This window comes from Saccopteryx leptura, chromosome 2 (assembly GCF_036850995.1).
Source record: "Saccopteryx leptura isolate mSacLep1 chromosome 2, mSacLep1_pri_phased_curated, whole genome shotgun sequence".
Classification (NCBI taxonomy): domain Eukaryota; kingdom Metazoa; phylum Chordata; class Mammalia; order Chiroptera; family Emballonuridae; genus Saccopteryx; species Saccopteryx leptura.
In genome coordinates this window covers 20,127,318-20,199,406 of record NC_089504.1, presented here as the reverse complement: position 1 = coordinate 20,199,406, position 72,089 = coordinate 20,127,318, and the positions used below count along the sequence as shown (strand labels likewise).

At 44.0% G+C, this 72,089-nt stretch overlaps 1 protein-coding gene across 1 annotated transcript; it reads right to left on the bottom strand.

The window, feature by feature from the left end:
- Positions 1–20,887: 20,887 nt before the first annotated feature.
- TNFSF15 (TNF superfamily member 15) lies at positions 20,888–45,914 on the bottom strand. Its single transcript, XM_066367330.1, has 4 exons — positions 45,634–45,914; positions 32,390–32,432; positions 30,907–30,954; positions 20,888–26,254 (listed from the first exon to the last, which is right to left on the bottom strand). The coding sequence occupies exons 1-4, from the start codon at positions 45,910–45,912 to the stop codon at positions 25,800–25,802; spliced, it is 825 nt and encodes a 274-aa protein (XP_066223427.1). The 5' UTR covers positions 45,913–45,914; the 3' UTR covers positions 20,888–25,799.
- Positions 45,915–72,089: the final 26,175 nt, after the last annotated feature.

The window sequence follows — 72,089 nt, the reverse complement described above, 5'->3', positions numbered from 1 at the left end:
ATGCATCCTTATACCTTTAAGTGATGGCGCCCCCTTCAGCTCACGCTCTAAAGGAGGCCTAGTGGGAAGCCCCCAGGGTCCAGCAGCATCACACCCGTTCACATGGTGGAACGCCCGATCGGTTGAATTGGCGGATTTTTGTGTTCGCAGGCTGTAGTAACCATAGTGGTTTGGGGTTTTACCCATGGGACTGCCTCATTTTTAAAGCCTCTTACATTTTATTTCAATAAAGAGTGCTGCTTTTAACACGTTGAAACCACAGCTCTCTGTATGTTGTCTTTGGTACCTCATCAAATTGTTGCACTTGCATGATGCAATATGCATATGCAATATATCTTGGAAAGGATCTGAGGCCCACAGTGTAATTATGGCTTTGAAGTTTTAGGAGCAGGAAATTCATCACCTGTGCCATAAAATACAATCATGAGAGATGTGCAGCTGTACGATTACAGCAAGCTGTTTCGGCTAAAAAGAATGCTATCGAGGTGTTTTATCCCCCTTTTCATTCTAAGTCCTCAGAGTTTAAGGCTGTTCAATTAGCAAGGTCGAGAGAAGAAAGGTTTCTAATGGAATACATTGAAAGCGGCTTCATTAAGCATTGTATGAACTGAATAATTAGGATTTCTAATCCCTTGTTAAAATACTCCAGGGGATTTCAAGAGCAGAATTTTCCTGTGATTCACAGTGTATCAACAGAAAAGACCTGTGGGCTTATGTCATTTTAGGAGGCTGATGCCTTTAGTTCATCCATTTGGTCAGTATTTGCTGAGTGCTTGCCTTGTGGCGGGGAGTGTCCCACATGCATCGGGTGATGACCATTCACAACACAGGCAGGGGCTCTGCTCCCAAGGAGCTTAGTTCTGGTGGAGGTGGAGAGAGACAGGCAATGAGAATAAACAGGCAGGTTTGGGAGAGTGCTATGTGCTATGGATGGACCATAGGAGCAACAGTGAGGGTGATGAGAGCAGAGGGAGGGCGTTAGGCTTACTAGGGTTGGGGAAGACACCTCCAAGATGGGGACACTTGAGCCGAGATAAACTGATGTGAAGGAGGGAACCGCACCAAGTTTTGGGGAGAACAGTATGAGCAGGAGATCGGCTTGTGCAAAGTGCTGAGACTATCTGGAGGAGGATGGCAGGAACAGTGGTCACTGCAGGTGGGGTCCTGTTATGTGAGACCTGGTAGACCACAGTCAGCAAATCCCCAGAGTGGAGATTTGATTCTAATTGCAATGGGAAGCCATTGGAGGGTTTTATGTACTACTTATGCCTGTGAGAGAGCAGATCAAGTCCAAGGTGATTAGGACCGAAAATGTCTGGCTGAGCTGCCAGGTAAGAAGAGAATTGTTGCAGTCACGGGCATCAGACAGGACTGGGTGGTTCTTTATCTAACGTGGAGGGTCCATTGTTTTCCCATTGCACCTTGGATTTAAGATCTAGCTCACACATTCCTTAGCAATGATCCAATGGAAAAAGAGCCTTTCTTTTTTGTAGATGATCTGAACTGATACTGGTGCATGGTTTTAGAATTTCCGAGCCCTATACCCCATAGATTTCACTTCCAGGTGAGATGTCTTCATTGCCTCTAAGGAAAATCAGTGTGTTCACCCAAAAATCCATTAAAATTTTTAGCTTCTGTAGGTCACATCTTTAACCTTTTCAAGAGGGAGCAGGGGGAATATAGTGACTGAGCTTCAAAGCCACTCCAGGGGGTGAAATAAAGCTTGGCTTTTCCAGAGGAAAAGCCTGGTTCTTAAAGCTTTCATTGCTAACGGTGAGCCTCTTCTCTTGTGAACTAAATAAACAAGTGTTTGGAAGCCGTTTGTCAGAGCACCCTCTCCTTGATTTTTAAATTTTGCCCCTTTTAGAACCTCAGTTTTATACCAGTTTACATGGAAAGTTCTAGACCTGTTTTACCAGGCTGGACTTCTTGCTCCTTTACGGTTATTTTCAAAGATGAGCCATCAGGCTCATCTATCCCGAACTCCTTGCGGTGGCCCGTGAGGCCCCTGCCTGTTTTTCCTCCTCCTCCACTCTTCTCTCCTCCTCAACCCTCCAGCTCCCACTTCAACCATACTGTCCTCAAGTTCCTGGATGTGAAACTTCTTACCCCCTTAGGACATTTACACCTTCTGTTCTCTCTGTTTGGAATGCTCTCCCCCCAGATCTTTACATGGCTGGCTTCTTCCCTTTGTTCAGGTCCCAGCTCAAATGTCACCTTCTCAAAAAGGTTCTTTCCTGACTACCCAATCCAAATAATAACCTCATCAAAGGTGATTGAACAATGGTAATCGACTTTCTCTATCACATTCTCTTAATTCTTTTTTTAAATTTTTATTTCATGGACACACTATCTGAAAATTATTTTGGTTATTTCTTAATTGTATATCTTCCTACTCAAGAACATGAACTCCACGAGGGCTGGGGTTTCATCCCGCGTACCTCTCCAGTGCCCAAGGCAGCATTGGGCTGAACAAATGTTTATTGAATGAAAGACTCTAATCTCATTGTTTCCAGATTATTCCTCCTGCCCAGGAGTATAACCATGGTCTGTATCAAATATCAGAATGTGAAAATATAAAGCAGGTCAAAGTGAGGTGTCCCATCCATGGCAGAGGCAGAGCACCCAATGTCCAGTTAGTGTTAGCCACCCAGAGCTCCATGGAACTCGGTCTGAGAATTGGTATTCCAGGCCAACCCTTCCACTGTGCAGAAAGGAAGGCCAAGACAAGCAGGGGATGAGACTTGCTCACGGTCAAACAGTGGATCCATGATGCAGAGCAAACTGAAACCCTGAGTTCCTAATTTCTACAAGCCAGGACTTTCTTTAGTGTTCTTCACTTCCTGGCAGTGTTATTCACATCATCCGTGTAGCTAATCATTAGACAACTAGTTATTAAATACATTGTAGGTACTAGGCATCAAAAATGGGTTTAATTATTTAAGATTTAACCCAAAAGCATGCCCTCAGACAATACCATTTAAAGTCTCTAGCCTTGAGTCCTCGTGTTTTTCAGTCCAGCAAAACACATTGGAACAAAATTTACCAGAAAGTGGTCACGAACCAGTCACTTCTCTTTACTTCTATAAATAACAAGATGTATTCAATATATTCCAAAATATGCAGTGGGTTTCTGCCATGTGACAGACACTGGGGCACAGATAAAGCAAGCGTAGTCCTTGTCCTCACAGCTCAAGATCCAGTGAAAGAGGCCACTGTAATAACACAGCAAATGAATAAGTGATGCAAGTAGAGTCAGGGAAGGCTTCCTGGAAGAAGAGGCATTTCATCCGAATCCCAAACAATGAGTAAGAGTGAGTCAGAGGAGATTAAGGGAGGGATGGGGTTGAAGATGAAAAAGGGCTTTCCAGAAGCTTGGAACATCCCATGCAAAGGCACTGAGTAGTTGAAGAGCTTTTGCGGGAGCTCCAAGTGGCTCAGAGTGATCAAATGTTCCGGAAATGAAATACCAAAGCTCTGTGGGAAGAAGGAAGGTACACTTTTCTTCTGACTCTTGTTTCTGTTGTATCAGAATGGATGTGGTTGAGGACAAAGATCCTTAGATCCCACTTTCAAATTAGTTTTATTCCTCCACTTGGTTGGCACCCCCTAGAGTATCCTTTAAAGTTTAAACCTCCAAAACAAGAGCAAAAGCAGCTAGACTGGCAGGGTGGGGTCTTTCTGCTCCCTATACAAATGTATTGGACTGTGAAGACTCTCGTTTGTGGGATTGGTCCTCAGTGAGGAAGAACAAAATGAGATCTTCAGTCTGTGTGTGTGTGTGTGTGTGTTGTCTGCAGTTGAAATGGAACTAGAGGGAGGACTGGGAGCCAACACACTGAAATGATCATGAATACCTTTTCTGAAGTCCTACTTTGTTACAGAAGCTGAGGGGTTAACATTGATTTCATAAAACTAGTATTTTTGGCAGGAGAAGTACCTGGTAGCTTATCTCACTCTCTCCAGGATTCTTGTTTCACCCTTGTAGTAACATTTAAATTAATTTGCTTTGATGGTCTCGAGTCCGCATGGCAGGTTGCACAAGATAGAAATGTGCTCACATTAGCAGAAGAGAGAAAAAATATGCAGGCTTGCCTATAAAGGCTGACGCAAACCATTTTGTGAGCTGATAGATTTCCCCAAGAGAGTTTTGACTTTCTTTTCTTGAATATTTTGCACAAATGGGGAGAAGGGTATGAAAACAATAGATAGTGTTCAGGCAGCAGAAATAGAATTCTGATATAAAGGCAACAGTTAATAGATAACATCACGGAAAATGTAGAGGGAGCTAAGCAGTTTATATGTGGGGGTCCCATTTAACGCTCGTAATTGAACGAGGAATCATAACTGTCCTCATCCTCATTTTGCTTATGAAGAAGCCGTTGCTTAAGCCATTGCCCATGTCATGCATTCCCTGAGCTTCTAGCTCCTGAGTAGTTTACCTGCAGTAGTAACTCAGCGGGTGAAGAGTAGAGTGGAGAGCGGAATCCCAGCGGTTTAACCTCAGACGGTAAACGCTTAATCATGGCGAACACGACCTCGCAAGATTATTTCCTTGTTGAGCTTTTTCTAAGATTTACAATCACAGTGGGGCTTCGTTGGGAAAAATGCTCACTTCTTTGTTTCTTAATGGACTAGAAAAAGAAAAACTTTACAGAAAAAATCCTTAACGACCAACATTTTCTGGAGACCTTGGTTTTGGAATGGTCTTTGAAATCAAGCACTGAGAACGGTTCTGCAATTCAGCTGATGCTGATCTATGGACTGGCAGGAGACCATTAAAACATTGAGAGCAGAAGGAGCAATGTGGAAAATCAGAGATAAGGAACTGAAGCGGACCGTGAGGCAGTTTGCTGGGGGAGAGTGGTGGGAGGTAAGGAACAGGTGTACACGAGCTAGGTCACAGAGGACCACGTCTGGGAGGAGGTGGACTTCATCCTGGGGGCAATGCAGAGCCACACTGGAATATTTTGATCTCATACCAGTCACTGAGTGAGGTGCAGGGACTCCCTAGAGAGGTCAGACTGCGGCCCGAGCACCTGGTTCGAAGGCAGCTGGCAGTGGTAGAGCCTCAACTAGTGGGGAGAGATGCAACTGTAGTTGCAATGGATGGAATGGAAAGATGATAGGGAAGGTTTCCATGCATGCCCTGAAAGAATTTTCAGGTTAGAGTGTGACCCTCTTAAGGCAATGTCAAGGTCTTCTTTCTTTTCTTTTTAAATTAATGTGTAATTTACAGACAGTGAAATGTACAAATCTCAACTGTACAGTTTCTTGGAATTTTGATAAATTCATGAAACTATGTAACTGATATCCCTATCAAGGTATAGAATATTTATATCATTCCAGAAAGTTTCTTATTCTCTCTCTTCAGTCAATTCATGGCTCTCTGTTGCATAGAGGTGACCATTTTTCTGATTTCTGTCACGGTGGGTTAGTGAGGCCTGTTTTACAGCGGCTTCTAAAGGGAATTGTGCTGTACGTACACTTTCGTCTCTTGCTTTTTCACTCAGCAGCATCTTTTTGAGATCCATGCGTGTGGTCGCATGCTGAGTAGTACCCTATTATATGAATATACTGCAGTGTGTTTATCCATTCCTTATCGATGGACATTTGGGTTGTTCCCAGCTTTTGGCTATTATGGCTGTCTTCTCAATACATTTTTTAGGAGCATATATACTTTAACTGTTCTTGAAAATTTCACTAAGAGTGAAATTACTGGGTCACACACGGGTAGACATATGACGTAGCTCTAAGAAACTGCCATCAGCTGTCTAATGGGGTTGCACCATTTCCCACTCCCCCCACCAGTGTGTGAGGGTTACAATTAGTCCGTATCTTTGACAAAACTTGGTGTGCCCAGTGTTTTTAGTATTAACTATTCTCGTGGGAGTGTTGTGGTTTCTCACGGTGGTTTTATTTGTATTATCTTAATGACTAATGCTCTTAAGCACTTTTCCACATGTTTGTTGGTCACCCTTAGTGACATATACCTTTAAGTTTTAGCCTACATTTGTCTCGGGTTGTCTGACTTATTTTTATTAAGAGGTCCTTATATATTCTGAAGTCTAACTTATTGTTTTTTCCTTCACAGTTAGTGTTTCCTGTGTACTGTCTAAAAAAATCTTTGCCTGCTCAAGATTGGGAAGATATGCCTTTTTTACTTTTAGTTTTTCTATTTAGATCTATGACTCATCTCAGATAATTTTTTGATGCATGAAGCAAGTTATTATTTTTCATATGCATATCTAATTGTTTTGACATCATTTATAGAAGAGACTTTCCTTTCCCCTTTGAATTATGTGGTCTTTTATAAAAAAAATCAATGGAAAGTATAAATGTGGGGGTATTTTCACACTGTATTCTATTCCATGGGCCTATTTATCTATTCTTATGTTAGATTGTGTTGGATACTCTAAGTCCCTTGAAATTTCTCATGCATTAAAATTAATCTATTGATTTTTATCAAAGAATATGGGCTTTTGATTGGCTTATTATATTGACTTATCAATCAATAATAGAGAGAAATGACATCTTAACAATATCTGGTGGTCTGATCCAAGGAGCGGTAAGTTTCTTCCACTTCTTACAGTCTTCGAGTTAGCACTTTTCAGTGTAGAGTAGGAGTTGGAAAACTTTTTTGCTAAAAAGTCAGATTGTAAATAATTTACACCTTATGGGCCAAGAGGCAAAATCAGATATTTAGGTTCTCATAAAAACAAGAGAGAAAATAAATTTCCACAATTCTATAATACAGATCTACTCATGTGAGGAATAGAATTCTCTTTTCAAGGGATAACATTTTATATAAATAGAGTTCAGAGTTAGTTTACTCTATCATAAAATCCAATTGCTAATGTTCCTCTGTGAATGGTGATCTGTAATGAGATCTTCTGTATTTTCTTTTTTTTAAATATTTTTTTAACTTATTTTTTTATTCATTTTAGAGAGGGGGGAGAGAGAGAGAGAGAGAGAGAGAGAGAGAAGGGGGAGGAGCAGGAAGCATCAACTCCCATATGTGCCTTGACCAGGCAAGCCAGGGTTTTGAACCGGCAACCTCAGTGTTTCCAGGTTGACGCTTTATCCACTGCGCCACCACAGGTCAGGCTGTATTTTCTTTTAGAAAGAGAAATTTTTTCTTTCTTTTCTACCTGGATCGGTAGGAACTCAGAATCCTGATGCCAGACCATGAACATATGTCTGTAATCGAGCATAGTCACCATTTACCACTCAGAAGGCATTTAAAAAAATCTATTGGATTCTTCTCTTGGCACTTCTCTTCCAATAAGCCATTTCAAAACAGATATATCCCTTGTGACTGAAAATGAGGAAGAAGCTCCTCAATTGCCCAGCTGAATGGGTTTGGAAGTATAGACATTAGCTTTGCACTTACATCAGGTTTGAAAAACACTGCTGGAAACTGGAGTTTGAGCTAGGAAAACACACACAATGCACATTTGCATGGGAATGGAGCTTTCGCTTTTTGTTTTAACTTTTGACAGCTCAGTTAGCACATAAAAGCAGCTTGACGTTATTTGTGATTCAGACAATGCTAGTTGTAGCCAAATGACTTCATTGCCGTACGGGTTTTACGAGGTCAGACTGTGCTGCCTTGTAATTTCAGGTTGCACTGAACAAGAAATATTGTTGAGTCTGCAGCAAAAGCTAATTTCTGAAGCCATTTAAGTGTTTGGTAATACTGATTGAGGCAGGCTGTCTCAGAAAAGTTTCAATCTCATTGACGAGCTTACAAAAAATTTTGCAATAAATATTTAGCACTGCTAAAACATCCAACTGCTATGTGGCAGGGCAAGTCAAGATATTCACTTTTGGCCCTGGCCAATTGGCTTAGTGGTACAGCGTCAGCCCTGCGTGTGGCTGTCCTGGGTTCAATTCCTGGTCAGGGCACACAGGAGAAGCAACCATCTGCTTTTCCACCCCTCCTCCTCTCCCTTCTCTCTCTCCCTCAGCCATGGCTCGATTGGTTCGAGTGCATTGGCCTGGGCACTGAGGATGGCTCTGTGGAGCCTCCACTACAGGTGCTAAAAATAGCATGGTTGTGAGCATGGCCCCAGATGGGCAAAGCTGGGTGGATCCCGTTGGAGCACATGTGGGAATCTGTCTCTCTGTCTCCCCTCTTCTTACTTGGAAAAGAAGAAAAAAAAAAAGATAGTCACTTTTATATTTGAACCAACATGGAACTTCTTTCCCATAGGAGTAAATGAATTTCACCATTGATGATACTGATTTAATAACATACAATAAATGTAAGTATTTTCTACAAACTACCTACTGATGAATAATATAATGAATAAAACCTTACATTTTCATAAGATTTGTACATTTGTCCAACTAAGAATCCTGCTCCACACACATTTTTACCGCCATCAGTTACAACACATCTAGGCAGATTCCTCTTTAAAATGTACTTACGTAGTGTTTTCTCCACATCGTTGATAATATTCTTACCTGGAGTTGTTTCATAAAGTCTATTCATGGAGGCCAACTGTTCATTCATTTCAAATTTGGCAGCGACTTCTCGAATAAGCAACTAAACAGCATTGGTAACATCTTTCAACTCATCAATAGCCAAGAAACATTAATCATTTGCCTTGTTTTTTAATTGACTACTGATGTTCCTCCCAATGTCCCCAATTCTTCGAACAACTGTTCTTGCCAAAAGGTAAACAGCCTTAAGCAAGTTTATTTTCTGTGCTCTGAACACATTGCGTTAGCTGCTGCAAACATGATTTCATTCACTCACCATTGGTAAATGGCTCCCTTTCTTGGCTAATAAATGAGCCACTTGGAAACATATTTTGATTGCAGCTTCATTTCTGTTATTTACGTATTCTTGTGAAGAAATTACGCTGTGAGGAGGTATTTTATTTTCAATTTCTCGGTTTTTCTGACCATTGCTATCCCATGAATTGGAAATTCTGTGACGAATGCTTACTTGGTGATGTTGACATACAGTGTATTCTTTTAGCGCAGCTGTGGTACCATTGCGTAATCTACACTGCATTGCCATCTACAGATAAAATAATTCCTGCACCATGTGGCCCTAATGTGAGACATCTTCTCTTTTGTGAAATGAAAGTACACTTTTTCTCTTCTTATTTTTTATTTTATTTCAATGTTATGGATTTGTACTGGTAACAATAAAAAGAAGTATAGGCTCAAAATGCTGTTAAGTTATAACTGCATCACTGTGATCTGTGGCTTCCCACATGGCAGTGAGAGGTGGTAAGAGCCATGAATATGGTTTCTGCCACCGCTACTCAACTCGGCTCTTCTTGTGCAAAAGTGGCCGTAGATGCTACCTAGGCAAATGGGCCTATGTACTAATAAACAATTTTTATGGGCACCGAAATTTGAATTTCATATAATTTTTCACATGTTCTGGAAAATTCTTATTATAGCATTATATTATTTTTTTCCTTTTGATTTATTTTCAATCATTTAACATTACAAAATGTTGGAGCCATTCTTCTGACCTGGGGTGGTGCAGTGGGTGGAACGTTGGCCTGGAACGCTGAGGTTGCTGGCTTGAAACCCCGGGCTTGCCCAGTCAATACACGTAGGGCAAGCAATGAGCAGCTGGGATGAAGCAACTATGAGTGGATACTTCTTGCTCCTCCACCCTCCTTTAAAAAAACTGTTGAAGCCATTCTTCCCTTGTGCGCTGTACAAATATTGGTGGCAAGCCAGATTTGGTCTGCTGGTGGTAACTTGCCAACTTCTACTTAAAATAGTTCATTGTCTTTTAAAAGATTAGCAAATTAGGTAAGATTCCTTTTCTATTCCCTCTTATATTTGCCATTTCTGGTGCTTCTGCTCCTTTGTGTAGATCTTTGCTGTGAGTTCATTTCCCTTAAACCCAATTCTTCCAGTGCAGGTCAACTGCTGGTGAAGTCTGTTTTTGTGTATTTTAAACGGTTTATTTTGCCTTCATTATCCCCTTTTAAGTATTTTTATATTCCCAAACAGAAATGAGCAAAAATAGCACACGAAATAAAGACAATATTAATAGTGTTATAAGGAAATAAGAAGTTCCAGCAGGCATTATATAATTGCATGTTTATATTTTGTCTTGCCCATTAAAATACCCAGTGCTATCAACTTCCAATCAGCATTCTGATTGCTTATGAGAAACCTTTCCGATCTCCCTGCCTTCATTCCCAGATGATGCTTATAAGTTTGTTTATGTCAATCATAACATCACAAGAGGCCCTCATGGGAGAGTGTGTGTGTATTGTGTGCTGAGTGAATGCATGTTTTGGTCCTCTAATCAAACTGTTACAAATGTCAAGAAAACCTGGAGATCCTCTTTCCTGGGGCTCCTTCACTGTCACATGCTCTCGGTTCTCTGCATCTTTACCAAGGCTTTGCTTGAGTTAAGGTTTATTTTCATTCAAAACATTATATTCCTCTGCTCTCAGTTTCACTAACTATAGTTATTCCGTTAGCTACAATTAAAATTCTTAAGGTTACCAAAATAAAATTCAGCATGTAAGAACTCTCTATTAAGAAGGAGAAAATATAGCTATATCCTGGTTTTAAAGACTTTATTTTTGTTAAATTTTAAGCTACAATGTTTTTAAATGTTTCATAGTTTTAGCACATACATCTCAGGGCTAGAATTAACATCCTTTGTAGAATGCTTATATTTTTATGCCTCAATTTCAATTTAAAAGTCTTATAGGCTTGCTATAATTAAAAACTATAATGCTACCCAACACACTTATCTAAAGGTCTTCCTTTCAGTAAGCTACTTTCCCATTGAGTATTCCTTCATCCAACACATCTGCATTCTGCACCCACTGTCTTCAGGGCACTGTGCTAGGTGCTGGGATTCAGCAGGGAAAAGGCAGATGTTCTGCCTCATAAGCATAAAAATAAACTCTGCAAGGTGCTATGAGGAGATTCAGGGGTATCTGTAAAATGATCAGGGAAAGCTCCACTAAGGAGAGATCAATGAGTTGAACTACTTTGATTAGTTACTGATGAAAGTGTGGATGAGAGGGATAGTCTCAATGGGCCATCTGAGACCATGGTAAACTCATTGCAGATTGCTGGGGGCAGTGGGATCTAGTCCTTTCACTCATTCTTAGAAGAGTTCTTGTATGTGGCCGTGCAGAACTAGAGCTACTGTATATTGCTACAGCTGAGCTACATTAACTGAAGACTTTTTAGAGCATGAGTCCCAAGAAAGAGCTGCTGCTGAGACTTGTGGTCAAAAGCCTCATGGTAGCTTCTGAAGAGTCCACTGGTACCTGAGTACTAAGACTGTCAAGCTTGAAGGAATCGGCACCAACTTGTTCTAGACATCTAGATTCTGAGTTTCTGGATTTTAAAATCCTTCCACTACTGGTCCATTGGCTAGAGAATTAGGAAGAGGCTCTGATCCACCCAAGGGACCAGTCCTTAGATGCTCAACTCCATCAGTTGGGGATACTTGATGACTTCTAGCAGTACAATTAAAATCTTTGCAAGCAATACCCATCCTGCTTGATGCATCTTAAAAATTTATTTTAGAATTATCAGCATAATCTCCCTGTTTAGGATCTCTGTCCCCATCCCATCACCCTCTCCACTGCTCCTGTTGCTCTATATAGCATGTGCACTACCCAAAATCATGTTTTTAAGAAAGTCTCCCTCCCCACCCACTAGAACACAAGCTTCTCGAGAGCAGAGCCCCTGCCTATGTTGTTAATGCTACACAGGGTGGGGCTAAAGTAGGTTTACATTTGTGAATACCCAAAACAGAGTTTATTCTTCTTGTATTACTATTTATTAATTATTGTATTATTTTCCATACAAACAACTATAAACTTATCTTTGTCCCACCTGGGGCCCAATGCATATAGAATACTTCCTGCCACAAGGTTAAGTATTTAACAAATATTGATTGAATGGATAAGCTGAATGCATTGGCCACCTAAAATGACACTAAGCCCATAGTTCCTTTGTGTTGATACACAAGTCAGTCACAGGAAAATTCTTCTTGTGAATCTCTCTGGGTTATTTTAAGAAGGGAATCCTAATTACTCAGTATACACAAGATCCCTGATCATGGAAATAGTATGATATTGACTTCATTGTTTTCATGAACACCTTGTCGAGATTTTCTCTGTATTATAATAAGCCGGAACACTGACTGATAAGAAGTGTTTCATGCAATCTCTCTATATTTATCATCTCCCAGAAAATATGCTTTTTTTTTGTTTTGTTTTTTTCAGAGATACTTTTTGGTAGGCTAATGCTATTTCTGGATGGACAATGAGGAGAAATCATCCTTTGGATGGTGGGTGAGCAAAGTCATCACCATCTCTGTCTCATTGTCTGAGATTTTAATAGAAGGGCTGTAGGGTCTTGATTTAACCTCTATTGTCCTTTCATTTTTGAAGGAGAATTTCACTCAGTCTTAGAATTGTGTCAATATTTTTTTTTCCTTCAGCAATCTAGATGTTATTTGATTGCCTATGGAGAAGTTAGATGCCATGTCTATTATGGTTTCCATGTTAGGTGTATTTTTTTTCTCTGACTGCTTTTGAAAAGCTGAGTGAAAAAGATAAAGGGATTAAGCAAAAACCAAAAACAAAAACAAAAGAAGCTCATAGACACAGACAACAGTATGGTGATTACTGGAGGGAAAGGGGGTGGGAGAGATGGAAGAGGGTCAAGGGGGATAAGGAGACATGACTTTGGGTGATGAGCACACAATACCATATACAGAGGATGTGTTCTAGAATTGTGAACTTTAAAACCTATATAATTTTATTAACCGATGTCACCCCAATCAATTCAATAAAAATTAAAAAAATATTACCCAGACATAAAAAAGAAGATCTTTCTCTACTTCATTTATTTAAATATAATAAACCTTTGTTTGGTTTTCTCTTTCTTTTTAAAGACTTGTATCCTGTTAGTGGCTTATTGAGTTTCTTGGGTCTAAGGGTGATTGTTTTTTATAAAATTTGGAAATTTTGGCTATTATTTATTCATGTATATTTTTCTACTTCATTTTTTTTTCTCTCTTTCTGGGACTTTAATTAAGCATAAGCTGAACCTGATTTTGTCCCTCGGGTCACTGAGGTTCTATTAATATTTTTTAGTATTTTTTACCTGTATGTCTTTGTTTAAATAATTTCTGTTGACCTGTCTTCAAATTCACCAATAATTTTTTTTTCTGTAATGAATATGTGGTTAAACCCACCAGTGAATTTTAAAATTTCTGGTGTGATGTTTTTTATTGTTAGAATTTTTTTCTTTTTTAAATTAGAGATTTATTTTCCTTTTTAAAATTATTGATTTTTTTAAGAGAAAGAGAAGAAAGCAAAGACGCAGAGGGAAAAACACTGACTTGCTGTTAAATCTATTTATGCATTCCTTGGTTGATTCTTGTATGTGCTTTGACTGGGGATCACACCTACAACCTTGGCATATATTAAACGATGCTCTAACCATCTGAACTAACTGGCCAAGGTGCTAGAGTTTTCTTTCGATTATATTTCTAGTTACCCATTATTTTCTGAAAGTTCCTAGATGTTCACTTGTTATGTTCTGCTGTTCATTTAAAACTGTGAACATATTTATTATACTATAGCTACTTAAAAGTCCTTGTCCCCTAAATCCAATAACCCTGCTGTCTCTGGGTATGTTTCAATGATTTCTTTTTCTTCTTGGTTATGCATTTTATTTTTCTTGATTTTTTCAATGTGTAGTAATTTTTTATTGTATAATGGATATGGTGAATGCTATGTGTTATTGAGAGCTTGGATTTTTTTTCTCTCCCTTTGGAAGATATTGAGGTTTTTCCCTGGTATTTTTGATCCTGCCAAGGCTTGTTCTAGGGGCTTGTTAAGATGAGAATAATGTTTACCAATGTTTAGCCAATTCCTGAACATGTCCTCTCTAGAGTCTCGGCTGAATGCCTGGGCCTACAGTCATCTGCCTCTACTCTGGTCAGAAATCCAACTTATCCCAGTAGTGTGTGACCTGTGCAGTCTCCATTCAGCTCTTATCCCTCTTGGAGTTCCTAACTTTGATGCTACTGAACTTGCACAGTTTAATATTCAACCACAAGGACTGGCACGGAAGTTTTCTTCAGCTTCTGTGCCTAGCAGCCTTCATTTCTGTAGCCTTCCCCACAAATTCTAGCTGCTTCAGAAATCCCCAAAACTGACACGCATCTCCTCTTCCTTGTAAGACTCTTTCCTTTTGGGCTCCACTTTTCCGGGCCACTGTTTGGAAACTGTGTAGACAGAAGTCTAAGAGTATTGCGAGGTGAATGTGGAGGGCATCTCATACGCTTCCCTCCTCTCAAGGATCACAGCCCTCTGTTGTCTGTTGTTCGATGCCTCCAGGCAGTTGCTTTGTATATTTTGTCCTGTTGTATAGGTGTTATGACAAGAAGGCAAGTCCTTTGGCCATGACTCTGCATGGCTAGAACTGGAAGTTCCAATATCGTCTTTATCTTTGTTTTCCTCGAGCTTAAGGTAGTGCTTGGAACTAGATGCTGATGTTAGTTAAATGCATGCACAGTAATTTTGGGATGTGACCTGGCTGAGGGCACACGATAAAGCAATACATAGAATAGATCCTAAGTCTCTGGTCTGGGCCTTTGCAGGCTATAATTCATGGGCTTCATTTTCTTCTGTCTGTGGTTCTGAATGGGGTCCCAGAGTTCACTCAACATCCTTTGTGGAAAGAAGGCTTAAGTTCCCCAATAAATGACTTCTTCCCTCCTTTACGAAATTGACACCCACGCCTATGATAAAACCACATTTAACCTTTTGAGATTCACTTTGGAGGACTATGGGGGAAGCACAGAGAAATGTCCAGCGTTTTTCAGTACTCTCTTTTCAGCTTCCTTCTTCATTTTGCGAAGCCACAGAACATGCTTAGAGCATCTGTCTGATGCAATCGGGGGCTACCTTCTTGTCTTCTCGAATAATCCTGATGATTAGCCCGATCCTTCTGGGGCAATTGTCTACTGACTTACACTCTTTCAGGTTGATGATGCGATAGTGATTTCTATTTAACCCATTTCCTAGGAGTGGCTGGAAAGGGAAGTGGCGTTAGAAGATTTTGTTAGGTCAGAAATCTGGAACATGGAAGGAAGAAGGTCTCTGAAACGCAATTCTATTACTTATGAGATGTTCGTCAGTGGTCAGTTTCCTTAAGCTCTCTAAGTCTCAGTTTCTTTATACATCTATCTACTAGGTCAGGTTCAATGCGTTAACAAGGGTAAATATTTCTTCCCTTCCCTGCTCTCCTTTTCCCTTCATTTTCTCCTCCTCTCCTTCATTCTTTTCTTCCTGTCTTCCTGCCTGCTTTTATTTCTTTTTTTAAATTTTCTTTCTTCTTTCTTTTTCTCCCCAGGAGAGAAAGGAGCAGTATATTTTAGTAGTTAAGAGCACTTAAGAAAAAGACTCCCCCCTCTTTTTTTTGTATTTTTTTTGAAGTGAGAAGCAGGGAGGCAGAGAGGCAGACTCCAACATGCGGTGACCAGGATCCACCCGGCATGTCCACCAGGGGGCGATGCTCTGCCCTTCTGGGCTGTTGCTCTGTTGCAACCGGAGCCATTCTAGTGCCCGAGGCAGAGGCCATGGAGCCATCCTCAGTGCCTGGACCAACTTTGCTCCAATGCAGCCTTGGCTGTGGTAGGGGAAGAGAGAGATAGAGAGAAAGGAGAGAGGGAAGGGTGGAGAAGAAGATGGGTGCTTTTCCTGTGTGCCCTGGCCGGGAATTGAACCCAGGACTTCCACATGCTGGGCCAATGCTCTACCACTGAGCCAACTGGCCAGGGCCAAGAAAAAGACCCCTTTTTTGAGGCATATGATTAACTTACAAAAAACTATAGAGGAGCATGGTTTCAGCAATCTGCCAGACCTCTGTTCAAATCTTAAGCCTCCAGCTCATTACCTTCGGGACTTGGTGGAGTCACAGCCCCTCTTCACGCCTCGGTTTGTTCAGCTGTGAAACGGAGGTAACAAGTTCTGATTGATAAAATTATTGAGAGAATTGAATAAGATGAATCAATGAAAAGTGGCCACCTGATTCTGTTTTGTGGCCGAGGGGTTCTCTCTTCTAGTTAGTTCCAGATCAATTTCAAAACAAGCTCTGGGATTAGCTGTTTGGTTGGTCAAGTTTCTTCCCATTCTGACTTCCTCTCTTCTTCTTGCTAGGGAATGTTGGTTTAGAGTGGGGATGTGGGCGGTAGCTGAATTTATATTTCTATAAAAACATAAATGTTAAAAACCTATTTTGCAGATTTTGGTTGGAGCCTTCCCCTTTCACTGTTTCAACCTTCTTCCAGCCCTGACTAAAAGCCTGTTTTCGCTCTGGGCAGGATCCTTGGGGATAGATAAGGTTGGGTAAGTCCTATAATAATTAATTTTTTATCATAAATCATTGACAAACATAATTTTCAATTGGACATTGGGAGACAGATGCTAACAGGAACGGACTCTACATTTGAAATTCTGTTTAATAGCTCGCTCCATAAGCATGTATTAGCATCCACTGGATTCTAGTTCCCAAGAGTGAATCAGAAACCATCTAATGGAAGGAAGACAGACAAGCAGACAATGAATCTGAGGTAGGGGCCCGGGTGTTGGTGTGTGCGGCAGCTCCTGGATGGATCATTCAGGGAAGGCTCCATAGCGGAAGTGATACCAGAACCAAGTCTTGATGAACACATAGGAGTTTACCACAAAGTAGGGGGAGAGCAGGTGTTCTCCCCAGAGTAAAAAATAAACCAAAAACTGTGAAAAAGCACATTGCTTTAGCCAATGGTGCTGTGGGCAGTATGTACCAACCTTTAAGAGCTGAATGTTAACTTTTTAGGAATTTTATGAGCTGGTCATTAAATAGGCCATGATTAAACATTAAATTATATGAACTTACATTAAAATAAATTATATTAAAACAAAGGTAACACATACTCAAAATTTGCTGCTTCCTAATTATTAACTACATTTTACTTTTCTCTATCCTCTTGAGGTTATTTATTTTTATTGCATCTGTGTGATCAAAATATTATATAATGGGGTGCTACTACACACCTCCTTCCAACTCCCCATTCAGTGGCAACACATTGGCTGCTTGAAATTGGTCATGGTGGAAATATTTACACCACAGATATTGGCAAATGGTATAAATCAGAACTTTATGTTGGAGAGCTAGTTATTAAACATTTACCAGCACATGACTGCCTATCACATGTGGGGATTAGACACCTGTCGAGGGAGAAAGACTGATAAGGGCTGAATCAGGAAAGGTGTTGGTTGCCAAGTTCAGGAGCTTGGATTTTCCCTCAAAAGGGACAGGAAGCTACTTGGATTTTCCCTCAAAAGGGATAGGACCATTTTGAAGCAGAACTACAGGGTGAGGCAAAAGTAGGTTGACCTTTGTTTGTATGGGAAATAATGCAATAGTTAATAAATATTAATACAATAATAGCCTTATTTTCTTTGTGTGTGTGTGTGTGTGTGTGTGTGTGTGTACTCACAACTGCAGACCTACTCTTGCCCCATGCCGTATGTGGCCCAGTTTGTTATATAAGACCACTTAGGCTGCTGTGTGGCAGATGGGCTGGAGTGAGCTGCATGTGGGGCAATGGGCCCGGTGAGGAGGCTGTTGCAGTAAAAAGAGATGGGATCAGCTTTAGTGAATGATTCAATCTTGGTGATAATGGAGAGTGACCAGTTTAAGTTGGCCTTGGGTCCTGCCTTCGGACATTTGGTGGAAGATGGTGATGCCTCTGAATTGCTAGTGACCATGGATACATGAACAGGTAGAATGTCCCAGAAGCCCAGTGCATTTGGGCCTTGTTCCTCTGTTCCCGTCTACATCAAACCCACAAGCACTTGGGATTGACTTCTGCTCTGTGAACTCCCAGAGTGGGGCATCTCTGATCCCTTTGCTCATGGGCCATACCCTCTAGGGAAGCATCATGGGTCTGAGCACATAGTCCTGGGGTTGATCAGACGTGACTCCTTTTATTCCTGTGAATCCTTAGGCATGATGGTTTCCTCTCTGAGCCTCCGTTTGCTTCTCTGTAAAATGGGTATTGTCATCCAAACCCTAGACTCCTCCTCATGGAACTCTTGGGAGAGGGAATACAAGCCAGCAACTTTTCTGTGATGTCAGATTGTGTTCCCTAGCGAAAGGGTGAAAACAGGGAGAGTTCCTCAGCACAGAGGGAAACAAGGTCTAGTCGGATGCCATTCCTGAAAAACAGCAGGGAGTGCCGAAAGGGATTCTGGGTCCGAAAGGGATCTCTGGCCACAAAGTGGCCGCAGAGGAAATGTTTCCCATCTGAGAGTGTGGAGTGGAGCCGCAGGGATTGGTGAGGTGGTTATTCCCAGCCATGCCAGAAGAGTCCAAGGTGCAGCTCATTTGATTTGGCTCAGGGACAGCGGGCAGCTGGCCAGTGCTCAGGCATCTTGTTCTTTGCTCTTGATGGTTCTAATCATCAGCAGTACCTGCTGAGTGAGTCATACCTGCCCTCAGTCAGTAATGATGTTGTGGAGTCACAAGTCCAAATGTCAATGAAATCAAACACACTGATATAAAATAGGAGTCCCTTCTGATGTTCTCTATCTTTACATCCTGTTTGTTTCCTTGAGTTTGCTTATCACAATGTGTTTTTATTTATTGACTCCTTTATGTACCCCGTCACAATTTCAACTCAATAGCGCAGAAGGCTGGTGAGCCCAATAGCCATGCCCGTTTCACTGACACGAGCTCAACAAGGGTGCTTATTAAATATCAGTTGAATGAGTGCTGCCCCTGCTTACATGGAATGGTGGGTGTACGCCAAGCCCAGGGAAAGTCACAGGGGCTGGGTGAGCAGAGGGGTAAAGAAGACAGTTGTCACAAGGGAACCGGATTCATCAACTCCAGACTTTACCTCTTGATTCCAGTTACCTTTCTGTTTCCTGCACTGAGGGGGTGAAAAGTCCCCGCGAGCCAGAGGAGAGACTGGCAGCGTCAGGTACATGGGGAATTTTGCTTTCTCTTGGAGAAACCCTTTTCTTCCCTCCTCCCCCATACCTGAAAAAGGGAAGCTCATTTGAAAGTCAAGCACAGCATTCTTGAGACTTATTTCTAAACTGCCAACGGAAGGGGCTTTAGTTCACTTCATTCATCTCTGCTCCTGATTCTCAGAGGAGGAAGCTGAGGTCTATAGATATGAAGGGGTCAGCCCGAGGGCTCAGACTTTGCCAGCTGGCAGACCTGGGCCTGGAACATAGGTCTACCTTTTCTTTTTTTTAAATTTTTTTTTTTTTTTTTTTTTTTACAGAGACAGAGAGTGAGTCAGAGAGAGGGATAGACAGGGACAGACAGACAGGAATGGAGAGATAACATCAATCATTAGTTTTTCATTGAGACACCTTAGTTGTTCATTGATTGCTTTCTCATATGTGCCTTGACCGTGGGGCTACAGCAGACTGAGTAACCCCTTGCTGGAGACAGCGACCTTGGGCTCAAGCTGGTGGAATTTTGCTCAAACCAGATGAGCCCAGATGAACCCGCGCTCAAGCTGGCGACCTCGGGGGTCTTGAACCTGGGTCCTCTGCATCCCAGTCCAATGCTCTGTCCACTGCGCCACTGCCTGGTCAGACTGGTCTACCTTTTCCATCCAGGTCCATTGTGTTTTCTATAGTTCTACCCTGGAACATTGTTGATGATGATACTGATCGGTATTATTATTTGGGGGTGTGTATGTGTGAGTGGAAGAAATGTAAACAGGGATAGTTGTCCAAATATCTAACAGCCGGTGTGCATAAGCATCAGCCAATCAGAATGACATCTAATTAGCTCAGATGTGCTCCTGGCCACCCTGACTGAACGTTGGCTGGGCTCTGACTGGACACTGGCTCTCCATTATGGACAATCTGACAAACGTCAGTAGAGACAGTTTGTTAGTTTTGTTTCCTTGCTCCAGGGTGCCCAGGGGTGGACAGTCCTTTTGAGTGTTGATTGAAAATGTTGTTTTTGCTGAGCTAGGGTCCATGAAGAGTAGTTTTCATCTGGAGAACTGGCACTGTGACTTTTGTATATAACTGGCTTTTAATAAATTCAGGGCAAACAATTCATTTCTCTCCATAAGTGTAAAAAATGTTCTGTGTGAATCACTCCTAGGAATGAATACAAGCTAAATGTGAAAAGTGAATTGAGGAAGGGCATCAATCAATACACTCTCTGGTTCCCATTGAGGGGAGAAATTTTTGAGGCTGATGTTTTGGAAGAAAGACTTACCCTCTTTTCTCTTAATCTGTGTCTGATTTTTACCTAAAACTATTAGATGGAAACACATGAAATTCTATGTGACTATTTTTAACCTGCAGACATAACAATTTAATATGGTTCCAATCTAATATGGGCTGAGCATTAATAGTGACTCCAGCTGCTGTCCTGCAAAATGGAAAGAGATGGATGGGTTGAGCCTCTTTGATTCAGGCTGATGACTGTTTTCATGAGAGGCAGTGGAGTGCAGTGTCAGAGAGACCTGGATCTCAACTCTGGCTCCAGCAAGTAGTAACTTTTCACCCTTTGGCCTCTCTTTCTCTTGTTGCCAGGTAGGAGTTCAGGCCACTTAACTACAGAGTTTCCTAATTCACAGAAGGAACTTTGGTAGGAACCTTCTACTCTCCTTTCTTTCATCTGACCAGTGGCACAGTGTGGAAAGTTTCAGTCAATTTGCTATAAGATGTACTATAACCTGTGAAAATCAGTTGCATTCAAGTACATGGAGAACTAGATGCATTTCTAAAACCCCAAGAGGTTACCACTGAGAGATCTTAATTTAGAAAAAATAAATAAATAAACAGGTGAACAAAAGATGGACTCAATTATTAAAATGTGTGGCTTTGACTGCCAATTTATTAAGTTACATCCATTAAATACATCAACACATACAACATTTCATTCACAGAGGTTGGAATCGACACAATGGTGCCCCAAGACGTGGGCTGCGTACCAGTGAAGTACATATCCAACAATATACAATATGCAATTTACTTTGGGATTCTGACGTTTTAACATAAAACATAAAGTCAATGAAAGCACATGGGGCTTATCACTAAAACCACATAAACACTTACGTTTGTTTAATCTCTACACCCCTGGAACAAAAGAGGGGAGAGTGACATATTTTAATGACTTTAAGAATAAAATCATTTGGTTAAGTTCAGCTCCTTGATTTACTTGAAACGGGGTGTCTCCTTCCTTCTGAATAGATGCACCATGAGAGTGGGCCTGGCCTGTCATGGTGTTCCCTCTGGTCTTGGTTCTCCAGCCTCTAGGTAATGTGTCATGTGACTGATATTCGAACAATAAATAAATAAATAACAACTGATTCATGGATGAACTGGAAAGACTGCAAGCAAGGCTTGCTGTCGGGAGATATGAATTCTCATCTCAACACTGCTACTAGCTACTGTCTGGCATTGGGCTATTTGTATCAACTTTCTGAGCCTGGGTTTCTTCATCCTTCAAATGATGTAAACTTGGAGCAGATAAACTCGACAGATTGCATCAGATCTAAAATTCCATGAAGTTCTCTATTGGCCAAGATCTCAGAGTTTCTTCCTGTTGGCTACTCTCTGAACAAGTGGGAAATGGCATCTACTTCTAGGCCGGAAGCCACAGAACTCTGGATGAGGCCTCTCAGGTTCTCAATGATCAAACAGAACACACAGCAGTTAGACAAGGGCATAATCACAGATTTGGGAAAGACCTCAGATGTCATTTCAGAAATGGAGCTGCTGTAACTGTACCTCATCAATCCTAGCTCCTTCCTCCAGGGACTCGTGGAAGAAATCTCCTTTATCTTTCCATATTATCCCATAAGTATTTGATAAAACTTCTGGTAGCCTCCTCCAATTTCTCCCCCAGCTATTAAAATGAATAATTGAATGGTTTTAGGATTATAATTCAGGAAGATAATATTCTAGCTCTACATCTGCCCTTAACTCCTTGTGTGGCCCTGACAAGTAACTTCTGTCTGGGCCGGCATGGTATTTTCTTCTTAAAATGGGGCGATATAAGGGGGTGGGGGCCAACATGTCCCAGAGCTCGGGAAGTTGTAAATATGGTTGCCGAATGGAGCAGGGCACAGATGTGACTGCTCTGACCCACACTCTGTCACCACTGGAGCAAAGGGATTCAGGGGTTAACAGTCCACTGAATTCTCTGCAGGCCCAACTGCCATTATGATGTAATAGCTGTTACTATCCGGTGTAGTGATACATACTTTAAAAATTCTGCTAAAAATGGCAAAAACACTTTCAGGGCTGTGGGCCCTAAAGAGAACAAGAAATCTCAAGACAAGAGCGTTCTGCATGTGTTTTGCAAGGTGTGGAATATAAACCACTGCGTCCTGAAGGATTAGTCCCCGATGTCACAATTATGGAAACACGACTGGGAGAGGACTTGGAAAATACCTTACTAAAGAATGTTGGCAACGGGCATGCCACGTGCCCAGTGAGCTCGTTGAACTTTTATAACCCAGAGCAGTTATTGGAATTTCCTCTGGGGTGAGACAGTTTAGATTGAAGTGGAGCCAAGGGCTTCGGCATGCCTTGTTATTCAACTGAACCGGACACTTTTCAGAATGTGAAAAGTGTACCTTTTTATATTCTACTGAAGCTTAGTTTAAAAAAAAGGTACACTTTTTTTTTTAGAAATTTTAGTAGTTTAAGCAATTCTGTTCTATCAAATACATCTAAACCATGCTAGGGTCGAAATGCTAGTGACCCCGTGCATTGTGATCCTGGTTCCTGTTTGTGCTGAAGGATACAAGTACCTCTGGGTCACCCAGAAAGCTCTAAGATTTTCAAGGTGTTGTTAGCCAAACTTGAGTCCAGCAGATAATAACTTCTTTCCACATTTGCCTTAATAATGGATTCCATTATAGAAAACAGTAAGTTCTCCCCTTTTATTTATGGAACACTGTCTTTGGGTAGCTATTTAAAAAATCACTTAGAGTAAACATAAATCATTTTGTTAATGATCATCCTTCACCAAACGGCACCCATTTTCCTAATGAGAAAATATCCATGTGCCTAAAGTTAGCTAATTAATTAGCTAATACAACAAAAATAAATGAAAGGGTCTTCAGATAATGGGGGCGTGGAGCAGTGAAATGAACACATCTGAGACGAAGATAATTTATCTTTGTGTCTCCCGGATGAGTAGGTACTCAGTAAATGTTTGTGGAATTGATTTGAATTCAGCCTTTTGAAAGACATTGAACCAGCAAAGCACTTTTTTTCCTAAATTAGCTATTTTCTAAAGCTCATAAGCATGTCTCTGTTTCCCTTCTGAACCTTTGACTGCAATCCCCCTTACTCCACGTGGTCTTAAAAAGCATTCTCCCGCTTCATTTGAAAAACTGAGGCACAGATATCGGTCGTGGGAATAATGCCTAGCACTTGAGTCCTACTAGAAATGTTCGGCTGGGCCTTTCTGAACAGAAAATGATGATATCACGAAGCATTAAACAGATGCAGCTGTGGAAACTTGAGTGTAATATATTCTTCAATAAACATGCTTATAATGGGAGCAAAATAAATACATGATAGTATCTGTCCAAAGTCTCCAGTCTTTTAGGATAGTAGGAAATTCCAATTTCTTGTACAAACTTCCAAATCCACCAGATGCCCAGGGAACAGTGGGCAGGTTTGAAGGCCCTGGGCGCAAGGGTTCCTTTAAGTGGAGAAGATGAGCACGACACTCTGGCCCCTCCCACACAGATCCTTCCGACACCCCACATGGCTTAGCGCTCTGTCATGCAGATGTGGTCAGAGCATTTTATTTTCTTAATGAGGTGTTAGTTCTGATCATAAAGCCAGTTCTGATCTACAGTCATTGATAAAACATTCGTGATCTAATATTGTTCTAGGAGTCGGGCAAGGAAACATTCTTTGATGGAGCTGGTTTTGTAGTTACTCAGAAACCTTTCCTTTCTGCTTTAAGGAAAGGGTAATTCCTCCCTCTGAGATGCCCTTTCCCTGAGGCCATCTGTCGTCCACCCACCTTCTTTCAGAACTCACTTCCTTGGTGAAGAGTCTTCTGAACCAGGTGGAGGGGCCACGCCCTTCTCTGTGCTCCCACTGAGCCCTGTGCTGACTGTTTGGAGAAGCTGATGGCTTTAGAGCCTTACTTAACCAACCAACTGAGAGACTGGAAATTAATTTTTATTTCATTATAATTCAACAAATATTGATCAAGTACTGCTATACTAATCATTGTAGTCAGGAGGTCCATTGTGCACCTCTGTCTCTGTAGACTCCTGGCATTAAGGGGAAGAGTGATTTTGATGTCAAGTTTGCTTTCAGGCACATCGTGAGGTCTCCAACAATAGGGAGCATTTATAATAGAGTCTGAAGTGCTGAAGGTCGCGCCCATGTCATACTGACATGCTCTTGGACTTCACAGAGCACTCAAGATTAATGTGGTTCATCTCCATGAACTCATTTGATCCTGGGAAACAAATTGATGGATTCTTGCTTTACAGACAAGTCAGCAGAGGCTCAGAGAGCAGAAATGCCCCTCCCACCCCTGACATATTAATACAGGAAAATGATATGTTAGAGGATATAAACCCATTGACACTCAGGAGGGACTTCCTCAATGTCCACCTGCTCCTCCAGGGAAGAAGTCTTGGCTGAGCTGATTACCTAATCCCATATTTAAATCCGTTTGAGTATTTTAAGAGCAAAATACCCACATGACACTCTGCATATGAAGTTGGGAATCAAAATTCAAAGCAGATCTAGGTTAAGTTCTCCAGATATGTTGATGAATGATATTACCCACCCCTTCCCCCTTCCCCAGAGAATAGGTCCATGCCTCCTGGCATTAATCAAGTCTGTGGTAGTTGATCTAGTTAGCTAGAAATCTGTCTTCAGGTTTCTTGAGTGACCTAATCAGCTGGCAGTCACACTTGTCAGATGATATTATTTTAGGACTTGGAGTTAGTTCTTGGAGCATGCTGAGACACATTTGACCAGGAGCCATCCAGTGATATTCACATAAGTTTTGAGTAGAGAGTCTGGCTTGTTCTTCCTAGTGTCTTCTGGGTAAAAGTAACACCCAGAATGTGATAGGCGCTCAAGGACACTGTGTTGAATAAATACTATTGTTGTATTTTTGATATGTAGGTGGAACTCACACTTGCCTGTTTTGATGCTTGTGTACACAATAAAGGGAAAGGTAGTTCTTCTCATGTGCCAGAGATAGCATTATGGAAACCAATTTCTTTTAAAAAAAAATTCATGAAGACCACCAGCTTCTTTCATTCTTTTAGGCAAGGCATGGAATTAGTATTTGGGAAAACTGATTAAGGATTTCTCCTTGGGAAGATTTAACACTGTTCTCAAGGGCTCTGGATTTTATTCAAGGCTCTTGAACTGAAGCAGATGCTTTATAATCTAATTGAACAACAACTGAGCCCACTGGTGACAAATATGCAGTAGGATGGTATGGAAATGTTTCAAGTAGATCATCCATTTATTTGGTGACTGGTGTTCTAATGTGTAGAAACTCACCACTCTTCCAAGCAGTCATGATAATACATCTGCTTTCTTCTGCCTTTTTCCAATTAGTATTCTCATCAGTAAGGCACATAAAGTGTGAACTTCTGGGCCCTAAATTTCATAGCTAAGTCACTGTCTCTGTGGAGTTCTCCAAGAAAATCCCTGGCTATAATTACATATGAATGAAAAACAAAAAAGGAATTAAGAGGAGAGGACCTTTCCACAATGCCACTTGCCTTGCCCCTATAGCAAGAAGGCTCCAAAGAAGGTTTTATCTTCTTTTGTGTAATCCACCAAAGAGATGTCACTGACGTTTACCGTCAGCTTGTCTCCTTCTTGCAAGAAGAACATGGCCCCTAGATAAATGGGTTGGAACCAGTTGCTGCCTATTTCACACACTGTCTTGGTCCCCATTAGAAGTTGGGTGGGCTCGGGGTAGCTGTCCGTTACCTTGGTAATGACCACGATGATGGCATCAGGCTTGCTCAGTCGGTTTCCTTGGCTGACTTCACCACACTTGGATATGGGACCTCGGAATGTGATCTGGGAGTAAACAAAGTAGTCTCCTGCCTCTGGGATCACCAGGAATTTATTGGTATAGTTCATCCGGTTCTTGGTGAAGGCCAAGCCAAGTTCATGTTCCCAATCCAGAGTTGGGAACTGATTTATTAACGGCGGTGTGGGCGTTTGTCTCACAACTGCAAAGACATGAAAGAGGTTTAATTTGTTGGTGTTGAAGAACCTGTGGATTTTTCAAAAAGTGTCTCATGTTATTTTTAAAGAGTAAAGTGATTGAAATAAAACCAACAGCTAACAAGCTGCTTGGGGAGGAATGAGTGGAGGATACATGCGTGGACATGTGTTTGGAGAGTAGCATCTGAGGCTGGTGACCTGGGGCAAATTACTTTGCCTTCCTGAGCCTGAGTTTTCATACCTGATGATATTAAATTTTACCTGAGTCCTGTGATCCTGGAAACCAGTGAAGTTTTAGAAATCTCACTCTTTTGGTTTGGGAAATCAGTGTACTGCAAAAAATCACTCTTCCCCCAATGACTTCCTAGATAAGATTGATGGATGCTTCTCCCTTTGTATACCTATATAACAAAGCCAGACACAAGACCCTCCAAAATCCTATTTGTTGCCTCCTAAATGATTAGCTGAACTGTTGTATGCCCCACTGATGCATCAGAACTTGGATTAAGCTCCTCTCCTTCCTCCAGCTCTCCCAACTGGGGCCCACCCTCAGCCTGAGATAGTATTATATATAATATGTAGGTCGTTTGCTCCGAGCATGCCAACCTTTCTTCCTTCTTCCCTACACCCGGTTCTGTCTAGCTTTGTTTACTTCTCTCTGTGAAAGAAAAGCCCTTTCAGCCTAACTCTGGAAAAACTTGCAGACTTTCTGGTCGGAGGATCTCCTGATTGCAGTGGTCCCTTCCCTCCCTAACATCCCTACCCTGCAATAATGCTTTTGCATAAATTCTCTCTCTTTTATGTCAGGATTTGTTTTTTATATGACATCACCTTCCCTTAAAATAAAAGGGGGAAAGAGAGTTAGTAATACCTCTGGAAAGAATGTAGAGAGATGGTATATATAAATCCTTAGCTATTGGGAATATTCTCTAAATGACATTCACTTTTATTAGCTTTTTGTTTCAGACATGCTCTGCTACAAAGAGAGGACATTTTAGAGAGCATCAAATGTTTCCTATCACCCTGTTTTAACACGGGGGCCCAAAGCCACATGAAACTTAGGTAGTAATTAATACAAAATCCACATGCAGGGTGAATATTGGACACAGAGACCCAGAACGCTTTTGAAGTGCTTCTCTGACATCGGCAGGGCCAAAATATAAGCCAGTGTACATAGTTAACTTGCAGGGTGGAAGGGACCAGGGCTCTGGGCCGCTTGGACTCCATTCCTATCCTGACTCTACAACTCTAGGTTGTTAATAACCATGTTGATCCTTCTCTTCTCTGAATCTCAATTTTTGTCTGGGAACTGCAGATAAAGCTTCCTCATCGTTGTGTTCTGAAGATCAAGTCACAGAAAGAGACATGGACATTTTTATCATGATGGCTGGATATAGCATTACTCAATATGTATGTATTATGTCTTTCCCCAAATAAACTAGCATCTTTCATTTGGACAAATTAAAAAAGAAACCGATTTCATTTTATACATTTTTATATGTACTTTTAAAAAACTTGATTGATTTTAAAGGGACAGAGGCAGGGGGAGAGAGAGAGAGAGAGAAGCATTCATTTGTTGTTCCACTTAGGCCAGAGCTTATATGTTCTTATGTTTGCATTATTTACACATATACATTATGTAGAACATATGAGTGAATGTTTTCATGAAGTATATCTATAGAAAAAAAATGAAGAGAAGCAAACCATATTTCAAGTAAGATAATTTGCAATAAACTAATACTGTTTAGGGAAAATAAAAACACATTTTAATTTCCTAGCACTGCTTTTGAAATCCATAGTAATCACCACTGTGTCCTGTCGGCCTCAGTTTTGGGAGTACAGTTGTCCCTCACCATATCGCGATTCACTTTTTGAGGTCTCACTGTATTGCAGATTTTAACATTGCATATATTTAATTTTTTATCACGGATTTTTTGCTATATTGTGAGATTTTACGATATATAGGGGTTTTTTTTGTTGTTTTTTTTTTTGTATTTTTTCCACCAAAGTTAGAAGCAGGGAGGCAGTAAGATAGACTCCCGCATGTGCCTGACTGGGATCTACCCAGCATGTCCACCAGGAGGCGATGCTCAGCCCATCTAGGGCATTGCTCCATTGCGACCAGAGCCATTCTAGCGCCTGAGGCAGAGGCCATGGAGCCGTCCTCAGCGCCTAAGCCAACTTTGCTCCAATGGAGCCTTGGCTGTAGGAGAGGAAGAGAGAGATAGAGAGGAAGGAGAAGGGAAAAGGTGGAGAAGTAGATGGCTGCTTCTCCTATGTGCCCTGACTGGAACTTCCACATGCAGGGCCAATGCTCTACCGCTGAGCCAACCAGCCAGGGCCTATAGGTATTTTTAATATATTTATTATTTTAATTATTTTTGCAGTAAAATAAGCAAAATAAGTGTGGGAGAAGTTAATAACAGTGTGGGAAAGGTTTATGAGAGTGTGGGGAAGGTTTATAAAGCCTTAAAATATATAAGGTCTACCGGAAAGTTCTGGCCGTTTTTGGAATAAAACAAAATACAAATTTTTCTTACCGTCAATAAACTTTATTAAATAATATATTTCCACACCAATCCTATCCTTTGAATATGGTCCGAAATGGTTTGCTGAGCTGAATTAAGCCTTTCTGCGATCTCCAATGTTGTCAGAAAAGGATCTTGCTCCAACATGGTCTTAACAACATCCTCATCGATCAAAGATGGTCACCCAGAACGTGGCTTATCAGAAAGGTCAAAATCACCTGTTTTGAATTTTTCAAACCATCTTCTGCATGTCCTATCAGAAACTGTACCTTCACCAAACACTTTCAATAAATTTCTACATGCTTCTGTAGCATTTCTTCCTTGTTGAAATTCATATACAACACAGTGGCGTAAATGAACTTTATCAGTAGCCATGGGTACACTATCGCTTCACACATAAGACTAACGTGAATCAACTTTATTTTAGTTAATTTGCTACATCAGTATGTATACATTAAGTGATAAAAATAGAGAGGCACACATGCGCCAAATAAACGTGCTTACGTGTTGAAATTTGTGATAGAAACAAACAGAACTTTCCAATAGACCTTATATATAAATAATAAAATAAATATAAGGTCACTACTTTGCAGATTTTCACCTATCGCAGTGGGGTTCTGAAACCTAACCCCTGTGGTAGACGAGGGACCGCTTTAGGTTTAAAGAAGTGTATAGCAACCTTCACATCTGGTGGTTGACCAAAATCCTGGTTCCTAGATTTTTTTAAAGCATCTTTTTTATAGCTGACTAGCCTACGGTTTTCTTTGCAATTGTGAAAAAAATGCTTGAATGTGTGTGGTCCTCCCTGGGCCCCACACTTGGTGGCCTCTAGAGAGTTCTTTTGCTTCTTTGTAAAATCTGTGAAAGGCATTTTTATTAGTCACTCATGATAGTCACCGCTCCTTCTTTGTTGGTGATGCAATAGATTAAAAATGAAAAAAATTCCTCCCAGATGATAAAAGAACCAACAATCATTTAAGTCTTTAGATAAATAAGTTCTGGCAAATTAGTCTGCAATTAGCCATGTCACATAGCAGGAAGAAGGAGTTTGGGTAGGAACTGTGTGATAACAGAAGCAGTGCAGGTCTGATAGTCTAGCTCGATGCTCAGCTCTCCTTACTTATGTCCTTTAGGATAAGTGAATTTAGTTACCCAAGCCTCAGTTTCCCCATCTATTGGGTAACATGCAGATGAAATAAGTCATAGATGTACAATGCCTACCACAGTGTCTGATACATATTAGGAATTCAATAGAACCTCAATTCCCACACCAATTTCTACTCCCCCATTCAGTAGGAAGAGGAGTAGCCTCTCTATACTCAGTTTTTAAGGGTTTCCTGCCTAGCCTTTTCAATCTCACCCATTCTTTATAAGTGAGTGGTAAGTGATGGTGATTTGGCACCACCCTGGTCCTAATTCCCTTGAGGACTCTTCACAAATAGCTTCCTCTTGAACAAATGTTAAGACAAAACTCTTGGACCCAAATCCCCCTGTGGGTTGAAATTATTTTTATAGGTCAGGAGGGTGTGCTTGCTTTTTAACTCATTTTCCAATAGGGTTTTAACATCTTTTTGCACTGTTTTGCCTTTTTCCCTTGAGCCTTAGAGGTCTATACAACTCCAGCAATGAGATGCCAGGAATTTTGACACTAGACTTGGGGAGCTGGCCAACTGGTGATATTATATTTTCCTTACTCTATTCCTATCAATGCAAAATCTTTGGAAATACCTACCTGAATGTAAATGTCCAATACTTTATTTTGAATTGGGCACAGATGGACTTGAAAATTGGCAACTCAGGGGATTGTTTATCTCTGATCAGATTCACTATTACATGAATCTCAGAGTTTGAGGAAAGCCATTTCTGAATGACTGCGTGAATGATAGAGAGAAACAGTAGAGAAAGGAAGAGGGCTGATAGAATCTGAAAGAAAATGCCCCAGAGACATGAGCCTTTGGATCCTTCCTGATAAAAAGACTTCTGAAAACCCTCGTCGGAGAGGAGGAGTCTGTTTACTAAGGGCTGCGGTTTCTAGTTTGAAGCTGCTAGAATGAATTTTGGCAAACACGCTGAAAGCAATCTCAGGCCCATGCCCCGTGGTCTCCCGGAAGCGCACCAGGAAGAATTACCTGTCAGGTGTGCCCTTGGCTTGTCTCCACCAGCTCTAGGAGGTGTATCTGTAAGAAAAGGAGAAACATGCTTTCTATGAGCCAGAGGGTGATTGGAGTGAAGACAGCATTTGGGTAACTTCACGGTGCCTGCAACTGGCGAGAAATATTCCTCTTTTCCAGCTTGGTCTTGGTCTAGTTACTCACTTTGTGTATTTTTGCTTGCTTGTTTATTTTATTTTCATTTTTTTTTTGGCAGGAACAAGGCTCACTCAAGAGAAAGTTTTAAACACAAGTGTATCTTGGCTCCATGACTTTAGACAAATTAACCTGTCTCAGACTCTGTTTTCTCATCTCTTGAATGGGTACATTGATTCCTACCATGGATAGAGTGTTCAGAATGATTCTTGGCATATGGTGGGTGCTCAGTAAAGCTCATCTTGCCTCTCCTTCCCTCCTACTGCTTCTTTGGGAGCTAGTTGGTCTTTTGCTTTCTTCACTGTCCCTTTAACCATCTCCCCTGAGGTACTGGGATGGCCTAACAGAATGGGGTGGGAACCCCTCCGTAGCTCTATGACCCTGACAGGTCTTTTCCTTTTCCGGTCCTCTGTTTCCCTATCAGTTCTCCAGAAGACCTCAGAATTTCCTTTCGGTTTTTAGACATGATTATATTGAACAAGTGTATCCTAACTGCAGTGATCAAGATGATGTTGATGATAAAAAGGAAAAGAAATCATTGTATTCTTTTGATGTGGTAGGCATTATTCTAATACCTTTATAAGAATTAACTAATTTAGCCCTGGCCGGTTGGCTCAGCGGTAGAGCATCGGCCTAGCATGCGGAGGACCCGGGTTTGATTCCCAGCCAGGGCACACAGGAGAAGCGCCCATTTGCTTCTCCACCCCTCCGCCGCGCTTTCCTCTCTGTCTCTCTCTTCCCCTCCTGCAGCCAAGGCTCCATTGGAGCAAAAGATGGCCCGGGCGCTGGGGATGGCTCTGTGGCCTCTGCCTCTGGCGCTAGAGTGGCTCTGGTCGCAACATGGCGACGCCCAGGATGGGCAGAGCATCGCCCCCTGGTGGGCAGAGCGTCACCCCGGTGGGCGTGCCGGGTGGATCCCAGTCGGGCGCATGCGGGAGTCTGTCTGACTGTCTCTCCCTGTTTCCAGCTTCAGAAAAATGAAAAAAAAAAAAAAAAAAGAAAAAAAAAAAAGAAAAAAAAAAAGAATTAACTAATTTAATCTACGCAAACCCTGGGAGGTAAGTACTATCATAACAAATATTTTTATAGTTGAGTAAAATGAGACAAAGGCTGGTGAAATTATTTGCACAAAGGCCGTTGATCCACAGCCCCTGCACTTGGCCCCGAACCATTTGGCCTTCTTAGTGCTGGGGAGGCCCCTCACTTCCCTTCTAGCTTTGCATCCCTCTGATCCTTCTGCACACCAGAACTACTAGACATGTTCCTGTTCCCTGCAAGAGAAGACATTAAATATGAGCATACTTACAAGCTCGCTGATGTGAAGGTCCAAATTCCTGTCCTTTTGAAGTCTGTTGGAAAAGAAAGTTATAGTTCAGACCATCTGTAATCCTTTTTACCCCAACATCCACACAGCTGTCCAAAGCATAGGTATGATTAAGATGCTGCTGGCCCTGGCCAGGTAGCTAAGTGGATCAAGGGTCTGTGCAGCCCACCAGAGGTTGCAGGGCTGGGCACATAGGAGGAGCAATCAATGAGCACACAACTAAATGGAACAACTAAGTGAAACAATGAGTTGATGTCTCTCTCTCTCTCTCTCTCTCTCTCCCTCTTTCTCTTTTTCTCTCTCCCCCTCCCCCTCCTCCTCCCCCTTTCTCCCTTTCTTGTTCCACCACAATTTAAAAATTGGAACTATTTTTTAAAAAATAATACAGAAAAAAAATCACTATATTCTCCTTTTTCTCAGTCTCTGCAATTCTTTCTTGTTGCCTTATGTCTGAAGACTTTTTCCTCATTGCAGTGCTAGTTGGTGAGCCATTTTGGATACCACATGGCAATGGGCGATTAATCGCTTTGGAGGCAGTCAGACTTGGCCTTGAATCATAATTCCACCATTTAGTAAGAGTATAATCTTGAGCAAGACACTCTTCTCCTCTGAGCTTCGGTGTCCTCATTTGTAAAATGGTTCTGGGTAACTCCCAGGTTCGAGATGAGGAGCAACTCAGATGAATAACATAAACTAACAGAATAGAAACAGACTCATCAATACAGAGAACAGACTGAGAGACATCAGAGGGGGGGGGTGGAGTTGGGGAGCTGGGCGAAACAGGTGATGGGATTAAGCAAAACCCTCCAGAAACAAAACTCCTAGACACAGACAACAGTATGGTGATCAGCAGAGGGGAAGGAGGCTCCCGGGAGGCAGAAGAGGGTAGAGGGGGATAGATGCTGATGGAAGATGACCTGACTTGGGGTGGTGAGCACACAATGCAATAGACAGAGGATATATTATAGACCTGTGCACTTGAAACATATAATTTTATTAATCAATGTCATCCCAATAAATTTAACACAAATTAGGAAAAAAGAAAAAAGAAAAGAAAATGTATGAGTTAGCGCAAAGAAGGCACGGAAACAGAAGCCCCCCCCCCCCCCCCCCCCCCCCGCGCCCCACGTCAAGATAGACAGGTCAGGAGCAAAACTCCGCTCTTTGCTTAGGGAAAAACAATCACCAGCTAATACTTTAAAGTGCTTCCAAAGAACCTTCTCTGATATGACCGACTCAGCCCAGAGTCTTCTGATTTGGTTCTCGAGATTGCTCAGTCCTCCTGCCTACCCCCAACAGTAACCCTCACATCACCATGGGCCTTTGATCGGTTTTACATCTTCAAACCCGAATGGGTGTGTCAATGTATATTCATGAACGAGGAGCCGTGTGTCTGTGTGAGGATGAGGGAAGACAGCCTCCTCGGTGGGAAGGGGTGCTTTCGCAGGTGTGTAGGCACACGTGTCTGTGGCCTGGTGCTGTGTGCGTGGATGTCCCTCCATTTATATGTGTGTAGCCGCGCCATTTCTGCGTCTATAAACAGTGTCTGTAAACAGTTCTGTGAACAGTGATTTCATTAGAACCCGGACTGTCAGGCTCTTTACTCTCAAGTCACATGCCCTAGCCTCTGCTGGAAGTCCTCTTGAGGACAAAGATCTTGTCTTGGATTAACAGACTGACTTCGCGGTCTCTCCAGGTCCCTTTTCTCTGCTTCCTAGTTCTGTTAATGGCACCTCTACTGCTTCCCCTCAGTTACCAGGCGCAAAATGTGCTTCTTTCTTCTTCCACAAACCCAAGCTGTCATTTCTGTTCTGCAGTTTTTCTTGTTTGTGAATGCCCTCCAGGCCTCAGCATGCTACCCACCTGGATTCTTCCAGGAACCTCCTGGCAGGTCCCTCTGGCATCTGGCTCTCCTTTCCTCTAACCCAGGGGTCCCCAAACTACGGCCTGCAGGCCACATGCGGCCCCCTGAGGCCATTTATCCGGCCCCTGCTGCACTTCCGGAAGGGGCACCTCTTTCATTGGTGGTCAGTGACAGGAGCATAGTTCCCATTGAAATACTGGTCAGCTTGTTGATTTAAATTTACTTGTTCTTTATTTTAAATATTGTATTTGTTCCCATTTTGTTTTCTTACTTTAAAATAAGATATGTGCAGTGTGCATAAGGATTTGTTCATAGTTTTTTTATAGTCTGGCCCTCCAATGGTCTGAGGGACAGTGAACTGGCCCCCTGTGTAAAAAGTTTGGGGACCCCTGCTCTAACCCATCTCCTAGCCTGCTTTCAGATGGCTTTTGTGTGTGTGTGTGTGTGTGTGCGCGCGCGTGTGAGAGAGAGAGAGAGAGAGACAGAGAGAGGGACATATAAGGACAGACAGACAGGAAGGGAGAGAGATGAGAAGCATCAGTTCTTTGTTGCAGCTCCTTAGTTGTTCATTGATTGCTTTGACTGGGGGGGCTACAGCACACCAAGTGACCTCTTGTTCAAGCCAGTGACCTCAGGCTCAAGCTGGTGAGCCTGCGCTCAAGCCAGATGAGCCTACGCTCAAGCTGGCGACCTCGGGGTTTCGAACCTGGGTCCTCTGCGTCCCAGTCTGACACCCTACCCACTGCACCACTGCCTGGTCAGACCAGATGGCTTTTTCTAAAGCATCACTTAATTGAGACACTTACCTTGGCATTTGAAGTCCAATTTACCACCTTAATCCCAGAGATGGGGGAATCAGGGGAAGTTACCCCTGACCTGGTCTTACAGGTCCCACACATATTAACCAGGTGATAAAAGGTAATCACCATTCCAGACAAGGCCACCAGCTTGTGCAAGAGCAAGGAGGCCCAGCAGTACTTGGGAGCTGTTGGGAATCTGCAAGGATTTTTGTTGCCAGATGAACATGTTACATACATGTAGTATCAGGTCATGAGTACAATGGTCTTTGAAAACCTAAACCCAGTTGATGTGACTACTTGTCCAGCATCACTAACTTTGATGGGCTTGGGAGGTAGAGAAGCAGCTGAGGGATGAGCTTATTTCATAGCCGGCTTCCTTGCTGTTGCCAAGGCTGATAAGGAATTGGTCCTTTAGCAAGACAGAAAACTGGAGGTGGGGTTCACAAAGAGGATGGGGAGAGCTTGGTTGCATCCCCATAAGCAGGGAACAGTACTTTCTCTGACTGGCCTTCTCTGGTTCATTCATTCTGCTAAGAAATCTTCTTGAACACCCTCCTTATTTTTGACTAAGCAGACACCTAGTTAAGAGTTTGGAGCATTCTTTTTGGCTCAACGTCGCCTTGGATGGATGTGGATGAATCTTAGTGGCCTCAGAATGTCACTAAATATCTGGAGGCTGTGGTAGTGCCAGTTAGCAGGTGGTGAAGAACACAACATTCCCAGACTTCCCGAGAAGAACATCAGCTGGGATTCTTTCCCCAAGAACATCTGAAGCCTCCCATTTCTGTTCCTCTTAATAATGACTCCATCATGGAAGGAAGGTTATTACAACAGGAAGCAGGAACGAATGAAGAGGAGATTTGGAAGGAAGAAATAGCAGTTTAATTGGGGAAAAACTTTATGTATTTGACTTGGCTCAATGCCTGCCCTCCAGACTGTTTCTGGCAACACCAGGCCAATAAACTGTTCCCTGTCATCTAACCCTGACTCATCCCCGTGGGTTATTCTGGGGCACCAAGAGATAGTAGCTCCTGAAAATCAGTGCAACGTTGACTTCCAAAGCTAAATAGACACAGTATTGAAGAGCACCCCAGAGAATGTGCTCTATTTCCCCTTAAATGCCTTCCTAGCTAGAGGCTGAGAACCAGGGCCCTATTTTATTTCCCCTCCGGAACACTTTTACTCCCTGAAGTGATATTACTCATTCGTGTGTTATGGCTTCTCTTTCTCTGGTAGAATTCCAGCAGCGTGCAGGCAAGGGCCTAGTCTGTCTGTCTCGCTCACCGCTATGTTCCCAGTGCCTCGAACAGTGCCTGGCCCCTCCGCTGGATTACCCAGTCGGCAAAATACACAGAGGCTCGAGCATCAGAAAGACAAGCAGGAAAGAGAGCAGAGGATGGAGCAAGGTTCAGCTTCAGGGACTTCAGCCACAGTTTTGTAATCCCAAGAACTAGGAAGGAGACCATTTTATTTTAGACTGCATGCAAAGTTCTGTTTTTGTTCAAATTAAAAACTGTTAAATTATATAGAGGTGGGTAGCCAAAATCTTTTAGGACAGAGGCCTGCCCACGTTTTTTATCAAGCTCTGCTTGGAGCATAGTCATAGCTTTAGAAATGTTTGTGAAAAGATGGGAGTTTCGGTCAGAAGTCAGAGCCAGAAAAGGCCCGTGTGTACACCCACAGGCACGCACGGCCATGGAGTGGTGGAAGCCTGCCACCCCCAGCACTCAGGAGCCTGAGCACCGAGCAAAGCACGGGGGGCTTTTCGCCCCTTAGCTCCTAGAGGTCGGGGACTCACTTTATTTTCTTTCTTTGTTTCTTCTAAAAAAAAAATATATATATATATATAATTTATTTATTTATTTGTTTGTTTGTTTTTGGTATATTGATTGGTGATCCCTGACTCAAACAAGCCATGACCTATTCCTGCAGGCCCTTTTGGCATTACTCTATCTAGTCCTTCAAACAGGAAAGAAGGAGGATGGAGGGAAGGAGGAGACGGCTACCTAGCTGGCCGGGGGCCAGGTCCTGTGCTGGGCGTTTGTGTGCGTCCTCCTAGCCCTGCGCCTCCTGTCAAAGGGGCGTGCTGCCTTTTTAGAGCCTTTATAAGCCAAAGCTCGCAGGGGAAATGGAGGGACCGGGACCTGGACCTTTTGACCAAGTCCAGACCCTGGCACATCCCAGGGGCCACATGAACATTAGCCGGGCACACATGTTGGAAGATTGAACCTGAAGCAAGATGATTTTTGAGATGTTCTTCTTGTCATTTTCCCCCAAAAGTCCCTGGAGTGTATTTTAACTAATGGCTCATTCAGACTTTCTCCCATGTTCAGTAGTCATGCTCTAGTGCACTCATAAACAGGAAGAGATATTTACTACTTGCCCTCATGAAAGCCACAGTGGCAAAGGCCTAATTGTTTTATGGCACGCGCTATCCTCCTGGCTCTTCTCGGAGAATGGCACAGGCATTTGGCTCCTTGTCTTTTCCTCTTGCTCCTCTCTGTTTGTGCTTAGGATAAATCTAACCGAGACATGTTTTATTCCAAAGCCCTTTCATTTCATTGTCTGCTGAACTGCGCCAGACAGTTCTTTAATTCACAGGCAATGTTCAGAGTGGTGCAAAGCAAAACATATAGTGTTTGCCGTGGAGCAAACGTGGAAATCCCAGCTCTATTCTTCCTGGTGGTCTGACTTTGGCATGTCACCTGACCTCAGTGGGACTGTTTCTCATCAATAAAGCAGACAAGGATTCTTTATCCCGGGACTGTTGTGATGGCTAGGAGCGACCATACATAAAGTGGATAGGCAATTTATTTTCCTTCTTTGTTTGAGCTCAAGAGATGCTCGGGGCATATGTTGTTGCTTTGGTAGGGCTTTGTTTCATCATTTTATTGATAAATAAAGCCATTCTTGTGTCTCTTTGTGATCAGTAGCAGGTTGGGACCCTTTAGGAGCTCGAGAAGGCTTCCTCCTTCTCCGGACAGGACGCTTTTTCGGCCCTCAGTTTGCTCCTGGACTCTGCCCTTTCAGAGCGCCAGGGGGTTGGGGGATGGAATGTCCTCCCCCCATGCATTTCAACACCTAAGCCAGTTGCAGCTGTCAGCTGCTGGGCCTCTAGAGAGCCCGGCCCAGGGATGACCTCTGGTCTTGCTGCAGCTGGGCTGCCTGTGGTCTGTCCAGTGAGCCTGCTCGGCACTGACTGATGCCTGTGCTGACTTTCACAGGCGAACAAATGGGTCCTGGAATCTGCAGCTAGGGGCCACAGGTGTGTTTGGGATGCACACTCACAGCGCACCCGCCCTCCATTCCTCCGCCCTTGCCCAGCTCACCTCCACGGCCTCTGCTTTCTCTGCTCTTTCCACAGCCTGACCTTTAAAGTGAGTCGGGCTTCTCTGGCAGGTGTGCCAGGATTTCCTGAGGCTACACCGGGGCGGGGGACAACTGAGTGCTCTGCATTTTGCAATTTGCAAAGCACTTCTATCTCAACTGTCTGTGTGTTTCTTCCAGACAACCCTGAAAGGGGATTATTATGGCTGCCCTCTTGGCAGCCCAGGTCACAGCTTGAGTGAGATAAAAGGGCTCACCCAAGGCGGGGGAGGGAAATAATGTCTGTTGAGCAGCTACTTTATGACAGCTCTTTTTGAGTATCTCCTGGCAGAATTCTCAGCACAGTGCTGGGCAGACAGCAGGTCAGCCTTCCCGTTTTATGGGCAGGGAGTGTGAGGGTGTCAGGCTTAGGGAGGTCGGGCACCTGCCATCCCTCTGCATTCAGCTAACACTTCATCAGTGCCTTCTGTGTGCCACATACCGTTAGGTGCTCTCAGGGGAGGAAGGAGACTAACACTTATTGAACACTTACTATGTGACAGGCACATCTCAGGTATCAGTGGTACACCCTCCAGATTGCCTCAGGGGGTGAGTAATTCGTTGTGCATATGACCAGAGGCAGAACAGCATAGTGTTTAGAAGGAATAGGTATGGCAGATTTGAACTCCAATGTCACACTGTAACTGTATGACTGGGTACAGAGCTTAACTTTTCTAAGCCTCAGTTTCATCATCTCTAAAATGGAGATAATAGTGGAACTTTCGTCACTGTGTGATTTCAGGGACTGACTGAGATGATGCCTATGGTAGTAATAGCAGACCTGTGTCAGTATTAGACACCACATGAAGGACTTTCTAGATATGATGTGATCTCATTTGCTCTTCTCAAAACCCTAACTCTGAAAAGCTTAGAATGGGCTCTGGTACATAATAAATTATTGTGTTGGACCAGGCAGTGGCGCAATCGATAGAGCAGGGGTCAGGAACCTTTTTGGCTGAGAGAGCCATGAACGCGACATATATATATATTTTTTTTTGGTATATTTCTGAAGTTGGAAACGGGGAGGCAGTCAGACAGACTCCCACATGCGCCCGACCGGGATCCACCCGGCACACCCACCAGGGGGCGATGCTCTGCCCATCTGGGGCGTCACTTTGTCACAACCAGAGCCATTCTAGTGCCTGAGGCAGAGGCCACAGAGCTATCCTCAGCACCTGGGCCAACTTTGCTCCAATGGAGCCTTGGCTGCAGGAGGGGAAGAGAGAGACTGAGAGGAAGGAGAGGGGGAGGTGTGGAGAAGCAGATGGGCACGTCTCCTGTGTGCCCTGGCCGGGAATCGAACCTGAGACTCCTGCACACCAGGCTGATGCTCTACCACTGAGCCAACCGGCCAGGGCCAAATGCCACATATTTTAAAATGTAATTCCATGAGAGCCATACAATGACCCATGTACGTTATGCATTATCCAATAAAAATTTGGTGTTGTCCCTGAGGGCAGCTATGATTGGCTCCAGCTACCTGCAACCATAAACATGAGCGGTAGGAAATGAATGGATTGTAATACATGAGAATGTTTTATATTTTTAACATTATTTTTATTAAAGATTTGTCTGCGAGCCAGATGCAGCCATCAAAAGAGCCACATCTGGCTCACGAGCCATAGGTTCCTAACCCCTGTGATAGAGCATTTATTGGCCTGGGATACTGAGGACCCAGGTTTGAAACCCCAAGGTCACTGGCTTGAGTGCAGGCTCATCCAGTTTGAGCGCAGGGTCACCAGCTTGAGCATGGGATTGTAGACATAATGCCATGGTCGCTGGCTTGAGCCCAACGTTGCTGGCTTTAGCAAGGGGTCACTGGCTCGGCTGGAGCCCCCAGTCAAAGCACATATGAGGAAGCAATCAATGAACAACAAGGTGCTGTAACTATGAGTTGATGCTTCTCATCTCTCTCCCTTCCTGTCTGTCTCTCTCTAAAAATAAATAAATAAATAAATAAATAAATAAATAAATAAATAAATAAATAAATAATTGTAAGGTCACGACTGTGATGTGAGGAAGCCATGGCTTTCCCTCAAGTCTGTGTCACTCTGAAGCCTGAGCTGCCATCACTAGGGGTTCTGTTCTGTGAGGAGAGGAGGGTGTGTCACGGACATGTGTGTGAGTTAGGGAATAAGAACCAAGAGCCTTGCAGGGATTTTCAGGAACGGGTGAAAGGGAGAGTGGAGGGAACCAGGGAGAACAGAGGGGAGAGTGTGTATGCAGATGTTTCTAGGAGTAGGACCTGGAAGGGAAAGACAGAGATAGTGTACAGGTATAAGCTGGGCAGCAATGCCTAGTATGGTATCCCTGACAATTCAGTGCACAGCAGGGTTCCCATTCTGTGGCAGGCTTGGGGCTGAGCCAGCGCGGAGCCTTCTGTCACACCTGAAGCAGTGTCTGGAGAAGATGGGGACCTGGCCTGTGGACCCATCCTGAGGATGATGTAAGATACAAAAGACCTAAAGAAGGCCCAGGCCATGGTCAAGTGCCACTGGGTCAAAAATGGATTGGAGCGTGTGTTGATGGTGCCAGACAAGGGTAGAGAGGAGGCACAGAGATAGCTCCCAAGTATCAGAGACCAAGAAAAGTCCTCTAACGCCCCAACGTGCTCTCTGGCCTCGTGATGGCAAATTCCAGACCAGGTCGAGAAGCTGTTTTCTATGATGTAATTTCCATGAACAGGGAAAGTCCCTACTTACCACTTACTAATTCCCCACTAATTCCTGCCAGACACTATAAGTACTTTATTTCTAATTATCCCTATTTCATGCACGGAGAAGCTGAGGCTCAGAAAGGTTAGGTAGCATGGCTAAGAAGTGGCTAGATTAGAATTCAAACTGGATTTGAATTTCTGATCCATTGTTGTTCTAAGTAAGATTCTACGGTTACTGTTGCTTTCCCCACGTCTGATCTAGGAACCTGGCAAGAATGGAGTCAGTCCTGTTTGCTGGTTAAATGAGGCCGAGCGACTGTAGAAATAGAATTGAGGTTTGGCTCTGCCTCCCCTGACCTGCTCTGTGACCCTGAACTTTTCCTTCTCATCTCTTACCCTCATTTTCCTCAACTGTAAAACAAGGAGATTGGGCTAGATCAAGGGTCAGCAAATGTTTCCTGTAAAGGGCCACGGAGTAAACATTAACTTGGCAGGTGATCGAGTCTCTGTCCCAATTACCCAGCTCTGCTGTTGTGCCATGAAGCAGCCACAGATAGTGCCTAGGTGAGTGGGCGGGGCTGTGTTCCAATAAAACTTTATTTACGGGTGAGATCTGGTCTGTGAGTCCTTGTTGCTGGCCTTGGGACTAAGGGAATTTCCATTCATCTCTTCACTGGCATAAATCTGTGCAGAGCTGTCCTTTTCTATGTAGGGAAAGGAGAAGGATCAATGCCCCAATGCTGGGCACTCATATCACAGGTAGCCTCATGGAGAAAACCTGGACTCCTCATAGTGCTTCAATCAGGCGGGTGACATGGGCCAACTGAACCTCAGGGGGTTGTGTGCTTTTCTCCCTCTCTCCCTTCTGAGCCCCTTTGAGCCTCCTCTTCTCAAGCACCCATTCTCTTTTCTTTATGTGAGGTTAGAAAAGATTCTTAGGGAAGCTAATCTCCTGTGGTTGTTCCAAGGAGGGAAAGAGGAAGTCCCTTCGGGCTGTGCTGGCAGAGGGAACAGCCAAGTAAAGGGTGGGAACAGAGGAACACTCGGCGTGCTGGGGAGCAGAGGGAAGGGGTGGCTGGGGGCCAGGGATGGGGGCAGGGGAGGGGAGGGAGAGGCCCCAGAGGCGGGGCCAGGACACAACCCAGGGTAAGTTCTCACAGAGTCCTCTCGGCTCCTGTGTGGAGAATCAGACCCGGGCTTGTCTCTACAGTTTCTTGGTTTACATGGGGGATCCACCCAATCATCTGTAGAAGGGGTGGATGGAAAGCCCTCTCCACGATCACAAAGCTTGCTGTAGGTAGAGAGGGCGGGGTGGGGGGGCAACGTAGAAACCAAAAGAAACCTGGGTTTGCCAGTGCGGACATTTAGCTTGGTCCTCTCCCAGCTTCGTGACCTTGGGCTCACACAGACTCTCTCGCTTCAAGTTCCTCATCCACAGAATGTGACTGCTCACCCCCTCACTGCTTTTCTGGGCTTCTGTGACCATCCCGTGAGATCATCTCTGTGAGCTCTCTACAGATGGGAGTTCATATCATGGCACTATTACTGTTGTCATGGGCTTAGCCTCTGCTGCTGGGCTTGCTCACCCTCCTCTCTTATTTCTCCTTGCGTTAGAGCCGATTGTTGTGGACCCGGGGCATTGTGGGAATGGAGAACTTGGAAGTAGGTTCTCCTCTCTTTAAAATGTATGTCAATCTTTTGAAGACCAGAGAGGCCATTGTTTCCTCAGTGACCTTGGAGCTATCTCTTTGAAATGTGAGGGGCAGCCTGGTACAGCGGACGGGGAGCCCTGAGCAGGGGCCAGGGGTGGGCTATGCAGCTTTAGCTTGTATGACCTCAAAAGGCTTGTGACCTCCAAAGGTCTGCACTGTCTGGCGGGCTTTTCTCTGTGATGGAGTCTGTGGCCTGAACCTCAGGTCTAGCCTTCTTGCCACCACTGGCTTCCTTCCTTCCTCCAAAGCCTTCCCCTGAGCCACCTCTACCCCTGAGACTGGGCTAGCAGAACATCTGGAATGCCACAGCACACAGCCTATTTCCTTGTCATGCATCAAACTTGGAGCTCCCTAAGGCCAAGATCAAGTCTTCTTGGTAGTTGTCTGGTGCCCGGCATAGTGACAATCACTTCATATGAACTGTGTGACTATAGTTCTCCCCATTGGCAAAGTACGAACTCCTCCTGCACATGCCTCGATAGTGCTGTCGAAGTATGGATATTGGTACCCTCTTTCGGTAGAAAAGGAAACAGGCTCAAAGAAGTGAAGCCACGTGCCTGTTATCACATGGTCAGAGACGGCCGAGCTGGGAATCAAACAAAGGTTTCTAAGAGCCGTGATGTTTCACTGTTATGTCCATGCCCAGCCAAGCTCTGCTCAGTGACCTGCTTTTGCCTCCTTGATTCCCATCTGCTTTACCTACCCTGAGCTGGTTATCATCTGTTAACCACTTTGGATCCACTGTTCTTGGACTTTCCAGTGCCCTTCGAGGCTGACCTCGGGGCACATTTGCCCTCAGAGCAGGGGCCCGAGTTTCCCCTCGTCACCCCTTCCCTCCCTGCTGTCCTGGCAGACTGCTGGCTTTCCTTCGCTCGGACAGCATCTCCTCCAGGCAGGCCCCCTCCTTCACGAGGTCTCCTTGGGCTCCTCTGAGTCAGCCCCCTCCTTTTGCCCCCCCAGGCCAAGGTTCGGTGACCTGCCTTCCACTGTTGCCCATCCTCCGCGTGCTTCTAGCTCTGGAGGTTCCCTTTAATCTTTCTGCATCTCAACCAAGAGACTCTTCTTTGAGCCCATTTTCAGTTTTTTAAACATTTGTCTTTAAACTCTCTTCTTTCTAGGACCCCCATTGCTGCATGTGCCCCGGCCTCACCCCCAATTCCCTTTGTCTTTCTTCTGACCAAGAAGTTACATCTCCTGGCCAAACCACAGCTCCAAATGTCCTGTCACGTCCACTCTCCAGGGAGACTGGTTTAACCCTGACGGAAGCAGTCTTAGCCTTTTCATCTTTGAGTATCTACAATAGGGCAGGTACTCAGAGCCTTCCCTTATAGACTTCCTGTCCAGCGACAACTCCCGTCTCAAACCCTCTACCTGACTGGGCGAGTCGCTGGCCCCCTCTGGACCACGGCATTCTACCTGATGGTCTTCTAGACCAACAAAGGTGTTCTTTGGCTTCTGCCAACGAGGGATGTCAGACACTGCTTTGGGCAGAGGAAGCGTTGACCTCCGGACACAGGGGAATACAGGTTACTGGGTTACTCAGTGCCACATCAAGAACAACTGTCTCTTTCTGGCTAAAGATGGGCAGAGTCCCAGAGCGTCAATTGGATGCTGCAGTTTGGTTGCCCAGCAAACAGAACCATGGTGGCCTTAGGGTCCCAGACTGACTTTTCATGCCCTGCCATGTTCCTCTAACATAAACAGCATTTGCAGCTGGCCTGAGTATTCCTACTTTTTTGGATGATAGTATGTGGCCTGGGCTGCTGCTGCTTGAATCACACACTATCTGGTTGCCCACCCAATGGGCCAGTGAGAGTAAGGCTTTGACCATGGCTGGCTTGCTTGCTCTTCGTGTCTCTGCTTTGAAGTTGGCCAGCGTTGCTTGGAAGCCAGGTTTTCAGTGAAACCAACCGAAAAGCCTGCCTTCTCCTATGGAGTGTAATACTTTGGACTGAAATTAAATCAGTCATCCACAGATTATGCAAGAGCTTTTTAAAAAAGGAGTGTTATTTAAAAAGCACTTTCTTTAGACTTTCAGGTTTTTGATCTTAGTTCAGAATTGTAAGTTTTTGCCTTGACACCTGTATCCCCTCATTGTTCTCCCTAGACTCTCTCTCTCTATTTCTACTAAGCTCCTCCCAACTGCCCTGATCCCCATACCCAGCAGGACCTGAATGATAGACAACCTGGCAAGCAGTTTCTTCTGGAACATTGAAAAAGAATTGTTCTAAACCCAAGCAAAGGGGTTGATTAAATAAATGATAGCACATACGTATATAGAAATCTACTATAGCCATCTATACCCTGATGCTACTATGAATTTATCAACAATAAATTCAATGACAACAATAAGATACTCAAAATAATCCCATCTTATTAAAACGTGAAATTATGTATCCCAAAGTATCAATATTTTAGTATAGTTAATTCTATGGAATAAGATAATTATCTTCTTTTTCTAATCTGTGATTTCAACTTTTTAAAATGACCATGTGTTAGGTATACGACTTAGAGTTTTTTCTCTAAAGAAAAGGAACATTCCCAACTTATCAGTACCCTATGATTATAATTATCTAAAAATATGTGGCTTGAGGTTTTTCGCATATAAAAATAAAATGGGACAGTTCATTCCCTGGAAATATTGAGAACAAACACCAAATTGGACCTCTCCACCCCTCACCGTTTGCATTTCCGTTGCATGCTGAAGCAAGGAAGAAAAGGAGGGTGATGGGCCAGGGAGCTCTGTCCTGGCAGCAGGGTTGCAGTAGCTTGCAGACACCCATAGAGGGTCCGCTGGTCCCCCCAGGGCAGCTCAAAGCCTTGCTTACCTGGAACAAACAGGTCTCTTCTTGGGCTCGGAGCTGGCCAACAAGCAGGTAGGTGATGAATCCTACCAAGATAAGGAGTGATACCAGGCAACAGGAGAAAACCCAGCAGGCGCTGCTGATCCTGGCTGCCAGCCCGGCTCGGTCCTTGGGCCTGCAGCTGTGGTCCTCGGGCAGCATTTCCACGCTGGCTGTTTCCCCAAGGAAGCTTAGCCCCAGATCCTCAGCCATGCTCCTGCTGGTCCGGGAGCCAGAGCTGACTCCTCCAGAGAGACCCCCCATTAAATAGAAGACCAGCTCTCACAGTGGCTGAATGATCACTGCCTACTCCTCCCCCTGGCCTCTTCTCCTCTCCCCTCCACAACACAGTGCGCCCCGCCCTGCTAGGGAATGCACCGCCTACAACAGAAACCAAGTTTGGTTTAAGAAAAAAAAAAAAAAAAAGAAGAAGAAGATAGCTTCCCAAACATATTTATGTACAGTGTGCTCATGTGCCCCTTCCTTCGTTTACAGAAGGAAGTCAGGAAAGTCCCTGGAGGAGGAGAAAAATAATTCATCAAGTCAATGGGTGGGATGAATTTAAATATACCTGTTTCTGCGGCGGAGGCCAGCTGGCTGCACCAGTCTGGAAAGTGTGCTTCTGCTGGAAGTGAAAGTGAGGGACGGGGAGGTGTCCGTCTGCCGTGCCTGCAGACTGGGAAATGGAAAGCAGCTTTGCATCACCACCGTGCGGAGGGCTGGCGAGCCCTCTGTCTCTTCTGAGCCTCCGAGGAGCCCGTTCCCATTGCACAGATGAGGAAACCGAAATTCTAGACAGTGAAAGCACGTGCCCCAGGTCACCTAGGGATCCAGGCAGGGGAGCGAGGAAGATGATCTAGTTCTTCTAAATCATGCTGTGGGGATCTTGCCTCTACCGTGCAACTACCTATGAAAGGAAACTGTATTTCTAGCCTGTGTTGACCAACTGTCTAAGCAAAGAGTACGACGGGGTCACAGAGGTTGACTGTCTGTGAGACGAGGACATTGACTTCTACTCTCTGGTTAGTCCCAAGCTGATTGATTGCCCACAGATGGGTGTGTATGAGAGCCACAGCATGTAATAAAGGCTAACATTTATTAAACATTTGCTTTGTGCTAGTCACTGTTCTAAGTGAGATTAATGTAGCAATGAAATTATTCAATCTTGCGATAACCTTTTGACGTAACAATGTTATTATTCCTATTTGAGAGTTAAGGAAACTGAAGCGCAGAGGGTAAGCCATAAAGCCTGGATTGGGATTCGGCAGGTGGAGTCACAGCTCCTCACCGTTACACTCCGCTGCACCTGCGGCTGTAAAGTGCACGAGCAGGGATATCTGTACCCCTTCTACCCAGCAGGCGGTCAGCCCTTCCAGCTGGGGGGTGGGAGGCTTCCTGGGGAAAGAGGTGGCGCTGGAATTAGACCTTGAAGCTTAGGGAGAAAGAAGCACACTGGAGAAGAGAAGGGTCAGGAAAGCTTATGGATGTCCTGTGACATCTGGTGGAAACCAGTCTGACTAGTATTTCCATTCAGTTGCTTCTTTTCTTTATATTATTGCCTAACCCCTTTAGGCTACTTGGAAAGGACTATTATGCATGGTCCCTGCCCACCATCAGTCCCCCCCAGTGTCTAGCCTCATCTCTTACTATTTTCCCACGCTGCAGGCCCCTCCCCGCCAGTTCACTGTGGGCTAGCTGCTCTTTTGCACATGCTGTTCCCTCCACTGTGAACACTTCCAGTCCTTTCCCTTCATACCACTACGCTACCCTATTTCTTAACTTCATGTCAAAAACTTCCCTGCATCTCCCTGCCTCCAAGCTTTGGTGAGATGCTCATCTATGTTCTTTCCTTATCATTGAACATTTCGTACTAGACTATTTTCCTCATCATCCCCATGAAACAATCATATTAAAGGAGACAGGTACTAGGTTACATCCCTTTCCTGTGGCTGCGGCACCTAACATCGTGACTCTCACATAATGGACTCGATCAACATCAACTGAAATAAGCATCTAATGTTTTCAAAGAACCCCAGAAAAGAACAATTTTTTTTTTAAGGCCCTAGGTTATCTATTCTTTGTTAACAAATCTAGTAAGAAATTTTTCCTTGAGACTAACCTAAATCTGTGCTGTTGGAACTTTTTTTTTTTTTTTAAGTGAGAAGAGAAGAAATACAGAGACAAACTCTCATATGTGACCCGACTGGAATCCACCCAGCAACCCCTGTCTGGGGCGAATGCTCTGCCCAGCTGGAACCATGCTGGCAACTGAGCTGTCTTTTCAGCACCGGAGGCAGAGGCTCCATGGAGCCATCCTCAGTGTCTGGGGCTGATGTGCTCAAATCAATTGAGTCATGGCTGCGGGAAAGAGAAGACAGAGACACATACAGAGAGAGAGAGAGAGAGAGAGAGAGAGAGAGAGAGAGAGAGAGAGAAGAGAGGGAAGGGGAGGAGGAAGGGTGGAAAAGCAGATGGGTGCTCTCCTGTGCACCCTGACTGGGAATCAAACCCGGGACTTCCACACGCCAGGTTGATGCTCTACTGCTGAGGAACTTTTAAATCAGGGGTTCCCAAACTATGGCCCGCGGGCTGTATGCGGCCCCCTGAGGCCATTTATCCGGCCCCACTGCACTTCCGGAAGGGACACCTCTTTCATTGGTGGTCATTGGTGGAGTACTGTATGTGGCAGCACCGCAAAACGCAGCCTCGCTCACTACAGTACTACTTCCCGTGAGGCGGGACGCACGCATCACGGCTCTGGAAGCGTGTCATATCACTTGTTACAGCTAGCAGTGACAAATATGGAACCAGACATTGACCATCTCATTAGCCAAAAGCAGGACCATAGTTCCCATTGAAATACTGGTCAGTTTGTTGATTTAAATTTACTTGTTCTTTATTTTAAAATTGTATTTGTTCCCATTTTGTTTTTTTACTTTAAAATAAGATATGTTCAGTGTGCATAGGGATTTGTTCATAGTTTTTTTTATAGTCTGGCCCTCCAATGGTCTGAGGGACAGTGAACTGGCCCCCTGTGTATAAAGTTTGGGGACCCCTGTTTTAAATAAATACTCACACTTAATATCTGATCATCATGAAGGGATTTACAAATGTGTTCTTTCCCTGTGTTTCTTTTTTAGAAAGTTGGTGTGGTTGATCAAACTAGGGTCTTAAAAGTGTTACATGTAGGGCTCAAAGTGTTATGTGTTATCATCTACAACATAAAAAGGCCTTGAAAGATGGTGAATACTAAAAACACCAATTTGGGACCTGGAAACCTGTGTTTTAGTTCCTCTATTCTGTGAGCCTGAGAACGCTAGCGGACTGTCCCTGTTCTAACATACCTTGCTACTGCCAAACGTGGTAATTAAGCTCGTTAGGGTTCCGTTGAAAGTAAGTGTTAATGGATTCTGAGTTTGTGCCTGAGGAATGTTCTTTTGGAAGAGAATAAGAGTTTTAGGTCGTGGACCTATAAACATATCTTTGAGATCATGGTAGATGTAGATTTCCATGCAGTTGTAAGAAATAATACATCACTCAGTTTTCCCCAAAGGTAACATTTTGCATAGGTTCCGTATAATGTCACAACCAAGAACTTGACATCGACGTTGATGTTCAGATCCTACCACTTTCATCTGCTCTCATTTGTGTATCTGTGTATCATTTTGTGCAGTTTGTCACATGTGTAAGCTCATGAGGCCATGACGACGGTCAAGATACTGAACACGCCATCCCACGGATTCCTCATTCTATGCTTTACAGCCACAGCCATCGCCTTCCACCCCCTTTTCACCTCCGACAGCCACTAGTCTGCTGTCGAAATCAACAATTATTTTACAAATGTTATATAAATGGAATCATGCTATCTGTAGCCTTTCGAGGCTGGCTTTTTTCACTTAGTGTAGTTTCCTTTAGGTTCATCCAAATTATTACGTGACTGATAGTTCATTTCTTTTGATTGCTGGATAGTAGTCCACAGTTTGCTTAACCAGTCACCCACTGAAGGACATTTGGGCTATTTCCAGTTTAGAGTTATTATGAATAAGGTGTACAGGTTTTAGTGTGAATGTGTCTTCCTTTTTTCTGGTGTAAAAACCCAGGAGTGAAATTGCCGGGTCATATGATGGCACCTGTTCAGTTTCGTAGGTAACCACCATATCTTTATTCAGAGTGGTTGTAGCATTGTGACTCCCACTGGCAACATGTAAAAGAGCCGACATCCTCTTTCCACCCTTTCTCCAGCATTAGTGTTATCACTATGCTTTTTATTTTAGCCATTTTGGTAGATGTATCGTGAAATCTATATCGTTTGGTAGGTGTACAGTAATCTCTAACTGTGGCTTTAATTTGCATTTCCCCAATGGCTAACGATGTTGGACATCTTCTCAGGCACTTGCTTATTTGCCATCTGCATAACCACTCTGGTGGTGCAGACATCTATTTTGACTGCTACAAGTACTTCTCACTTCCTTCTTGATTCTCAGTAGATTCCCAGGTGAAGGTTACAGATAAACGATGAGTTCCTACACCAGAGTGTCAACTCTATGGGTTTTGTGTACTAGGGGATAAAACAAGGAATAGAATGGACAAAAATCTCTACTTTCATGAAGCTTATATTCTATTGGGGCAGATGACCAGTAAATAAGGTAATTTAAATCGATAGTATCTGAGGTAATCTTAGTGCTTTAGGGGGAGAAAAAGCAGAAAAGGCAGCTTGGGAGTTAACCCTCGTTGTAATTTAAAACAGGACTGTCAGGAAAGGCCGCCTGGCAGGAGGGGAGGCCTGTGGGTGTCTGCCGGGAGGCTGCTCTCGGCCTGGAAGCAGGTGTGTTCTGGGAGCATCGAGGTAGCCAGGATGGCTAAAGCAGGGAGGGGGAGGGAAGTGAGGTGGGGTGACGAGGTCAAAGCAATAGGGGTGACGAGGTCAAAGCAGTATCGCAGGAGGCTGACCACAGAGGGCCTCCCGGCATTGGTGGGGAGTCTGGGGAAGGTGTAGGGCAGAGGGGAGGTAGGTCTGATTTCACTTCAAAAGGCCCATTCCAAGCTGCTGTTCTTTAGTAGCCTGAAGGAGAAAGGTGGGGTCAAGCGACTGCTGCACTAATTCAAGTGAGGCGTGATGGTGGATTGGATAGGGAGGTGACAGTGGGGGGCGGGGTCACAAAACATGGCGAATTCTGGGTATATGTTGATGTGGAACAGAGATAACTTCTCATCAAGCTGGATGTGAGGCGAGAGAGAGAGAGAGAGAGAGAGAGAGAGAGAGAGAGAGAGAGAGAGAGAGAGAGAGAGAGAGAAGAGTAAGCCTGGATCCCAGGTTCTGGGTTGGAGCACTGGGAGGATAGAGAGGCCATCCGTGGGGACAGGGAAGGAAGCTCCTGAGCTCAGACGAAGACACGCACCGCATACGGGAACTTGAGACAACCAAGCGTGAATGACGTGCGGTGCAGGCAATTGGCTGCTGCGTCTGGGGCCCCAGGGGCAGGCGTGGATGGAATATTAGTTTGAGAATCTCATTTGACCCAACACTTATCACCTAGCTCGTGCTCCAAAGTGGAGGTTCCTCTTGATCACAGGTCCTCAACTCCTTGATGCCAAATCCTTGGGGCCAAGTTTTAGAAAAGCGTTAGGTTGAACCATCGGACATTGCCATTATCTGACCATTTCTGACCTACAATAATAAGTTCATGTGGTTCACCCTCATAATGCACTCTATGCCTATATTCCATAGCACTCTCAGTGGGGTCCAGAGCAGCACCCTATAGTCAAACACAGAAACATTTCTGCAGCCCAGCATACTCATATTGAGTGGGATCAATAAGGACCACACACACACACACACACACACACACACATACATAGACACACACCAGCTTGTGTTGCCAAATATGTCATCACAGCTCTCAGATTTTTAGAGTTTTTTGGACTTTATTGTGGACTTGTGTTATCATCAGTGTTGTTATTATTATTTTATCATTCTGTGAGGCCTCCGAAGAGTCGAAATAGGCCGGGGAGTAGAAGGTACTGAAAAGCATATTTCAGCTCAGTTTTAGGACTATGTCAGTGCCAGATCATGCTGCTTCTCAAGGTGAGAGCTCTCTGTCCCTTGAGTAAATTTAGAATCTGAGCAACCATTTATCGGGGCTATTTTAGAAGAAAATCAATTAAAATTCAGAGATGATTGGAGTCGATATCTTTTACAGCTCTTGGCCTCACTGCAATAGGATGACGCTAAATCATTTCTGCTCCTCAGGGCTCATTCTCTTCATCCGCAAAATGGGGCCCAGGGGTTGAGCAGTGTGCCTGGTGAGGACGCTTCTGGCCTGAACGTTGGCAGGGCCGATCAGCTTCTCTGGGTCTCCTCTTTGCCCACCGGCTGTTCCCCCACTCCTTTCTAGGTGTCCTTGTCTTCTGAGTCACCCTTCTCCCAGGCTGTGCCATGGCAATTTCCCCATGACGTGTAACAAGGGATTAGGATACACAGCTGGGGTGGAAAAGCAGATGTTTTCCCCGTTGCTTTGCAAACTGGGAAAACAGTAGTCGTCTTTTAGTAGTAGTCACTTCTTGACTTTTAAGCATGTTTTGACTTATGCAACATTCACAGACGTCCTACAAGAGTGCTAAGTAAGGGCACAGCTCCATCTTCCTGAAATGGTATTGACGGTTGCAGGGCCGTCCCTTTCTGGTTCTCTTGGGTAATGAGCTATTAAGAATTTTTTTTTTTTTTATTCAATGAGAGGAGGGGAGGCAGAGACAGACTACTGTGTGCTCGCTAACTGGGATCCACCTGGAAAACCTACTAAGGGGTGATGCTCTGCCCATCTGGGGTGCTGCTCTGTTGTTCAGCAACTGAACTCTTCTAAGCACCTGAAGCAGAGGCCATGGAGCCATCCTCAGCTCCTGGGACCAACTTGCTCTCATCGAGCCTTGGCTGCAGGAGGGAAAGAGAGAGACCGAGAGAAAGGAGAGGGGGAAGGGTGGAGAAGCAGATGGGCGCTTCTCCTGTGTGCCCTGGCCGGGAATCAAACCCAGGACATCCACACATCAGGCTGCCACACATTGGCTCTACCACAGCCAACCAGCCAAGGCTGCTAGTAAGGATTTTTCAACAATCGGCACAGAGCCTTCTAAAGGACAACCTAAAAAAATGCAACCATTTTGAATGGAAACCTTTCTAAAATATAGTCCACACCTTTAAAACAGTTTACTTTTCTTCTGATTATGAAAGAACCCTATTTTGACTTTAGGAAACTGCAAAAAAAGGGAGAAAATAATTATCCACTCTCTAAACGGAGTGTTTGGAAACTTTTTCTGTGAAGGGCTAGATGGTAAGTATTCTAGAATTTGTGAGCCAAGGGGCAAAATTGAAGTTATTATGCAGGGGCTTATACAATATACAGCCATTTAAAAATGTAAACCTGTGCTTTGTTTTTAGGCCATACAAAACCAGGCCTACCTGGATTTAGTCCATGGGCAGCAGTTTTCTGACCTCTGCTCTAAAACCTTTTAGAAATTGGTATTAACATTTAAGAATATTTCTTTTATTTCTTTCCAATTTATTTTTCTACGCTTTTAGTTTTAACCATCTTTGTGATCACCTTATACATCCCGTTTTGATTTCTGCTCATCCTGTTGAGTAGTGGCATTTCATGATTTTCATGAATAAAGATGTTAAGGACTGAATGAACCTTCTGATAAATGGAGATATTGAAGTTTACATGACACCTACTTAAAGGGCATTGGGATTTTTTTTTTTTTTTAAATTTTATTTAGATTAGCCCTGGCTGGTTGGCTCAGTGCTAGAGCGTCGGCCTGGCATGCGGAAGTCCCGGGTTCGATTCCCAGCCAGGGCATACAGGAGAAGCGCCCATCTGCTTCTCCACCCCTCCCCTTCTCCTTCTTCTCTGTCTCTCTCTTCCCCTCCCACAGCCAAGGCTCCATTGGAGCAAAGATGGCCCGGGCGCTGGGGATGGCTCCTTGGCCTCTGCCCCAGGCGCTAGAGTGGCTCTGGTGGCGACAGAGAGACGCCCCGGAAGGACAGAGCATCGTTCCCTGGTGGGCGTGCCGGGTGGATCCCGGTCGGGCGCATGCGGGAGTCTGTCTGACTGCCTCCCCGTTTCCAGCTTCAGAAAAATACAAAAAAAAAAAAAAAAGATTATTTAGAAAATTAACTTTAACAGGGTGACATTGATCAATAAGAGTACATAGGTTTCAGGTAAACATTTCTATAGCGTTTGAACTGTTGATTATGTTGTGTGCCCATCACCCGGAGTCAAGTCATTTTCTGTCACATTATATGTGTCCCTCTTTACACCCTCCCCTCCACCTCTTCTCCTGTCCCCTTCACCCACAGCCCCTTCCCCCTGTTAATCACGTCACTTTTATCTATGTCCACGAGTCTCAGTTTTATATCCCACCTATGTGTGAAATCATATAGTTCTTAGCTTTTTTCTAATTTATTTGTTTCACTCAGTATAATGTTCTCAATGTCCATCCACGTTGTTGTAAATGACACTATGTCATTGTTTCTTATGGTTGTGTAGTATTCCATTGTATATATTTATATTTACCACAATGACAAAGAAAGAATCCTCAAGGCAGCTAGGGAAGAGACGAACATAACATAGAAAGGAAAGCCTATTAGATTATCATCAGACCTCTCAGCAGAAACTCCACAAGCCAGAAGAGAGTGGACCCAAACATTCAAAGTACTGAAAGAGAGGAACGACCAGCCAAGAATACTGTATCCATCAAAGTTATCCTTCAAAGATGAAGGAGAAATAAAAACTTTTATAGACATACAGAAGCTGAGGGAATTTATCACCAGAAAACCCCCACGGCAGGAAATCCTCAAGGGCACTATTCAACCAGATACAAAGAACAAAACAAGTCAAAACTACAAGTAAAGCTCCAACAAGGTCACAATAAAAACAAACATAGTCTGTGACAACAAAAACTTAACAAGGGAGAGGATAACGATCTGCAGTAGTGAAGGACTGTTTCTTCTTAGTTTGTAAATACAGCATAGGTGTTTTTTTCTGTTGGTTTGTTCTGTGTTTTGGGTCTTGCAGGGAGTCCCGAGGGGGGAGCATCTCTAGGACTGAAGATATGAACATACATATTTGAGCCACTTACTATGTAGAGGTAGTACCACATATCACTCCATTTTTATTTATTTATTTATTTTGGCCAGGATTGGATATTTTCCTAGCACAACCTTATTTGCAATTATTTAGTGAGATACCAAAGCAGAGTTCACTGTGTCTGAGTAATTCCATCCCCACAATGAACGATGCTACGTCTATGCCTGTGTCTTCTGTAGCCATCGAGTCCCAAAGAACAATGTTGCTTCTATGCTGAGTTTACCCCCAAATTAGGCATTTAGAATCCGTTCTTCTTTTTCTTTCTTCCTAATTACTGTCTGTCTGGTTTACTTAGATCTAGCTGCCCTGTAGATATGTGTCAAGCAGACGAGAGTCTGCTCATCTATTGATACTTCTAAGCACATGCCACAAAAAATTCCTGTGCGTATCCTTGATACGTGTGAGGGCCTTGGTCATAGCAGATGTCATAGTGGCAAAAACCTGGATGCACACCCAATGCCTGTCAACAGGAAAGTCAGTGAATAGAGTATGACAGAGTTACCCAATAGGGCATTGTACTGTCATCCAAATGAGGAAACAATAGCAAAGTATCTCAGTTTGGTGGAATCTTAGCAAGACCAGATAAAGTGAAGAAGTAAGTTCCCCAAGATTGTATACAGCAAGGTAATAGAACGTTAATGATAATGCATATGTGCACACACACAGACATATGCACACACACAAATACATATAGATACAACTAACAAAAAAGGAAAGTAAAGCAATGATGAGTACAGGACCCAGGACGACAGATCTCCTGAGCTGGGCAGCTCAGGGTGGTCATGGAAGGTTCTGTTATCGTGTCATAGGCGAACCCCCAGGGTCCTGGCTTTCATCTTACGTGTGGATTAATAGGTACTTACAATGTTCTAACTAATTAACTGACTAAATAGAAAGCAATCCAAGTGTGAACCAGGATAACAGTGTGGCATAATGCAGGGATTCCACTTCCAATTCTGTCTTTGTGAGACCCAAGGACAGAACAGAGAAATAAGCCAGAGCATGTTAGGTGTGGTCCCGACAAGCTTTCCAGTGAACCATTGTGGATGAACATTAGCACATAGATTTTAGCGTGTATCTTTTGGCTTCCCAGAAGAATGCTTTTACTTTCTTTTTAATTCCTAATTCTGGTCCTGGCAGCTGATGTTGGCAGATGAATGAGGTCTCGTTGGATGTAGTCCCATTGTTGAAGTTAAGTACATTCCCTTAGGAATGTTCTCAACTTCATTCCTGGAGCTGTGATTGTGTATTTGTTGACCATTTGGTTATGGTGAGAGCATAGGAAGAGGAGGAGGAGGAGGAGGAGACCTGTCCTCGGGTTGATGGCACGCTCTGGTTGGGAGAAGAGTGCCCAGGTGGAGGGAGGGTTGGCAGAAGTCCAGGAGCACAGGAAGGGGTGTGGAGCTCGAGTTGTCCCAGGTAGTGACAGAGTGTCTCAAGTTTGGAGCAAGCTAGACGGAGCCTGAGAAGTCTGGGCAAAACCGCCAGACTGTCACCTCGGACTCCTCTCTGCTCTGGCCTTTACATTACTACTCAGTTTCAACCAAGAATGCCACTAAATTGTGAGGCCTGGCTGTGAGTGCCCCTCATTCCTCAGGCACCTACTCTGTGGTCCAGTCTCAACCAGCAACTGGAGGGATAGTTATGACCCCGATCTGAGGTTGGAGATCATTATTATTGTGTCCCTGGTTGTAGCCCTACCTCTCAACCCCGGCAGTATTGGCTCTCCTTGTTGAATCGAGTCGGGTAGGTCTGGCAGGCAAGGAGCAGAGAGCTAAGCTCTGGGGTTGCATCATAGTAGCAGCCGCAGGCAAAGCCAGAGCTCTCTCCTCTCAGTGTGTCCCACCCACACCTCAATTACTGACGCCTTATCACATTGCACTGTCACGATTTATTTATGTAGCTCTCCCGCCTACTGACCTGTGAAGATGTGAACATCTCAAGGGTGAAGACTATGTCTTTTTCATTACCAAGTCTCCCAAGTTCAGTACAGAGTGTAGATGCTAAATTCATGTTTGGGGAGAACCCCACGTGTTACACCTATTGTCAGCACCTAGTGAGTGGGACCTCAAAGTGGAGATAGATGATCACTCTTAGGATGGGTCCCAGGGAGTTCAGAGAGGAGGGGTGGTTTGGTTTGCATTTTAAAGTGAGTTTTGTGGATGGAGACAGAGGAGGAACTGTGGGGTGGGGTGGAACAGTAGGGGTGAGGATAGGCAAAGCAAATAACAACAGGAATGCCATGTCTGCTGACCCAGCAGAGTAGACTCCGGTGGTGAATAGTCAGTGTTGCTGTTCCCATGCCTAGTAACCACAGGTCCACTTAGAAGATGAGAAGAGGCTTTGAATTTGGGGGGTGAGGAGGTAAGAAAAAGAATAGCATCCCCATCACTATCTTTTTCCAACTCTGCACCAGGGGCTTTCTGTGCCTGATCTTACTTGATTCCTACATAATCTTGGCAGGTCAGCACCACAACTCCAATTTTTAAGAGGTGTGATGCAGTTTACTCAGAATTATCCAACAAGAAAGTGTCAGAACTGGAACTGACCTTGAACCCAGGCTTTGTTTTCTCTCTCATCCTGTCACTCTGCCACGAGTGGAAAGCGTGGCCACCAGTGGAGGTCATGGGAAAAGCCAGGGCGTGAGTGGGAGCCATTAGACATATCCAGGGGACTGTGCAGGGGAGGATTAGGAGTGAGGCCACAGCAGGAGGCCGGGCAGCTCCTTCGGCTGGGTGGTGTCTGTGGCCAGGGACATTCTACACGGAATCTGTAAACCTCCACTCTTCATAGCCAAGAACGTTCCCAGTGGCCACACCCCTGCCACGGCCTTCCAGGGAATGTTTCTGGAACTGGACTGAAAGCTCAGGCAAGCTTACAGCAACACGGATGGGCTTAGAACATTATACTGAGCAAAATAAGTAAATCAGAACAAGCTAAGAACTATATGATTTCAGACATCGGTGGGATATAAAAATGAGACTCATGCATATAGATAAAGGTGAAGTGGTTACCAGGGAGAAGAGGCTGCGGGGAGGGGAGGAAACAGAGACAAAAATACGGTGACAGAAAATGATGTGACTTTGGGTGATGGATGCACAACACAGTCAACACTTCAGATGCTGTAGAAATGTTTACCTGAAACCTATGTGCTCTTATTGATCAATGTCACCCCATTCAATTTAATGTTCTAAATTAAAAAAGAAAACAAAACCAAAATCAAAGGAAGCTCTGGCAGGGGAGGGCAAGGCAGTGCCTTGGAACCAGGGCCAGAGACAACAATTTTGGAATTTAGATGGAAGAGGTTGAGCACAGCTTTCAGCCTTTGGGGCTGGTGATGAGTAATGTCTGGTTAGGGGAGGAGCTCCAAACTGGAGGATGAAAAGGAAGTGATAAAAAAAAAAAAAAAAAAAAGAATCAGAGACTGAAGATGTGGCCGAACAGGTTGGAAGCTAAGCTTCAATGAGAGAGAAGTCTAAGGACGGGTTTCGTGGGGCCACATGTCATCAAAAGCACCTGGGTGGAATACTGACAGAGGCAATGTATGTGGGAAAGAGACTGAGGGAAGGCTGGGAAAGAGGAGAAAAAGCAGAAGCAGCATAGAGTCAGAGGGATAGACTGAGATGGAGGCAGAAATATATAAATATAAAAGAAAAATGCAAAGACACAGAAACACAGAGAGAGAACAGCCTAAGGATCCAGGGGCACAGGGAAACCAGGACAGTGTGACAGAGAATCAGGGAGGCAGAGAGATGGGGACAGAGACAAAGAGAAAGGGGACAGTGACTCAAACACTCAATGGGTCGCTGTGTTTAATGGAGACACGTCTTGAGAAGGACTGCATCCTGGCCCTTGGGGCCGCCTTGGGAGTAGGGGCTCCTTGGCTTCTTTGAGGTGCTAGGACTGTCCTAGGTCTCTGTGCTTTCTTTGCAGACAGGCAGAGCTCCTTGTAGGTAAGGCCACCTATAATATAGACTTCCCCTGTAATGACAGCATCTCAGCCCTGGCAGAGGCTTAGTGTTGCCTCCTGTCTTCCCATCTCAGACCTCTGACTCCACCTCTGCAGTTACCCCCGGCGACCAGTCGGTCAGCACTAACACTCAGAACATTCTTCCGTAGGCTGGGCTACCGCCCTGTGACTTCCGGTTTGAGAGCAACACACAAGAAAGTCTGGCGCTGCTTTCCTACTTGACTGTCTAGGTTGTTGATGACAGTGACTGTGCTCCCACCATGTGCTCTCTTCTTCAGGACCATCAGCTGCAGTCCCTGGTGTTATCAGTCAGGACAGGCCAATTTATGCTGTAGTAACAAACAATTCTAAGATATCAAAGGCTCTTAGGGGCAAAAGTTTATTCTTTGTGTTAGAGAAAAAAATATATATATATTCTCACTGCTAAAGGAAACATTATTCATGACACATGAAAAGAATGGTAAATCTGACTTTATGCAAGGGAGATTATAATGATGTTAGGGACCACTTCAGTGAGGCCTTGTAGAAACTGGACCCAACTCCAGATACAGTATGGGCAAGTGGAAGTTTCTGGCTAAGGAGGAAACCCCAGGAATAAGGGGGTTTTGGGCTATACTGGCCTAACAAGATTCTTTTTTTTTTTTTTTTGCATTTTCTTTTTGCATTTTTCTGAAGCTGGAAACAGGGAGAGACAGTCAGACAGACTCCCGCATGCGCCCGACTGGGATCCACCCGGCACGCCCACCATGGGACGACGCTCTGCCCACCAGGGGGCGATGCTCTGCCCATCCTGGGCGTCGCCATGTTGCGACCAGAGCCACTCTAGCGCCTGAGGCAGAGGCCACAGAGCCATCCCCAGCACCTGGGCCATTTTTGCTCCAATGGAGCCTTGGCTGCGGGAGGGGAAGAGAGAGACAGAGAGGAAGGTGCGGCGGAGGGGTGGAGAAGCAAATGGGCGCTTCTCCTGTGTGCCCTGGCCAGGAATAGAACCCGGGTCCTCCGCACGCTAGGCCGACGCTCTACCGCTGAGCCAACCGGCCAGGGCCCCTAACAAGATTCTTACTGAAGGTAGGCCAGGGTGAGTCGACATCACCTGGGGGGTGGTGGAGGGTGGACAACCTGCAGATATTAAGCATGATCTGACATGGAGTATGGGGGATTCTGGCTCAGCTGACTTGGCAGGATTCTTGCTAAAACAGAGAGACAAACACTGAAGCTCAACTCAGTCTGTTGAGAAGAGAGCCCAGGAGAGCCTGGGTAGAGCTTGTCTGAGGAGAGGGTCTCTGCCACTTGCCCACAGTCTATGCTCATTGCAGGCCAGAACAGCTGTTCCAATCCATACTCACTCCAAACACCCAGGCTGACCAATCAGCTTCTACGTAAAACACTGTCTATTGTGGTGGGTGAAGGAAAATGAGAACAGAAGTCTCCACTCCCTGGTCCCGAAAGCATCTACCAGAAGTGACACACATCACCTTCAATCACGTTGACTTGGCAGAGCCTTCGGTCAATGAGGTAGAGGAGGGAAATCTGCACTTAGGATGGGGCGGCTAATATTTATGCATCATAACAAGTCTACCCCAAATAGCTTTTTCTTAGCTCTCTAACTAAGCTAGTCCATTGTTTACAGGGGTTACTTATTGATATTCCTCTTGATGTTAAGGATCCAGTTTCAGGACAAGACAACTTGAAGGTAGGTGATGCTCAAGGGGCAGCATGTGAGCATACCCATGAATAATCTCCCTGTGTCTTATAGCTACACCGCATGGAATATCTGTCCATTACGTTTGCCAAGGCCACCAAAAGAAGGACAGAGAGAAAGCACACCTTTAATGTGATCTTTCTACCAGATTTTACTGGGTCTTTATTATTCAATGCCTTTTTACAATCCCATCGGTTATTGCTTGGGATCTAGAAGCAATGGGCTCTTCTGTAGCTACAAGATGGAAAAGGGAAGCTTATCTTCTTTGGACTTTAAGTGAGTGAGAAATACACCTTTGTTGTGTTAACCCACTACTGTTTTATGACTTGTCTGTTTTGACAGCCATGGTTAATTCTTTCAACGCAGAAATTGGTATAAGAAGTGAAGTGCTCTGTAACAAATACATGAAATATTAGATGATGTTAGCTTAGAGAGCTGGGGACAGGTAATAGGAAACTGAATGGGAGACTGAAAAGATGGCAGTGAGGGTATTCAGCGGCAATGTATTTGTAAAGTCATTGCCCGTGGTGACTTGACAAAGCAGACCCTGTGCTTATTGAACTTGTCATTCCAGGGGAAGAGATAAGAAAACATGGTGGCATTGGCAAGGTGTTGCAAGTATGAGATGAGCTCTGGCCATTAGTAGGTGGATTTCAAACAGAAATTAAGAAGAATAGAGAGAGTCCGGAAATGGGAGGCCTTCAAGTTGGAATAGCATACTGCTTTAGATACCCACGCAATAAGAGATGGAATTCCACAGAGGTTTAAGTGGCAAAGGCCCTGTAAACCCTCTTATTTGGAAAAATGACTCAGGGCATAGCTCAGATGAGGAAAGCAGACTCCTCATTGATTTTTCCATTCAGCCTCAAAGCAGTTGCCATTAGCTTAAGGGAGAGGGAACTGAAGAAATGAAGAAGCAAGGGAAAGGACAGATTTGAAAAATTCTCTCTTAAAAAGAACTTTGATTGTGGTCTCTGGAAATAAATCAGAAGCCTATTAAGTTATCGAGTGAAATGCAATGCCAAAAAAAAGTCATGAGCCTGGACAAAGAAATCTTTGAGGTTTAAAACAACCCTTGGCCTGATAACCTTCTATGAACAGGAAGTAGTATTAAGAAGACTATGCCATGTCCAAGGAGGGCAAAATCTCTTGATACACACTGTGTATGTGTCCAAGGAAGGTCAGGTTATGACTCCCAAAGGAAGGACCAGGGGTCATGCAAACCGTGTACGAGCATGTGCAGCCCAGAGAGGAGGTCCACAGCCCCTCCCCCGGAGTGGGAGCCTCCTAAAGCTGGCCCAGCAAGACTTCAGAATTGCTCCCAATCAGTAGTGGGGGAGGGGTGCTACTGGTATCTAGTGGCTAGGAGCTAAGGATGCTGCTAAACATCCTACAAAGCACAGGACAGTCCCCCGCAGCCCCCATAGCGAACGATTGTCCAGTCTAGACTATCAGTATTACCAAGGTTGAGAAACCCTGGTTTAGGGAATAAAAGCTGTAACATCCCAGCCTAATAGCCAGATTATGGGACATTACCTGGGAATCATAAAATATTCTGTTATTCAATACTTAACTGAGGACCTCCAAAGGGGAGGGCTTATATCAGGAGTGCTGGTGGAGGGAATTTGTCAGGTAATCAATGCTAGCTAGCTGCTGCAATGAAAAACCTCCCAACTCTTAGTGTCTTAAGCAATAAAAGTTTATTTTTTACATCATGTCATGAAAAATCTGTTTTCTCCTGAACAACTCATATATATATATATAGAGAGAGAGATATATATATCTATATATATATATATATATATATATATATATATATAGAGAGAGAGAGAGAGAGAGAGAGAGAGAGAGAGAGATTGTGAGCCTTGTAATGGACTGATTTTCTTCATTGACTTGGCTACTAGGAAGCTCATTTGAACAAACTGTTCATTGCTGTTTACTTATGCTCCCTGGTTCATGTTCCTATCTGGCTTTCATTGGCCCATAACTTTGACTTTTTCCTCCCTTTCACTGCTACCCACCCAATGTTGTATACTTTTGTTTGTTGCCTTAACGGACCTTGGGGATGAGGTTAGCTACAGAGTGAACGACTGAATCAAGAGCATTCTTGCTGGAAGATGGCTTCTATTAAAGGGAAATTTGGGAACTAGTTGGTAAGTATCCCTTTCCTTCTTTAAAAAAGAAAGTGGAGCTTTGGGTCCTGGCATAAAAATTTGCAGAACTGAAATCGTCGTTGGGTTTGGGATCTGCAAGTGGCTGATCTGTATTGATTCTGTAGTTTAATTACCCCTTTTAAGTTGCAATTTTAACAACCCAGAGTCCCATTTGCTTTAGTTGGCAGAGGAAGGAGACCAGAAAACCTTTTCTCTAAGGTCTTTGGGGAATCACTTCATGCAAATATCTTTTGTCTCAGAAGGAAACTTGTCCCGAGGTTAAGCGTCTGACATCTCCTGAGAAGTCAGCGTTTGGAGTTAGCATTTTTCCTTTTGCTTTACTGTTTCCAAATACGGAACAGACAAGAAGTCAGGAGACCAGTCATAAACTTGCTGTGTGACCCCAGGTCATTTGCACCCTGCCTCTGGTCTCCAGAAAAAGAAGTGGTCTGAGAACCTATCCAGATCCATGGCTGTTGTACCAAAAAAAAGGGGGGGCCAATCTGGTGAAATGTGCTTTCTGATGATTTTGGCGAGTACGATTTCAGCAACACCCAAATCCGGTGTCCGGAAGAAGCTGGTTGTACTTTTCATAGATATGGAGGGAATGAGGGTGTTGGATACTCAGGCCAAGATCTCGCTGGTCAGTCTTGAGAGATGGGTCAACGTGGACCCCAGAGCCCTACTGCCTGGCTCCCGGTTCCCACTGCACCCATAAGTTGTGTAACCTTGGGCAAACCATATCGCCTCCTTAGGTCTCAGGGTCTTTATCATCCACAATGGCATGACAACAACAGAGCCACGTGCTGCAAAGAGTAAACGACATAATGCTCACCAAGTTCTGGGCACACTAAATAACCCGTATTCCTGATCGTACCCTTAACTGGGCCAGACACCACCGGGTTGGGGTGTGGTCACCAGGGGCATTGAGCCAGGGCGCCCTCCCTCAGGGACCCACGGAAACACCCTTTCTCCTCTTCAAGGGGTTTGAAAAAGAATTGCCGCAGCCACAGTCCCAAACTAGGATGGCAGAGAAGGCACAGAAGCATCCTCACAGAGAAGCTTCCAGACAGCCCACTGTTAATCCCCAGAGTCTTTTTTCTCCATCCAATCTGTCCTTGGGACATGAGTCCCTTTCTTTTTCTGCTTTCTATTTTCTCTTCTGTGCAATGAGTAAGTTAGATCGGGAACTCTCTAATTTAGTGTATTTCATACCACCCCCGTTTAGATATTTAATGTTAAGTAAAGCAAGATTTCTCAACATTGGCATCCTTAATATCATAGGCTAAATAATTCTTTGTTGTCCTGTATACCGTAGACTGTTCAGAAGCAGCCTTGGCCTCTACCTACTAGATGCCAGTAGTACCCCTCCCGCAATTTGTGGCAACTAAAAACGCTTCCAGACATTGTCAAATACAGCTAGTGCTCGACTTACGACCACAATTGGTTCCCACAAACCGGTCATAACACGATTTGGTCATAAGTTGAGTAGGCCACATATACAGTACTGTGAAATGATGTTATAAAAATCTTAAAGTCATATTTTATCATAATTTTCTTTCATTATTGTTATATATATAATTTTCTTTGTGCATTTTATGCCATTTGTATTATCTCTACACCATTTTGTTTCTCATTTTTACATTTGTCAGGTTTAAGTAAAACACTGCATTACCAGTACAACTGGTTTAATATTTGCAGAGACAATTTCCTTTTGGTAGACATCTTGGGAGGGGTTGGATGAAAAATATTCAAGACACAAAACACAAATTGCTGTACCGAGTCTGGGATAACAGTTGAAATGGTGCACGCGGAAATGGTAGTGCTGCCGGAAGCTGGTCCGCATTGTCATACGCCCAGCTGGGCAATGCTTGTGCTGCCACGCGGAGCAGTTGTGGCTAGAAGTCGAATGGTCATAAGTTGCATAAGTCATAAGTCTATCAATATTTGTATCCTGGGGGTGGGTAGGGGAGCAAAATCTCCCTGGTTGAGAACCACTGACTTAAGAGTACTTAACCATAATAATGTTGATCACCTTTATCAAGTACTTATTACTGCCCGCCATAGTGCTAAGAAATTTCAGTATTACTCAATCCTCATAATGTCCTTGTAAACTGGATATTAATATCCTCTGCTTTGCAAATGAGAGTGTTGAGCTGCTAATAACAGATGATGTTGGGAATTGAACCCATGTTTCCTCAGCATCAGAGCCTATAATGCGTCACCACTTTAAAGGGTTACAAATACTCTGGAAGAGCAAGGCAATATGGTTTATTTAGTAAGAACCCAGGATTTGCAAATAGGCGGACCCGATTTGGAGTGTCACCTCCATGCTGATGTGTGGGAGACTGAGAGTTGACAAAGATCCTCGCAGTTTAAGACTTAAGCCAGAAGGATAAGCTCCTCCCCATCGATCTCTGATTGTTTGATTAAGTTGCTAAAGGCTGTGCATTTCTCCACACTTCCTTTTGTGAGGCTGCTGGTTTCCATCCGTCCGGTCCCCCATGTCCCTCGGAGGGACTGGAGGCAGTTTTCTTTTACCCTTTGTTTGGCGAAGTTAAGACGTTATGCTTGGTGAGGGTTTTCTGCACTTGGGAGAATTCTTGTTTTTTTTCTCAGAAATGTGACTTTGTAGCAGAGCTCTCTTTATTTTGCTAATGACTTTGCTCTCTGCCCTATAAATAAAGCATTTTCGGGGTGGAGACTCACTCTTGCAAGCCATCAGCTCGGCAATGGGTCCCCCCGATCCCATCCTTTTTCTTCCTGTGTTTATTTTTTAATCCTCCACCGTTCCCACCCAGGACCTGCAAAATTATTTGTCGCGCTGGTCCGTGACACTGATGAGCTGACCATGATCCCCTCACTGAGCACCGTTTGTGCCATTGTTAAGTTGAAGGTCACACCAGCCGTGGAGGTTGTTGGAGGATAAAAATGAGGCAGAGAGACACTCGCACACCAGGTCCTTCCCCAGCTAAATGATCTGCTCCACCACTGTTGACACTGGTTTCATTCCTTTCCCACAGCCCCGGGTGCGGTCGGCGCAGGTACTCGCGGGGTGGATGCAAACCTCATGCCGCAGTGTGTCACCTCATTTCCAGTGCCACCTCCTCCTGAGTGTGTAGGCCTTTCTTCTGAGCTCCAGATTAGTGTAGACAGTGGTCCTCTGGAGGGTCCAGACTTAATACAACCAGAACCGAAACACTCGTGTTGCCCCCAACCTGCTCCTTCATCGGGTCCCCTTCTTCCATGACCATTGTCACCCAAATCAAGACTCTGGAGTCATTCCTGCTTTTCCCCAACTCTTTACTTCCCACAGTCAAGTGATAACCAGGCACTGTCCATTGTACTTGCCAAGGCACCCTTATATTTGTCCCCACTTGTCCTCTCACCTGGATGCAGCGCAGGGCCCCACCCACCTCACTGCCTCCATGCTCACCACTTCCTCTTGGGAGCCCTCTCTGAGCCCTAACCCTGCTCAAGCACCTCCGCGGGGCTTCTCCACCACGCCCTGCCGTACCATCTGTCAAACGGTCTCTCCCCAACTAGATGTCACTTTTTCCGGGTAGCAAGTGTTACTTTTTCTGCAATCCCCAGTGCCCAGTACAGGCCTTGCTAAAACAAATGTTTGGAACACAAATGAACGATAAGCAGTGCTGCACGCGCTAATGCGAGAGTGTGAGAAGAAGAAACGTAACCAAGTCAGTGAGTAATAGAAACTGACGCATAACAATTCACGATGAGTCCTAAAACTGGCTGGGAGGCCTCTCTTTCCAGGTTGACATCTACACGAATTCATCGGAAAGATTCTTCTGTTAGGTGGAAATGTGACTCAAGGTAACTCTATCTTTGACGTTAAGATAAGAAAACATCTTTGTACCTGACAAAGAGCCTCTGTTCCTTTTCTTTTTGTGGCAGAAATGTCAGATGAAGGGTATCAAAGAGCCAGGGACTCCGTGACCTAGGATTCACTTTTAGCTTAGTCATCGGAAAATGTATTAACATGTCTCTCTGATGATGAAACTAAAAGAACCAGTTGAGATTCTGGTATTAGATTTTAGAGCAGCATTTCTCAACCTTACTGTTATTGACATTTGGGCTAGATACTTCTCTGTCATTGGGCTACTCAGGGCATCACCGGATGCTCTGCAGGACTCTGGCCTCAGCTCACTGGATGCCCAAAGCGCTCCCTCCACCCCAATTGTGACCGCCTCAAATGTCTCCAGCCATTGCCAGGTTTCCCCTGGCGGGATAGAAATCAGCCTTGTTTAGGAACCACTGCCCCAGAGGAATTAGAATTAGAGTCCATCAGATAGAGGTGAGGGAGCACTGGATGAGAGTCGAGTGTGAAGTTCATTGCCAACTCTAGCATTTGGTAAAGATGTATTTTTTAAGTTTCGTATGAATTTAAGACCAGGATGTTTGAATTTGGGGAATCAGCCGGATCTCCTCGGAGAAGAGTCTTTTCATCCAAAGTAATAGAATAATTCAAGTCCAGAATGTTTTGAACACTTCCAAGTTCTGTTTCGGTCTTAGGAGTGCTCAGGGAGATGGAGCGAGGTCAGAGCTTGGATGGGGATGTCAGATGCAGTGACCACTGCCTGGTGATGAGGTTCAGGCCTCCACTTGGTTGGGGTGGCCTGGCTCCACAGGCCAAACCGCTTCCACCCTAGAGCTTCTCAAGAGGCCCCCGGAAGGACTGTCTTCTCCGGGCACTGCTGGGCACGCCTGGTGATGAGGCTCAGGCCTCCACTTGGTTGGGGTGGCCTGGCTCCACAGGCCAAACCGCTTCCACCCTAGAGCTTCTCAAGAGGCCCCCGGAAGGACTGTCTTATCCGGGCACTCTGGGCTGCTCTCCTCCCCAGGCGCTTAGACGGTCAGAGCTGCGAAGTGTTTAAAAATATCTGGTTTGAACTCTTGAGTCCTTTGTTACAGAGGGGGAAACTGAGGTTCACAAGAGAGAAGAGACTTAGAGTAAGACTTCCTTATTAAGCCAAGTTTCTTTCTTTCTTTTTGTTAAATCAGTTTACTGAGATATGATTGACATGCAAAAAATTATAGATTTAATGTATAAAACTTGATGGGATTGGGGAAAAAGTGTAAGTATACACCTGTGAGCCCATCACTACATGAAAGCCAGGGACACATCCACCCCCTTCATTAATAATAACAATAATAATAATAATAATAATATTTTTTGTAAGAACACTTAACATAAGATCTACTCTCTAAGCAAATTTTAAGTATATAATACATCTCTGTTAGCTATAGGCACTATGCTGTATAGCAGGGGTCAGGAAACTTTTTGGCTGAGAGAGCCATGAACGCCACATATTTTCATATGTAATTTTGTGGGGAGAGTCATACAATGACCTGTGTACGTTACGCATTATCCAATAAAAATTTGGTGTTGTCCCGGAGGACAGCTGTGATTGGCTCCAGCCACCTGCAACCATGAACATGAGCAGTAGGAAATGAATGGATTATAATACTTGAGAATGTTTTATATTTTTAACATTATTTTTTTTTAATTAAAGATTTGTCTGCGAGCCAGATTCAGCCATCAAAAGAGCCACATCTGGCTCGTGAGCCATAGGTTCCTGACCCCTGCTGTATAGCCTAGTTCTAGAACTTACTTATCAATTTTGATTATGAGCCAACTTTCTTGACTCAAAGTCCACTATTCTTTCCCCCAGTCGTTGCTGCCTTACTCTGGGAGACTTGGCTCCATGTCTGTTCAATACTCCGGAGAGGTCTTTCCTGCAGACTTCTCCTGGCATCTCTTTTTATTTTGTAGAAACTCACCTCTGCTTGTTTTCATCCTTCTTGTATTCTGATCTTTGTTTGGTGATAGCCATCAAATGTAAAAGTAGTGCCATGACACTTTAGCAAGGATAAATATGGTTACTTTCCCTCCAAAGAGAAACACTTGGCTTTTAATTGAGCTTTAGCCCCATGAAATGAAACTAATAGTAGGCATCTGAGACACTGAGCTAGGTTTAGAAAGACTTCTGGAGCAGCTAAATCCTTTTGGGAAATTCCCCATCTTTGGAGGTCAGATAGTCCAACATTGTGCACTGAGTTGCACACTGAGGTTGTTTCCCATCATGTGATTTAGAGGAAAGAACCTGAGCTTTGGACATAGGTTTAAATTCCAGCTCCCCCTCTTCACAGCTGTGTGACTTCACCACAAGAATAACACCATTTCGAGTGGTCACTGTGGGCTCGTCACAGTACCTATCCTATCTTATTAATTCTTACAACAACTCTGGAAAGAAGGGTTTACAGTTTATGGATGAGAATACTGAGTCTCAGGGAGTTTAAGATACAAAGTTACATTAGGTAATGAAGTTAGAAGTGGTAGAGCTAAGAGTTGAACCCAAGATAATTCGGCTCCAAATTATAAATGACCAAACTGAGATTTAAAATAATTAGGCATAACATAAATTCCATGAGCTTCAGTTTCTCAGTACGCTAAATTGGGACAATAGTATCTCCTTAGATGAACTGCTATGAGGATGAAATAAAGTAACTCATGAACAACACTTGGCACCCCCTGAGTGTCTAATGGATAGTCTTTAGCAGAAGTTGCTCTTATTAATGTTAGTTACACTTTATTAGGTGTTAAGTTTTTGTTTGTTTCAATTTTTATTTACTAAGATAGATTTCCAGATTGGAATTGCTGGACTAAAGAATGTGCATATTTAAATTTTTGACAATTATAGTCAAATTGTCCTCCAAAAGTATTTTTAATCAATATACACTCCTAATAAGTCTAGCAGAATTTTTGTTTTCCTACTTCTGTTATTATTCTTATAATCTTTGTGACCTTGCAGCAGTTAAGAGTGTCCTGCAAACAAGTAAGTATTAAAAAGTGGTTGAATTGTCTTGAATTTCTATTGCTTTCTGACTCTTCGCCTTTCTCTCTAGTATGTAGCCTGAGCAGTCTCACCACCCCAGTCTGCAGCTGACATGCTCTTGTTCTTTCATTCAGCAGTCACTGATGGAGCAGTCTCTGGTTCTGGACATGGGGATGCAGAGATGAACGAGACATACTTTCTTCCCTTACCTCCCCTTTCTTCGGATTTTGTACTCTGTGACATGATACTTTTTTCTCACACCACATTTATTTTAAATACTACTTTCTATATTTCCTTTCACAATGCTGTTTGGATATATTTGGCCCAACACTCAAATGATCTTGTTCAGGCAGAGATGAATCTCCCCAGGTATTACTGATGGGGATATTGCCAAGCTGAGGCTCAGCAAGGGAAAGAATCCTTCTTAAGGTCTCACGCTTAGTCTTTGGGGCCATTGGACAGGGTCTAAGAAATAGAAACTGATCTTGGTGTTGAGAACTTCCTAGTCTACAGGAGCTATCACACTGGTACTTCCCAAAGGAGGAAGATCTCCCCTGGGTGTCTCCATCCTGGTGAGAGGTGAGCGGCGGGTGTCAAAGGACCCTCTCCTCCATTCCTCCAGGAGGGAAGTGAGGGATATGACCTCTGTGGTCTTAGACAATATTGTCTTGGGGCTAAGGAAGGATCCTTCAGGGTCATGAGGCCTGCAGTGCCCAATTCATATTGTAATAGAAAGAAGTCTGGATTTTGCCCACTGATGTCTGTGGGCTCCTGTGTCCTGCATTGCCACACTGACCAGGAATGCCAAGGGACCCGGAAATGCTGCTGTTGACATTTTAATCATTGATAATCTCTGTATTCATCTGTAATGTGTTTTTTAGTTGTCCCTTCAGCTGTTTGAAAAATTCTTTTTTAAAAAAAAGTTTTGTTTTTAGTAATTTAAATATGTGCTTAGAAAGTTTTTCTTTAGTAATTATACTTGCTTGGGCGTCACTAAATTTTTTGAGTGTGTGGGTTGCTGTATTTAATTCAATTTGGCAAAAATACCTGGCCAATATATTTTTACTAAGTGCTAACTGGGTGTGAACAAATTGCTAAGTGATACATGTACATAATTTCACTTGACTTTGCAAAAACTCTACGAGGGAGGTGAGTGGTATTTCCCCTGATTCTGGCTGGAGAAATGGAGGCGCAGGGAGGTGTTGCTAACAGCGGAGTTCAGATGGTGTGGAGACGGCGAGTGGAGCTCTGCATTCATGCCCGGGGGACACGAAAGCAGAGCTTGGCCCCTTGGCCAGGCACAGATGACAGACGAGCAGGAAATCTCAGCTGCCTCAAGTCTCCCCCTTGGCATGATTTCTACCTTTGAGACTCAAATAGACCAAATTTTCATCTTAATTTGTAGAGCGTGCTGGTACCTTGAGGACCATCTGAGTTCTGTTTAACCTTAAGGATACCAGAGCCAAATCTTGTTTGTCCTAAGTGAATATCTAATTCAGATTCCTATCCATCCCTCTCCCACCTGGCCCTGGAGGCCTCCGGAACTTCAGACTCATCATCAGCCAGACTACAGTGAGATCTAATTACAGATGTTCATGGGCTGCACCCCAAACACTCAGGCAGTCGCGTTTCCCCACCTGCCCTCTCCATTAGGTCCCCCTAAGAACCACAGCTTTCTGGATCTGTGTCCTTTATACTTGTCAGGTCCCTGCTCATCAGATTCAAATCTCTTCTTTCCAAAGCCACACCTGCAAGTGTGAAATAGTTGGGTGGGATCAGTCACATCCCCCCCCCCCCCCCACCAAAATGATGAGACTGGAAAGCAATTTTCTCTTAATTTCCTATCGGTAAAGGCTCAATATGGCGACAAAATATAGGCTCTAATAAATGCCTCAATGATTGGCAGGAACTGAGCCAACCAGAGGATGAAAAGGATAAGGCGTTTAAAGAGAGTGAAGTGTCTGCAGAGTAACCGGCTTGGGTGGGGTTCTCCTGGAAAAAGATTCAGCACAGTCCTGCAGCAAGCTGGGTGACTTGGGAGTAAAAGGGGTCTTGAGTATTTTAATATGGTGTACCTTGACTTTTACCATGTGGAGCTCTAAGAACCAAATGCTGCCTCTTTGATTTTTTTTTTTTTTTAAATCAAAGTTGTGCTAGACCAGCTAGCTATGTCCTCTGCCTTGACGGCATTCTCCTTGGGAACCGGCGTTGGCCTTCTAAAGCAAGGAAGTATGCTGTGTGGCTCCAAATAGCGGTTGGAGTCAGACTTCCTTCTGGTTTTCTCATTTTAAACTTATTGGACTTCATTTTTTCATGACTTCTTTGAAAAATAAATCTTCCTTTTAATTCAGATAAGTCTCTAAAAAATTAGACAAAAGCTAATATGTAAATTTCATAAGGACCTGGACTTTGTTTTGTTGTTACTTTGTTTGTGTCAACAGTGCCTAAAATAGTGAGCTGGAAGAGAGAAGAAAGAAAGAAAGAAAGAAAGAAAGAAAGAAAGAAAGAAAGAAAGAAAGAAAGAAAGAAAGAAAGAAAGAAGGAAAGAGGGAGGGAGGGAGGGAGGGAGGGAGGGAGGAAGGAAGGAAGAGGAGAGAAGGAAGGAGGAAGGGAGAGAAG

Excerpts from the sequence above, each read along its gene's own strand:
- TNFSF15 (XM_066367330.1), bottom strand. The coding sequence starts at position 45,912 with ATGGGGGGTCTCTCTGGAGGAGTCAGCTCTGGCTCCCGGACCAGCAGG. Across the intron at positions 32,433-45,633 it reads AAGAGACCTGTTTGTTCCAG|ACTTCAAAAGGACAGGAATT; the intron begins GTAAGCAAGGCT and ends CTTTTCCAACAG. Across the intron at positions 26,255-30,906 it reads GCCAAGGGCACACCTGACAG|TTGTGAGACAAACGCCCACA; the intron begins GTAATTCTTCCT and ends ATGTCTTTGCAG.